Source organism: Mustela nigripes, chromosome 1, assembly GCF_022355385.1.
Source record: "Mustela nigripes isolate SB6536 chromosome 1, MUSNIG.SB6536, whole genome shotgun sequence".
NCBI lineage: Eukaryota > Metazoa > Chordata > Mammalia > Carnivora > Mustelidae > Mustela > Mustela nigripes.
In genome coordinates, this window is record NC_081557.1 from 176,765,589 (window position 1) to 176,837,677 (window position 72,089).

The window sequence follows — 72,089 nt, forward strand, 5'->3', positions numbered from 1 at the left end:
ATGGCCTGCTTTTTCCTGTTTGTGATATGGCTCACAGTATCCCTTCTCCATTGTCCACATGCCAAAACACAAGTTCTTCCTCTATTTCATGATAACTACTTGCCCCTTACTCGATTCTAGGCATTACGCTAAGGGCTTTATGTTTGTTAAGTCATTTAATTATCAAAGAAACTGATGAAATAATTATTACTCTTCTCATTTTATGGGTGAGGAAAACTGAGGCATAGTGAGGTTAAGAGCTAGTTGGTAGTAACTCAGCTGGTTAGTGGCTATCTTAGTCTCTTTGGGCTGCTACAATAAAAATATAATAGATGGGACGAGGAGAGGGGGTACAAGGTGCTTATTATTTCTTATAGTTCTTCTGGAGGCTGGGAAGTCCAAGGTTAATGTACAGGCCCACTGTCTGATGAGAGCCCAGTTCCTGGTTCATAGATGGCCAACTTCTCATTATGGCTACAGATGGTAGAAGGGGCAAAAAAGATCTCTGGGGTCTCCTTTTTGAGGATGGTAATCCTATTCATGAGAATCCTACCTTCATGATCTAATCACCTCCTAAAGGCCACAACTCCTAATGGCCTCATACTGGGGAGTCAGTATCTCAACATGTGAATTTTGCAGGGACACAAATATTCAGTCCACAACAGTGGCAGAATTAATATTTGTACCCAAAGTAAATTTCCAGAATCTGTGTTCTTAACTACTACTGTATTACCAACTACTTGCTCCAGCTTAAGAGTAATCTTTTTAGGTGTGCCTGGGTGGCTCAGTGGGTTAAGCCTTTGGCTCAGGTCATGATCTCAGGGTCCTGGGATCGAGCCCTGCATTGGGCTCTCTACTCAGTGGAGAGCCTGCTTTCCCCTCTCTCTCTGTCTGCCTCTCTGCCTGTTTGTGATCTCTCTCTGTCAAATAAATAAAAAAATAAATAAAAATATTTGGAAAAAAAAAAAGAGTAATCTTTTTAGTAAGCATCCTAACACCTTATGGACAAAAAGTACTTCTCCTTTTACTGCAGTATCTATGTCCTTTAGATTTCTCTTTTTGATCTTATAACAGCTAAGATTTTATTATGTAATATGTGTATGTGAAATAAGCTAGCCAAATATTTTCACCTCTTTTGTCATCAAATATTACAACATTAAAAATCTAAAAATAATTGGAGTGCTTGGATAGCTCAGTCAGTTGAGTATCATACCACTCTTGATTTTGGCTCAGGTCATGATCTCAGGATCGTGAGAAAGAGCTGTGCCTCCATGGCTGTGCTGGGCATGGAACATGCTTAAGATTCTCTCTCCCACTCCTTCTGCCCTTCCTCTGATCATATGAGCAATAAATAATAAATAAATAAATACATAAATAAAATTTGAAAGTCATTTCTGGGACCCTGTGCCTACCCACAAATATTCTTTTACCTCCATTAATTTTTTTAAAAATAAAACAGCTTTATAAGGCTGCTTAAATAAAATGGAATATAAAATAAAACAGATGAAATTGTGCTTACAAAGCATTATTAGATATAAAGTCTCAAAAGTGATATTCTTGTCATTTTATTATGAGAGTGTCAGTAATAGAAGTTACAAAATAAAGACTGAAATAGTTCCTTGACTTTGATCAAAATTGCAGTTTTGACCAAATTATTATGTATATATCTTTTAATATTTTTTCATTTCTATATTTGTTCATTTGTACTATGTAATTTTAGGTATATAGTACTTATTTTCCATTTTTTTTTCTCCTGAACTCTGGAAATTAAGGCAGCCTGCTTCTCAGTTTTCTCAGAGACTTAATGAATTTTTTTTTTCCTGCTTCAAATCAGAATCAACTTTTCTGCTTTAAGACAGAATCAGCTTACATTTCTTGAAATTACTAAAACTGACATAGAGATTTAGGTACCAGGAATGGATGCTGGTTGCACACAGATTAAAAAAAAAAAATGGTAGTATGAAATTGATTATTTGGCCCATTTGGGACTGAGAGCAATTAAACATCCATTAAGTATTACATAATTAGAATTTGGCAGCATATAGCATTCAGTAATAAAACAAATTAATAATGTATAGTCATCTGGAATTAAGGGACACAATTAAGCAAAGACTTTGACAGATCAAGTGGACATTGACTAGTAACAAAATAATAACAATGTCATAGCACAACCATTTGTAGAGGATGGGAATGTAAGGATCAGAGGTAGATTAGATGCCTCTAATACTTACAGATTACCAGAAGAAAGAGAAAGACAAATTCAAATAACTACAATTTAATCTCAAGGCACAGATTACATTTCAGGAACTTCTGTAACTCTCTAATTCATGGAGTCACAGTGGCATAGTTGCCAAAATTCATATGAAAAGACTGAATTAGTTTGTTGCCAATTTGCGATCTTAGTAGGATTTACAGTCTCACAAGGCTTTAAAATGAAATTGAGGGAGCTTAATGAAATGTAAAGGGAAATGCTAAAAATTGAAATCCGGGCTTCTAGTAATTCTCCCAGTTCCCATAGGGATTGTCACCTCAACAACTGGTACCTTGTTATTTAGGAATGGTTTCTTGCATTTGTTGAAGTTTGTGCAATAACGTAATATAAGTAAATTTCATGTTAAGGAAAGCCAGTTTTCCTCCTTCCAAAAATCTTCCTTTCTAACCTTCTTTTTCTAATACCACTCGTTACTTCTGTACACAAAACTAGAGTCAGGACCTCAGTTCTTTGGTGGTCAAATTATAAAGTCAAGAGCAAAATTAGAAGGCTTGCCTCACAAAAGTATTTCAAGGCATTTGAATAAACAAAATTTGAACAAATTCATGTGGGAATGAAGAGCAGAGAACATAATTTTAGATGGAGGTCAATTCATAGATATGGTTAGTCGACATGTCATTCCATATTTAAGTGCATTAGAACATTATTATCATGGGGATAATAACAATTATAGCTAGCATTTATTGAATATTCCTGCAGGGCACTGTTTTTTTTAAATAATTATTTTTACTTTACATAAAATTTACTTATTATAGTATATAGTTTATTAAGCTTTGACAGATGCAGAATCATGTAACCACCACCAAATTAAAGATAAAGATCAATTTTAATACCCTCCAAAAACCCCTCATGATTCTCCTTTATAATCAGTCCATCCCCACCCCTATCCCCCAACTCAAGGAAACTTGTCCATTGTTTCCATTGGTTTGCCTTTTCCAAAGATCTTCAATAAAATGTTAGCAAATCAAATTAAAAGAAGTATAAAGAGAATTATATACCACAACAAGTGGGATTTATTGCAGCTATGCAAGACAGTTTTAGTACTTAAAAATCAAAGTAATCGATCACATCAACAGGCTAAAAAGGAAAAATCACATGATTATATCAATAGTTGCAGAAAAAGCATGGAACAAAACTTCATTCCTGTCCATGATGAAAACTCAATAAACTAAGAATAGAGGGAAGCTTCCACAATTTGGAAAAGAATATACAAAATAAAACTATAGCTAATATCATACTTAATTGGGGAGAAACTAGTTTTTTTCTGCTAAGATCAGTAACAATGCAAGTTCATTCCCTTTCACCACTCCTTTTCAACATTATACTGAAAGTCTTAGATATTGTAGTATGACAAGAAAAGAATAAAAGAAACGCATTGGGAAGGAAGTACTACAATCATCTTTATTCACAGATGACAGGATCCTGTATGGAGGAATTCCAAAAGAATCAACAAAAGAACGGAACTAAAAAGAAGTTATAGGGGCACCTGGGTGGCTCAGTGGGTTAAAGCCTCTGCCTTCGACTCAGGTTATGATCCCAGGGTTCAGGGATTGAGCCCCATGTCTGGCTCTCTGCTCAGCGGGGACCCTGCTTCCTCCTTTCTCTCTGCCTGCTTCTGTGCCTACTTGTGATCTCTGTCTGTCAAATAAATGGCTAAAATCTTTTAAAAAATAAAAAGAAGTTATAGCACTGTTGTAGAGTACAAGTTTAATACACAGAAGTCTCTTTCATATACACCAGCAGTGAACAAGTGAAATCTGAAATTTAAAACACAATATCATTTATATTAGCACTCCCTTCCCCAAATAGTTAGATACAAATTTAACAATGTGAAAGATCTATAAGAGGGAAACTACAAAACCCTGATGAACAAAATCAAAGAACTAAATAGATATTCCATGTAATGGATAAAATAACTCTCAAGGTATACAGATTCAGTGAATCATATTCCCAGCAAGTTTTTTTTGTTGTTGTTATTTTTGTTTTGTTTTGTTTTGTTTTATTTTTAGATATTGACAAACCAATTCTGAAGTTATATAGTCAGGCAAAAGACCCAGAATAGCCAACACAATATTGAAGGTAAAGAACAAAAAGCAGCAAAACTACCCAATTTCAAGATTCACTGTAAAGCTGAAATAATCAAGACAGTGTCATATTGGTGAAAGAATATAAACAGTTCAATGGAAAGAGTAGAGAGCCCAATAATAATATTCCCATATATTCACATAATTGTAGTCACCTAATCTTTGACAAAGGAGCACAGGTAACAGTGGAGTAGAGATTACAAGTCTCTTCCACATATAGTGCTGGAATACCTGGAGAGCCACATTAAAAAACAAACAAACAAACAAACAAACAAACAAATAAACAAACTGGGAAAGGTTAACACTGCATTAACATTGTTACAGTATGTTTTAAATGTTCCTGATTGCCTTCCCAGGGTTTTAGGACTAGTTAGTAGATTATCTGTGAACTAAGGAAACCAAAATATTCAGGTGTGTCCATAACTGTGGGATACTAACACTAATCACTGCAGATCCAGAAGGACCCTTTTCTCACCATTGTGAATGCATGTGCAGAACAATTATTAGAGTTTTGATACAAGTCTGATTCAAAATAATGCCAATATGACCCTATAGTAATACCAGGCTTATTTCCAAAGTTCCTAAATTGGGTAGTATAGTTGGAAAAGGCATTTTTAAGTAGAATTATTCCATTTGTTTTCTCATTCTAAATATAAGTATTATTATTACAGGATGGGCTAAAATTTTTCATAGATTTGAAAAAAAAAAAAACTTATAAAGTCAACTAAAGGATTCTAGAGCATTGGTTCCTATTGTGCCCCACAGATGCCTCTTTCCAATATGTTGATATCTTTTTTAAAATTATTTGTTAGGATTTTATGTATTTATTTGGGAGAGAGAAAGAGCAAAGGAGAGCATGAGCCAGGGAAGGTTAGAGGGAGAAGCAGGCTCCCTGCTGAGCAAGGGTCCTGATCCAGGGCTTGATCCCAGGACCCTGGGATCATAACTTGAACAGAAGGCAGATGCTTAACTGACTGAGTTACCCAGGTGCCCTCCCCTCCTCCACCTGCCCCCATGTTGAAATCTTCTGAAAAAGGACCAGGACAATTAGGACAGGAAATTTTTCCACTAGGCAGAACATCAGGGAATATCTCTTACTTTCCCTTTGCCTAGAAGAGCAGCCCTAAGAATTGTGTCTACATTTACTTTTAAGCTATCTTTTTTTCCTTTTGCTAGATGACTATGGGCTTTGAAGAAGCAATAGTTAAGAAATGGTGTCAAGATTGCTTGGGGAAGAAATTTTAATAGTCTGTAGCACTAAGATATAGGTGGCCTATGAATTATCATTAAAGTACCTAATTGCTGAAAAGATTCTTAGAAATCACCCAAATTTATAGAGTATTAATTCAACACTCTTTCCTATGTTCTCCCATGTTTGTTCAAAGAGTGTGTCCACTCATTCAGCCAATATTAAAATTATTTGGAACTTTGAATGTGCCAGGCAGTATTTTAGGTGCTGGGGATATAGAAGTAAACAAATCAGGCAGAATCCTTGACTTACAATTTAGTAAATAAAATAGATAATCTAGATATATAATATCATGACAGATAATGCTATGTGTGATGTCAGGGTAAGGGGATAAATATTAATAAATATTATTTAAATTTCTTTTTAAATAAAATAACTTTTCCTCTCATGAAGTTCTCATATGAACCAGTTTTCCTCCAGTAAAAATAGTCATGAACCCAATCTGGCATTTTACACCATGTGACCAGCCTGTTTCCTAAAGCAGTTGATTACACTGGAACCTTTCCTAATACAAAGTGAGCAGTAATGTTCCTCAGGGAAATATGCATTTATTCTGAATTTATTTTTGCTTTTCATGCCTGCCTTCTTTTCTGCAGAATTATTGAAAGCACCTGTAGTTGCACTGAATGGCTTTGATTATATCGTGGTAGTCCATCCATACTGCTTCATATTTAGGATTTTATTTCAGAGAAAATGAAGGAATCATTAAAGAGATCTTTTAGTGTTGCTGTATATAACCTATTACCCCAAAGCACCTAGCCTTAAAAAATAAGGATACCAATACTAAGCATAATTCAGAATATGCTCAGATCAGTGATCTGTATATGAGATGATTTTTCTCAGTGCCAAAATACATATATCTTGCCTCCAAGATGCCAAAGTGGGATACATCATTTGGTTATAATTAATAATCTTTCTTTCTTTCTTTCCTTCTTTCTTTCTTTCTTTCTTTCTTTCTTTCTTTCTTTCTTTCTTTTAGATTTTATTTATTTGACAGAGATCACAAGTGTGCAGAGAGACAGGCAGAGAGAGAGGGGGAAGCAGGCTCCCCACTGAGCAGAGAGGGGCTTGATCCCAGGACCCTGAGATCATGACCCAAGCCGAAGGCAGAGGCTTAACCCACTGAGCCACCCAGGAGCCCCAATAATCTGTCTTCAATATAAATAGGAAGTTGTAGTGTCTACTGGAGGACAAGTCAAGATTACTGCTGTGAAAAGAAGAAAGGGAGTTAGAAATAAGAACCCAGAGTGTTCCTGTCATTAACAAACACACTGGCATAAAGTTAGGAAAATCTTAAAACCACCAATATAAATTTATGTGCAGGTCACTCATAGCTTAGAGCCCATGGGACAAAGCTGTAGGTGTTCAGGCTGAAAAAATTCATGTCACTAAAGAGATAGTTGAAGATAAAAAGTATTGCATAAGAGAAGAGAGAAATCATGTCCCCAGTAGTGGTAAGAAAAGTGCAACGAGAACCGTGTACTTTGTCTTATACAAGTATCTCTTTCTTTTTGTATTACATACATATCAATATATTTTGCTGCATTATCATACATATATATCATATAGATTCATATCATGCATTATATATACATATTTCTTAGATATAATATATGTAATATCTATTTATGTGGAGAATTTTTTCATGTTTCAATGGAAGGAACTGAAGAAAGAATAGCCATCGCCCAGAGATAGTGGGCTTGAAGATGCATGTGGAATTAATTAGCCTTGAGGTACACTTTGTATTGCTTGAGGATGATTGAATTATGTTAGTGAGAATATAGCTGGAGGGAGTGAAGCAATAGGAGAAAAGATTTATATTGACATGTAAAGCCAGAGTGTGGATACTTAGGACATTTTTGTTTTCTTTTTGGCTTCCCATGTATGACTCATTTTATTGGGGGAATCTCTATATATACAAGGAGAGAATTTGACTCTAATTATAGGAAACGAAAAATGACTCAATATTTACTTCCCTAGTTGCCTCTCCAACTAGATTACACAAAAATTACTTATCTTCAGATATGCATACTAGTCAGAGGCTAGGACCTCTGACTTGTATGCATGATTTAGTGTTGTAAAGAAGCAGGAACCAAGAAAAATAGACTTGTGCCTAAATGTTGCCACTAGTAGAAACAGCAACATGCAGTTTTCATGAGAAACATAACCATGATTGCTAATAGCATCCAGTGTCCATTTCAGATACTGCCTATGACGCAGGGTATGCAATCTGGTCTTGAAGGTTGGCAGCTGATATCTTCACTAGAATAGTTATGAACCAATGATAATTGGTCATAGCTTTGGCTGATCAGCTTCTTTTTCCTCCTATTGACTTACTGAGCCTGTTTCTTCCTTCTAGAGATTGTCTAAATTAATGTTAAAAAATATATTTTTGCTCAATTTAATGATACTATATTCACAAAAATCAAACATGACTAGAATGTAAATAGACTTTTGTAACAATGTTTATTGTTGTATATAATCTGTATATATTTGGGTCATGAACACATAGTCTTCATGACACTAGTTAGCTCTATGACCTTCATATGGATTATAAATTCAAGGAGACTTTCTTTAAAGATCTCTTGTAAAATCCAGCAATGTACTTTATTCTAATTTTTAAAATAGTATGTTTGTCTTTAAGGTATCTATTCTGAAGGAGGAAAATTCCCCCAAAAGTGGAGTCATGTTATAGGGTTAGGACACTATTGATTAGGTATTTAGGCTTATATTTTGGTGACTTCTATTATATTATTTCCTTACCAGTGTTCATATCCTTCCTGGAGCGGTTTAGTATAGGAAAACATCAAGCTACTGGTAATTAGGAGACCCAGTAACACAATGGCTTAAACAAAAAATTCTCTTGTAACACTCCTGGATGGAGGAGTACAAGACAGTGGTGCAGTTCTGCTCAATCACTGTGTTTATCTAGGGACCCAGGCTGCTTCCATCCTGTTGTTCTATTCTCTGGGGCAGGAGTCTATAAACTTTTTCTGTGAAGAGGCAGAATGTAGACAGTTTGGGCTTTCCAAGGTGTATGGTATCTGGTGTAGCTATTCAACTCAGCTATTGTTATGGAAAGTAGCCCTAGACTATGTCATGATTGGGCATGGATGTGTTCCAATAAAATTTTTAAAAGAACAGGCAAAGGGAGAAATTTGTGTGTAGGCTGCAGTTTGCCACACCTTGTACTAGGGCACTTTTGTTATTTGGGTGGTTGAAGTTGGGTCCCTGCCATGTCTGAGTTCCACTGCCAAGGAGAAGAAAGCAGGTATGAGATTGACATACTCTTTTTATAATATCTGGGCATAGAAGTGACAGATACCACTTAGGTTTACATTCAGTTAACAAAGATTTATTCACCATTTCTATCTACAAGGAAGGCTAGGATTGAAAATTAATAGTTTAGCTAAGCAATGGTATGTCTAGCAGCTACAGGTTCATTTGTTTTTGTTTGTTTTTATGGAATTAGTGGAAAAGGATTTTGGTGAAAAACAAGTAATCTCTGTCATAATCACATAGGATTTAGGAAAAAATGCTGAAAAGTGTTAACATTATTTTTCTATCAAAATTTAACCAGACAACAAAAAGTGTGGAGAAGGACCTTGTAAATATATAATATAAAATTAGATTTATTAATATTTTACATATCATAAAAGCTATCCTTCAATATTGCTACCTTTGCCATAGTAATTAATCTAGTAATTTAGAATTAACTACTAAATTGAAATGCTTAACAAGTATTTTAGAGAATATAAAATGAGTAGTTTTCTACTGTCAGCTCATTTTTTTTAGTTTGCATGCCTAACACATTCTTAAGCAGAATCTATAATTCACATCCTGCAGAAATTGATAAATGTATCTATGCCGTTTTGTGGAGAATTTATGCCATTTGAAATAGTTGAATGCATACTGGGTTGATGATGCTCTCCAGCTATCAGTAGTTCACCAGAAAGTGTCATGCTTCCTACAGACATGTCAGTATTTTATCAAATATTTTCCTAAGATGCATACGTTCTAAATCTATTTCCAGATTTTTCACCTAAAAGATGGTCTAAAAAGGAATTCACTGAATTTACTGTAATATACAAAATCTGCTGCTTACATACGCTTGATTCCATGTATAAAATTAAAATGCCAAGACTATGTAATCATTTAATAATGAAGTGTAAAATTTTTGGCAATCATTTGTACCAAGACACTGTCTGCTTCAGTCACTTTACGTGTTTTCATTAATACAAAATAATAATGATAGTGTTTACTTGTTGCTCTCAAATGGCAACTTACAAGAACACTGTTTTTGGCTCTAGTACTGAATATGTATGGGGATCCACACAAACGTTTGTTCTTATTTTTTGCTTCATTTTAGACACCCGCTCTATGTTATTCATGTATTATTCAAACCCTGTGCCTTTTCTCACATTTTTATGATGTTAATAGATAAAACTCAATTTGCTGTTATTTGTTAAATTATTGTCAAATTTTGGTACCATGGCCATACAATATCCAAAGTTACATTTCTTTTTGTCTCCTAGAAGTTTTTTTGTATTGATATGGTTTGTCAGGACATGATGGGTTTTAAATTAATTTCTGCTTGTCTGCCTGACTCCACTACAATGATGACATTTTCTAGAGCAATAAACATATCTAAAGTAATGGGCTCCTATATAAAATGGGACTTTTTGGAGAGAAGTAAAATCTGCCTCCTCTATTTCTATGTAAAAGCAATAACTTAATCAGTCAGAATTAACATAGCATAGAATGGCAGCTCCTGACTTAATTACTCCTGTTTTCTCATCACAGTACCTTTGAGCACAATAAAACTGTAAACAATATTACCCATGGAAAAATAGTAGGATTATACAGTAAAATTTTACCAGTTAAAGTGGTGAAGAATTTTCATTGTTAAACTTACTTGGAAATATATATTTACAGTTCTCAGTTTGAAATCTCATTATACTTGAAGTAGAAACAGTAAAATTTTGGTCTTAACTACATATTTCCCCTTCCCTTAACATGAAGATTTTGAGGTAAAGTAAAAAATGTGACACAGTTGTTACTCTGAGTCTTTAGAATAATCAGTTTGGTATCTTTTCTTAAGCTTCTTTCTCTCCTCTCTTTTCTTCCCTATATCAAATGCCATCTATATTTTTATCATTCATCTAGGCATTCTAATTCTAAGGCCATCTATCATCAGATTGCAGTTGAAGAGAATAACATTAGGACTTTGTGTGTTGGGCAGTATGGTGTCATCAAAGGGCATAAGGTATTATTGGAATGGGTAGGTTGAGGAAGAACCCTCATTAAGAAAGAGTACTATTCATTTTCCTCCATTGTTGCAAAGGAAAAATGCAGATTTTGGTCAGATATTCTGGAAGATACATTCTTCTGCTTAAAGTTAAAGAAAAATACGTAGTAGGGACTGGTGAAAACCCTTTTATTTGAATGAATTACATTAATAATTTTTTTTTACATTAATAATTTCTTGATAGAGATAACAGAGTGGTGGATCCTGGTAGTGTCTAAAACCAAGCAATGGATTAAGACCAAGCTGTGTACCGTGCCTGATGACAAACAGTAAATTTACAGTTATTTCGAAAAATACCCAAAATGGGGCTGATGTTTGATAGGGAATAATACATTGAAGACTAAGAAGAAAAGCCCACTTTTATTTTTATTTATTTACTATTTTTAATTTTAGGGTAACTTTACAAAGACAATCTTTTATTGACAGTCATAAGCCACTAGGGTAAGCTCTCAGGTAGAAAGCCCCTCCCCACTCTCCTGGCCTGGGCCCTCACGTGGTGCTGGGATTAGGGAGCAGGCCTTTCTGGTAGCCCTGGTGATGTGGGGACCTCAGGCACCAAGCAGAACTGACCCAGAGCCTGCCCTGCCCACATCCTATGTGTGTACAGGGTGGGACCCCCACCTGATGGGCTGCACCCAGGGGAAAAGCCACACTTTTAATCAAGAAAAAACTGTGTAATCTGTTTATATTTCTAAAAGTAGGACCAAGACATGACCTCTATTAAACAAGGTTAGGGATGATGAATAAACAACAAATCACATTGAACTAAAAAATAAATAATCATGAATAAAAATAATTATGAATAAAAATTACAAACAAAAATAAATAAACTGCAGGAAAAGGAAAAAAAAAGAAACAATTAACACTACAAAAAGTCGATCAAATATGTAGAGGATAAAGTTGAGGCATATTTCTAAAATACAGAATGAAAAAATAAAGCAATACAAATGAAAGAAAATCAATACACAGTACAAATAATACAGTAATACAAAATTCCGTGGGATTCTTTATTACTGCCTGTATGTTGCAGAGAGTGCTGCAGAAATCAGGAACTACCAACAGGACACAGACAAAAAAAGCTTCAAGAAAAGCCTGTTCTTGATCAAAGGACTAAAAAAGGATAGCCTAACAACCAAAATCCTTTTTGCCAATACTTATCCTTCTTCAACCAATGGAAACTACCAAACACACTTCCCCAGGAAACCATCGATCTGCAGCCTGACAGAAGCAGGAAGTACCCTAATTTCCCTCCCTGGTGTCCATGTCCAAAGGAGGGAGATGATATTCCATCTCCAAACTGGTGGAACAAAGATCTCAGTCTGGCTGTGCTTTGAATCTCCTGCCAGGGTACTGCCAAAGAGATCTAATGGGGAGAAGAACTTCCAAATGAGTTTTGACAAATGTGTAACGGCAGTTCAGTGGAGGAAGGATAGTCTTTTCAACAATGGTGTTAGGACAATTGAACATCCATATGTCCACCCCCTCAAAAAAATTAAGAATTCTGGGATTTATGCATACTTTTATTAATTTCATTTCTGTAGGTTCAAATTATTTAAAATTGTTATATATTTCTCAAAAAATAATTTTTTTCTTTAAAAATGCATCATATTAAGAGTCAAAACAAACTGAGGGTTGCTGGGGGGAGGGAGGTTGGGAAAAGGGGGGGTGGGGTTATGGACATTGGGGAGGGTATGTGCTTTGGTGAGTGCTGACTCACAGACCTGTACCCCTGGGGATAAAAATACATGTTTATAAAAAATAAAAAATTTAAAAAAATGCATCATATTGACATGTTGAGTCTATTTGTTCAACTGAAACATTGTGTGCCTTCGTTTTTACTATAAAAATTTCAGAAATGCTTAACTTACAGGAATAAATGTTAATAATATACAAGCAAAAACCACCAGAAAGGCCTTATTTTTGGCTAGTTATTATTATTACTACCTGCTTAAAAAGAAACGATTTATGTATCATTGCAGTTTTATTGTTTTTCTTTAATTTTAAAATGCTGCATTTTTTAACTGATTATCTTTATAGTTATAACCTCTCCATATATACATATGTATTTCTAATAGTCTTTTTTATTTTTTTCCTGGAAGCTAAATAGTGATTTGGTTATTGCTCCAACACACTAGTTATTAAGGGCAATTTGTAGTTGAGTTGGGAACATGGGAACATTTTTTTTTTTTTTTTTTTGGTAACTATGTTTGAAACTAGAATAAAATACTATATTCTATGAACTCAAGTAAAATAGTTATCACAGCTGTTGTTTTAGGAAAATAGTTGTTCAGCTTTGGTGATGCCTGTTATTTTTCATTACCTTTTATCTTAAAAAAATGAGTTGGCTTGGGGCACATGGGTGGCTCAGTGAGTTAAGCCTCCAGCCCTTGATTTTGGCTCAAGTCATGATCTCAGGGTGGTGAGCTAGAGCCCAGTATCAGGCTCCATGCTCAGTGGAGAGTTTGTTTCTCTCCCTCTCCCTTGGCCCCTATCCCCATTTGTACACTTTCTTTCTCATAAAAAAATAAATAATTTTTTTTTAGAAATGAGTTGGCCATTATTCATACATCTCATTAATTTTGCCATCTACCATGTGTAAAAACATTTTAATAAAAAAAGCCTGGAAAGGCAATTAAAAAAAAAACAAAACACGTCGATTTAAACTCTACTGATATATTTGAATATGCTGATACCCCCATAGTTTATGTTTGTAAACACTATTTTGAACAATTGGAACTCATGAGATATAATCATGGGACAGTTATACTCTAGAATTATTTTGTGTAATATTTAAGGAGTCTTTTATTTGTATTTTTAAAAATTATATTTGTTTAATCTTAACTAAGTTGCTTCAGTTTTTTGTTTTGTTTTGGTTTGGTTTTTTGGTATCCAGAAACGAAAACTAATTTTTTTTTTAAGTAGGCTCCATGCCCCATATGGGGCCTGCACTCACCACACTGAGATCAAGAGTTGGATGCTCTACTGACTGAGCCACCCAGGTGCTCCCCAATACTACATTTTTATGACTACATCATAGAGCTTCAGTCACTTCAGAAGAAATGCAAAAGCTTATGTTCTTCCTAATGAGAAAGCAGACTACTCCATATTATAATTCCCAGGCACAACAAACAAATCAGTGGGGATATTATACTACTCGGTACTTTAGTACTAGAAATAAGATCTATTTTTTAGGTGATCTGGGATGTAGAGTTTATTCCCATTAGTCTATTTAAAATGACTAAGTGCTTTGTATTTAAAGAAATAAAAACAAATTATATGATCAATGACTTAAACTCTATTGAGACATTTAATATGCTGAAACCACCTAGTTTATGTGTCTAACGGCTACTTTGGCATATAATCATAATCATCTTTGTGTTTCCCACTCTCTCTTTACAATGTATTCAGCAGGAAAATATTTCCTCTTGACCAAGATAAACCTCAGAGGAAATTACATATCCTAAACACAACTTAAACTAGAATTTAAAACATCTAGTTCTATATAAAATCATAATTCTGGGCCTGATATAAAGTAATACCTTATGTGAACAGATGAAGAGTACAAATGGACATGTCCATGACAGTGTTAAAAAGGAAACAATAAGGAACTGAGATAAAGAATTATGTAATGAGGCTGAGGTATGAACTTGAATGAGAAAATAATTTGCAGAATAGATGGGAAAAAATTCTTTGAGATTAAGACATTTTAGTTAAAATCTGAGGTTGTGGGTATTTACATAAAAGAACATTTCCTGAACCAGAGATGTGAATCTGCAGAGTCAAAGGGATTAGTAAACAGCACAGGGAAAATAATAAAGGATAGATAACCATTTAAAGATACACTAGTGAATATTTCTAATTTCAGGGATTTAAAACATTGGCTATCTACAGATATGTGGATGGTAAAAAATAAGATATATTGAAAAAATTACATATGTGTTATATTAAAAGGCAGAGAAAAATGTGTCAATCAGTGCATTGTTTCTTTTATGAAGAGCCTTGATACCTCCCTACCTCCCTCAAGAAAAAGTCCATAGAAGACAGCAGTGTGTTTAGTAACATCAGCAATTTACATTCTAATGTAAAAAACATACCTTTTCACAAACAGATGAAAAATATTTTTCAATCTGCCACTCTAAATAAAATAGTCTTGATTTTTCATTTTTAATCATAATTTGCTCACTTTCAACTCTGGAATATGAGGATTTAATTCTCTACTCTCAACAAGTCCCCTGACACTTCCCCCCCCACTTTCACCCATTGTTCATCCATCCTTCAAATAAGAATGTTTTTAAATTTATGTTACTTTGACTATGTGATATACTGAGATGGAATATACAGTTGTGGGGTCTTTTTTTTTTTTTTTTTTTTTCGTTTCTTGTTTAATTTGTCTTGTTTTTTTATGTGCTTAGATTTGTTGTGTACTTACCACTATTTTAACCGTTAACTCCCCTATTTATCTGAAATTCTTTTGATGCATTAATTTACATCAGTCATTTTATCAGTTTCTTAAGTAAGCCTTCCTTGGATTTTTCTGACTTATTTCAAGTGGACTAGACTATAAATTTTTTGGTATTTGTCTCCTATTTTGTTTTTTGTCTCTGTTATTTTGTTCTTCATTCTGTGAGATTTCCTGAAATCTATTTCTTACCTTTATATGTTTGTTTCTATTACCAATTTTCTCAAAGGTTGTTATTTTTTAATTATTATTAAAAACATTCTATAATTTGATAGCTGTAAATTACAGCTGACTTACTACATTTCACCTAATATTAGTGGTAGTTTTTTGTGGGGTGGGGAGGGGTAGTGAAGCATACGGTTCTTCTTGAATATTCTCCACTTCCTCCAAAATTTTTTCCTGTATCTTTTGGTCTTTATCTTTTTATACCGAAGTTTCTTTCAGAAAACTGGCTATACTTTTGGGTGATTATTTTTATTACTAATGTTTCTCTTAAAGTTTCAGAAAAGTTAGGCAAAAGATGAACAGCTTAGCATCCCACATATATGTGCTTATTTTATTCCTATGTTTGTGGTATATCCCCAGAGCCATTAACTATAACTCTCTCCCCGGCCCACAGATGCTGTTTTATGTTCCTAAAATAATAAACCTCCAGTTTACTGTTGAAGATTGCAGTGATAGTTGTCCATCAATATAGCATGGTACAGGATTGAGAAATCTACCTGTTTTTTAAGAGTTTTGTTGTTGTTGTTTTTTTTTTTAAACTTCCCATTTTAAATCAGTCTGCCATCAAAAAAAAAAAAAAAAAACAAATCAGTCTGTCATCTCCCCCATCACATCCTTTGGCTTAAATTCTCAGATGTAAAAATCAGACTAGTTTTCAGTTTTTTATCTTAGGATTTAGATTTAGTGGTTCTGTCTCATCCATTTAACAGTCTCCATGATTTATTTTTCTTTTCCACCTATTTGCCCTATCTTTTTGCATTTATGCCTTTTTAAGGTAATTCAATGTTGTAGTTTTATAGGGATTGAGGAGGGAGCAAAATTAGGTCATTATGAAAAGTACTTTAACATTTTGAAACTTCCAGCCCTTGATTCATTAATCAACTCTATTACATTTATTTATTTTTAACTAATTTCTAATTATAGTCATTATTTAAATTGACATATAAATTATAATTAATTTCAGATGTAGAACATAATGTGATATTTGTATCAATGTTACAAAATGATCACCACATTAAATCTGGTTAACGTCTGTCCCTACCATAGTTACATAATTCTTTCTTTTTATGAAGAGGATTTTTAAATTTTACTTTCTTAGCAATGTCCAAATATGTGAATCAATGTTATTAACTCTAGTCATCATGCTGTACATTATATCCCTATGACTTGTTTTATGATCAGACGTTTGTACCTTTTAACCCCCTTCATCCATTTTACTCACACCCCTCACCCTTGCCTCTGGCAGACACCAAAATCTATGAGCTTATTTTTGTTTGTTTATTTTTGAGTTTTTTTGTTTGTTTTTTGTTTTCAGATTTACCTACCAGTGGGATCATATGGTATTTGTCTTTTTCTTTATGATTTATTTCATTTGGAAAAATTATCCTCAATGACCATTCATGTCCTTGACCAAGTGGCAAGGTTTAATTATTATTTTTGGCTGAACAATATTCCATACACATTCCATATACATACATACCAAATTTTCTTTTATTCATTCATTTGATGGACACTTAGATTGTTTCCATATCTTGGCTATTATACTGAATGTTGTAGTGAACATGGGGGTACATATATCTTTTTGAGTTAGTGTTTTAGTTTCCTCAGATAAGTACCAAGAAGTGGAACTGCTGGATTATAAGATAGTTCTATTCTTAATTTTTTGAGGAACCACCATTCTGTTTTCTATTGTAGCTACACTAATTTACATTTCCACTGACAGTACACAAGAGTTTGTTTTTCTCTACATCTTTGCAACATCTGTTATTTCTTGTCTTTTCAATAATAGCTCTTGTACATTCTTGACTGCTTTGTCATAAATTAATTGACCATATACGTGTGGATCTATTCCTGGGCTTTCCATTCTGTTCCATTGGTCTGTGTGAGTGCTTTTATCCTAATACCATACTGTTTTGATTACTATAGCTTTGTAATGCCGTTCACAATTAGCCAAAATCTTTTTCAAGATTGCTTTGGCTATTCAGAGTCTTTTATGGATCCATTCAAACTTTATTATTACTTGTTCTATTTATAAAAAAAACTTTGGAATTTTGATAGGGGTTACATTGAATCTGTAGATTTCTTTGGGCAGCATGGAGAATTCAACAATATTAATTATTCCAATCCCATACTCATGGTTTTCATTTATTTGTGACCTCAATTTATCTTATCAATTTATTAGTGTTCTCAGTGTATAGGTCTTTATCTCATTGATTACATTTATTCCTTTATTCCTAAGTATTTTATCATTTTTGAGGCAATTGTAGATGGAATTGTTTTGTTAAGTTCTCTGTCTGATAGTTTATTATTAGTGCATAGGAATGTAATAGATTTTTTATATTGATTTTGTATCCTGCAACTTTACTAAATTTATTTATTTATTCTAGTAGTTTTATGATAGAGTCATTAGGGTTTTCTATATACAGTATTGTGACATCTGCAAATGGTGACAGATCTACTTCCTTTACAATTTGGATGCATTTTTTCTTTTTCTTCCTAATTGCTCTGGCTAAGACTTCCAATTCTATCTTGAATAAAAGTGATAAATAAGAGTAGACATCCTTGTCTTGTTCCTGATCTTAGAGGAAAGTTTTCAACTTTTTAGTGTTGAGTATGATGTTAGCTATGTGATTGTCATATATGGCCTTTATAATATTGAGGCATATTTCCTCTATATCTGCTTTGTATAGAATTTTTGTCATAAATGGATGCTAAATTTTGTCCAGTGCTTTTTCTGTGTCTAATGAGATGATTGAGTGATTTTTATCCTTCATTTTGTTAAGTGATACATCACAGTGATTGATTTGCAGATGTTGAACCAACCTTGCATCCTTTTGATAAATTCCATTTGATCATGGTGTGTGATCTTTTTAATGTGTTCTTGAATTTAGTACGATAATTTTTTGTTGAGGATTTTAGCATCTGTGTTCATCAGGGATGTCCAAATATGTGAATCAATGTTATTAATTCTAGTCATCATGCTGTACGTTATATCCCTTGACTTGTTTTATGAGAAGACATTTGTACCTTTTAACCCCCTTCATCCATTTTACTCACACCGCTCACCCTTGCCTCTGTTTTTAATTTTTTTCTCTTGTGGTATCCTTCTCTGCTTTTGGTATCATGGTAATGCTGGGCTTGTAAAACGAGTTTGGAAACATTCTCTCCTTTTCCATTTTTTGGATGAGTTTGAGAAGGATCAGTTATTAATTATTCTTTGAGTGTTTAGTGGAATTCATTAATGAATCTATTTTTTCCTGGACTTCTGTTCCTTGGGAGATTTTTATTACTAATTTAGTCTCCTTAATATTGATTACTCCGTTCAGATTTTATGTTTCTTCATGGTTCAGTCTTGGTAGTTTGTATGTTTTTAGGAGTTTATCCATTTCTTCTAGGTTATCTAAATGTCATATCCAGTTCTTCTAGGTTATCTAATTGGCAGAGACACCATAATAGTATCTGGTGACTTTTTGTTGTATTTCTGTGGTATCGGTTGTATCTCTTTCATTTGTGATTTCATTACTTGAGTTCTTTTGTTTCCTTGGTGAATCCAGCTAATTTGTTGATTTTATCTTTTTTTAGTGAAACAGTGCTTGGCCATTTCTTTATTCTAAATTATGATGTTTATTTTAACATTCTTCATTCATTTTCTTCATTTGAAGTATATATATATATATATATATATGAAATATATATACATATATGTCTTTTAAAAAATGTTTTGTTTAGGGGCACCTGGGTGGCTCAGTTGGTTAAGCATCTACCTTTGGTTCAGGTCATGATCCCAGAATCCTGGGATTGAGTCCCTACTTCTCCCTCTGCCTACCTCTTTTCTTGCTTGTGCTGTCTTTCTCTCTCTCTCTGACAAATAAAATAAAAAAAGTTAAAAAAAAAGTGTTTTGTTTAGATCAAAATAATATTTGTACATGGGTTTATGGGTCAAATCATCATAAAAGACTCATAATTTAAGAAGAATTCGATTACACAATTACTTTCCTTGCTGTGGTAGTCTTATTCACCAGAATCAAATTGCAATCACTTTAGCTGGTTTTTTTTTTAGCTATTTAACTCTTTATTTCTAATGATATTTATCTCTTAATCTATGCTAGACATCTGTTGCCATTGTATTTTGGTTGATAATGATTTAACGTTCTTGCTTTTTCCCTTCTGCCTACTCTATGCACTTACAGGCCCCTTGATCTTTCTTTAAGTTACAATTGTATTCAATTTTAAATTGGTATTCCTGGTTTTTATTATTCTGATCATGTGAAAATATGTTTATTTATAAAAAGATTATTATCACATATTTTTTTCTATGCAACTACTTTTGTCTAATATTAATAATTGGCTTTGTTTCATTTATATACTTTTATTTTTTCATGGTCTAATTCTACACATTCTCTAATATAAATGTAAATCTCAACATATTCCATCATATCAGTAATTTTTTTCCTTCTTATTTTTCTGGTGTAATGTATTGAATTGACTTGTTGAATTTTAGACTTCCTATTTCAACCTTTACAGTGGTTCTTTGGTCATGTTACATAATTAACAGCCTCAATTTCCCTTAACCATAATCCAAAGAATTCAGAAGATATTCTTTTTACATTTTCACGTGTAGTATTCTACTTGTAAGGAGTTTCTTATCTTCTTTGTCTTTGTTTATTTCCAAACAGCAAGACTCCAAGAATTTCTTGATGTGAGAGTCATGAGAAGCAATCATTTCAAGGTCTACAAAGGTGTGGAAGGAATGGTTTTCAGGTGTTCAGAAACTTGTTTTTGTACATATTAAGCTTGGGATACCTATTAGCTATTATAGTGGAGATGTTGAGTAGGCATACGGTATCTAAATCTAGAATTTAAAGGAAATTCAAGTTTAGAGTTTTGAGCTGTAGAAAATTTGAGTGACACTTATATAACCATGTGACTACATGAAATCACAAGAGTATGAGTACAAAAGAAAAGATAATGGGTCCAGAGCCTGAGTTGGGGCACTGTAAGATGAAAGAAAAACAAAGAGACTGTGAACGCTTAACCAGTGTTGTTGAAGGAAAATAAGATGAGTATTATGCACTGGAAAACAGAGTTGGAAGAGAAGCAGTTATTTGTAGGTCATTATTTCTAACAATAAAATTATCTCTTCTAGACTTATAAGATACAGGTAGGTTCATACTTTAAAAATTCCTCTTCTTCATAAAAACAACATGAAAAGGAGGTGGATAAAAGAAGGTTTAGTCTGAAACAAGACCCAGTATCTCAGTGGAATAGGCATATGTCAGAAATGATGAAGAGTGAACAAGGTCTTGATTTGATTGATTTTGATCCTAAAGCAGGCAGTAGTTGTAAAAGAAATTAAAAATGTTTGGGGAAAAGAAGAATAAAGTAGCAGCACAGAACTAGAGACATACTATGACTTAAAGCCAAAGAATAAGAATAAGCTTATGGACTCAAGTTGGGAAAGATAAAAAACAGTATCATCTGAAGGAAATTGTTTTAAACTATAGAATATTCAAGAGGGGAAGATGGCAGAGTACAAGGACTGTAAGCTCACCTCATTTCAGGGATATAATTAGATAACAATTGCACAAGCAGACATAACCCAGGAAATGATCCAAAGATTGGCAGAATAAACTCCACAATCAAAAGTATAGAAGAGGCCACACTAAAAATGGGAGGAAAGGCAGAGATGATTTGAGACCTAAACAGACTTTGGCTTTCAGTGGACAGGAGGGAGCCAGGAACTCAATGAAGAGCAAGGAACAGATAATCACATTTGAGACCCCATGCAGGGGAGATGAACTCCCATAACATTTGGCTTTGAAATGATTTTCAAAAATCATAAGTTCTAACAACCAGCCAGACTCAAAGCCTAGAATTCTAAAAATCAGTGGGATGGGCTCTGGGAGAGCCTTAAAGGTGTTAGGAACCAGAGTCGCTGCCTTTAAAGACACAACACAACAAGCTTGACTGAGGAGGTACAGTGTAGAACCATCAGTTTGAAAAATGGCTGGGGTGCACAGGAAGAAAAATTATTTACTCATCACAGAGCATGTCCCAGAGAGAGACCTCAAATAGACCCCTCCAGGATCAAAAAGCTGGCAAGCACCATTTTGCTTCCCCATGCACCAGCAGAAACACATAGTCACCTGCAGGAACCAGCACAGTACCAACACTCCCCTAACTAGCTTGCACCAAGCCCTGGCTCCTCCCCCAGCTTCTGCAGATCTGCCCTTCCCAGCCTCAATGCCAGTGCTATGGGGCCTCCTTCCCCCAGAAGAGTGCTGCAAAACTTGCCAGCACTACATCTCCCTACCTGCACCTTTTGTCAACCTTGATCTTGAAGCTAAGATGGGGACTGCAGAAGCCTGAGGCCAAGTTAACAAGTGTATACCTCAAGTTAACAGTGTATACCTCACCTACATAAACTCTGAAGATCCACTTAAGCTGACCAGGTCCTAGCAGTGCAGATCCAGGTTTCATTTAGCAAGTCAACTAGTGTGTACCTTGTTAAAACATGCCCCACACCCCACACTCACCAGGGATGAAACACTGCCCAAAATAGGCAAAGAGAACATCTGTAGACATCTGGTTTGATGGGGAAAATGGCAAGAATACAACAGGTCACACAAAACACACACAGGAATCAGTCCCTGAAGCTCCAGGTCTTGGAGGACAGGGGACTGCACTACTTGGTACTACAGGACCTCTTCTTTATAGGACCACTACCTACAAGAGCGGGAGACATAGATAACTTTCCTAGCTCACAAAGACAGACATGGAGAGTTAGACAAAATGAGGAGTCAGAGAACTATGTCCCAAATGAAGGAACAGGAGCAAACCACAGTAAGAGATCTAAGCAAAACATGTAATTAATTACTGTTTTGTAATTAATATCTAATTAATATGTCAATAGAGAATTTAAAGTAATAATCATAAAGAACTCACTGGACAGGAGAAGAGTGGAGGACATCAGTGAGACCTTTAACAGAGACAAAAAAGAATCAGAGATGAAGAACAATAAATGAAGTAAAAAAATACACATTCTTGAAATAAATAGCAGGCTAGAGGAAGCAAAGGGACAAATTAATGACATGGAACACAAAGTGATAGAAATTAACCAAGCTGAGCAAATGAGAGGAAAAAATATGCTAATTGAGAATAGTCTTAGGGAAACTCAGTGACTCCATCAAACAATAATATTGACATTATAGGAAACTCAGAAGAAGAAAATAGAGAAGGGCAGGAAATTTATTTGAAGAAATAATAACTGAAAACTCCCTTAAAAATCTAGGAAAGAAACCAGGTAGCCAGATACAAGAGGCACAGAGATTCCTGCCTCAAAAAATCAACCTGAGGAGGTCCATACCAAGACATGTAGTCATTAAACGGTGAAAAGCAGTGATAAAATATTTTAAAAGCAGAAAGAGAATAGATAGTCACATGCAAAAGGAAAACCCATAAGGTTATCAGTAATTTTTTTTTTTTTTTATCAGAAACTTCTCAAGCCAGGAGAGAGTGGCATGATATATTCAAAGTGCTGAAAAGGAAAATTCTGTAGCCACGGTATTCTGTTCAGCAAGCCTATCATTAAAATAGAAGGAGAAATAGAGTTTTTCAGACAAAAACTAAGCCAGCCCTACAAGAAATGTTAAAGGGAATTCTTTGAGTAGAAAGGAAAGAACATAAATGAAAATATGAAAAATAATTATATCTGTAAAAATCAGTCAAGAGGTTCACAAAATAAAAAGATGTAAAATATGACACCATATACCTAGAAAATGGAGGGGAGGGAAGTAAAGAATTAGTTCAAACTTAAGTGACCATTAACTTAATGTAGACTGCTTATGCCAGAGATGCTGAGGTGTTATATACAAACCTATTGGTAAATCAAAACCAGTAATAGATATACAAATAAAAAAGAGAATAAAGTCTGTGACAAGAGACAAGAAGGCTACTATTCGATAATAAAGGGAACAATCCAAAAGGAAGACATAAAATTATAAATATTTACACACCCAGCATAGGAGCACCTAAGTACATAAAACAGTTAGTAACAAACATAAAGGAACTAATCGATAGTAACACAATAAAAGTTGGGGTCTTGAACACCCCACTTACATCAATGGACAGGTCATCCAAACAAAAAATCAACAAGGAAAGTGGCTTTGAATGACACACTGCACCAGAAGGATTTAACAGATATTCTCAGAACATTCCATCCTAAAACAGAAGAATACACATTCTTTTCAAGTGCACATGGAACATTCTCTAAAATGGATCATTTATTGGACTACAAAGCATGTGTCAACAAATTCAAAAAGATTGAAGCCATACCATGCATCTTTTCTGATTACAACACTATGAAGCTAGAAGTCAGCCACAAGAAAAAATGTGGAAAGACCAGAAATACATGGAGGTTAAAAAATATTCTATTAACAATGAATGGGTTAACCAAGAAATCAAAGAAGAAATTAAAAAAAAATACATAGAAACAAATAAAAATGAAAAAACAAAGGTCCAAAATCATTGGGGTGCAGCAAAAGTGATTTTAGGAGGAAAGATTATAGCAATATAGGCCTACATCAAGAAGCAAGAGAAATCTCAAACAACCTAAGCTTATGCCTAAAGGATCTAGAAAAAGAACAGCAAATGAAGACTAAAACCAGCAAAAGTAGAAAATAATAAAGATTAGAGCAGAAATAAATGATACAGAAAATAAATAAACTAATAGAATAGAACAGTGAAACCAGGATCTTGTTCTTGAAAAAATTAATAAAATTCCAGACAGACTTTATCACCCTCGACCCGCAAGGACGACAAGAAGCCCCAGTTCAGATGTATCTTCTCTCTATTTCCGCAAGTCTACACACTTACATATGTTTACATTACCAATCAGCAAGCAGGGTACAAGAGGGAGCGAATCAGGCTGTGCACCTAAACGAACAACTTCGCTAGCAACCAATGCTGTTTACTTCCTCTTTGGGCATTCCGCTTAGTCTCACGAGGCAATCCTAACCTGGCAACTAGCCAGGTGCCATCTTTTAATGGCGGAGGCCACTCTGGCCAGGGGCCTGCCTCCGACAAGACTTATCAGAAAGAAAAGAGAATAGACCCAAATAAATAAAATCATGAATGAAAGTAGAGACATAACAACCAGTACCACAGAAATACAAATAATTGTGTAGAGAATATTATGAGAAACTAGATGCCAACAAATTTTGGACAACTTAGAAAAAATGGATAGATTCCTAGAAACTGATTACCTACCAAAGTGAAGCAGGAAAAAATAATTTGAACAGACTGAATACAAGCAAGGAGATTGAATCAGTAATCAGAAAACTCCCCCAAAATGAAAGTCCAGGACAAGATGTCTTCACAGACAAAGTTATCAAATATTTATTTATTTATTTATTTATTTAAAGATTTTATTTATTTATTTGACTGAGAGAGATCACAAATAGGCAGGCAGAGAGAGAAAGAGAGGGAAGCAGGCTCTCTACTGAGCAGAGACCCGATGCAGGACTTGATCCCATGACCCTGAGATCATGACCTGAGCTGAAGGCAGCAACTTAACCCTCTGAGCCACCCAGGTGCTTAAATTTTCCAAACATTTAAGGAAGATTTAATACCTATTCTTCTCAAACCATTCCAAAAAAAACAAAAAAGAAGAGGAAGGAAAACTTCCAGATTCATTCTATGAAGGCAGCATTGCCTTGATACCAAAACCAGATAAAGAAACCAGAAAAAAACAGAACCAGACAAAATAGGTGCAGAAATCCTCAACATAATACTAGCAAACAGAATCCAACAATATGTTAAAAAAAATAATAAAATCCTTCACCATGGTCAAGTGGGATTTATTCCCACTGCAAAAGAGTTTGGTACATTATTCACAAATAAATCTACATGATATATATCATATTAATAAGAGAAAAATTGAAAAACAGATGATCATTTTAATAGAGACAGGGACAGCATTTAACAAAGTAGAACATAATTTGTTTTTTACGATCTTATTTATTTGACAGAGAGACAGCAAGAGAGCACAAGCAGGGGGAGTGGGAGATGGAGAAGCAGGCCTCCTGCTGAGCAGGGAGCCCGATGCAGGGCTCCATCCTAGGACCCTGGGACCACGACCTGAGCTGAATGTGAATGCTCAATGACTGAGCCACCCAGGTGCCCCAGAACATCAATTTTTTAATGAAATCTATAAATAAGTAGGTTTAGAGGGAACATAACTCAGTGTAAGAAAGCCTTCATATGAAAAACCCACAGTGAACATCTTACTCAATGGGGAAAATCCAAAAGCTTTCACCTAAGGTCAGGAACGAGACCTGGATGTCCACTCACATCATTTTTTTGGCCTGGGTGGGGGAGTGCGAGAGGCAAGTGGAAGTTGGGGATGAGGTGCAGAGGGAAAGTGTGCGAGAATGCTTAAGCAGGCTCCATACCTAGCACAGAGCCCATCATTGGGCTTGATCACATAACCCTGAGATTATAACCTCAGCTGAAATCAAGAGTTGGGATCCTAACCAAATGGGCCATCCAGCTACCTCTCATCACTTTTATTCAATATAGTAGTGGAAGTCCTAGCCACAGCAGTCAGACAAAAAAAGGAAATAATATGCATCCAAGTTGTTAAGGAAGAAGTAGAACTTTCACTATTTATTGATGACATGATACTATGTACAGAAAACCCTAATGACTCTACTAAAAAAATCTTCTAGAGTTGATAAAAGCATCCAGTGAAAAAGCGGGATACAAAATCAATGTGCAGAAATCTACTGCATTTCTATACACTAATAATGTACCAGAAGAAAGAGAAATTAAGGAATCAGTCTCATACACAGTTACACCAAAAATAATAAGGTGGCTAAAAATATATCTTACCAAAGAGGTGAAAGACCTATATTCTGAAAACTAAAACACTGATGAAAGAAATTGAAGACAACACAATGATACAGAAAGACATTTCAAGAACAAATACTGTTCAAATGTCTACACTACTCAAGACAACCTACACATTTAATGCCATCTGTATTAAAATACTAACATTTTTCACAGAACTAGAACAAAACCATCTTAAAATCTGTATGGAACCACAAAAGATTCTGAATAGCCAAAGCAATCTTGAAAAAGAAAAACTAAACTGGAGGTATAACAATTCCAGTTATACTACAAAGTTGTAATAATCAAAATAGTATAGTATTGGCAGAGAAATCGATACATAATATCAATATAACAGGATAGAAAACCTGGAAATAAACTCAAAATAATATGGCCAATTAATCTTCAAAAGAGTAGGAAAGAATATGCAATGGGAAAGAAAATCTCTTCAGCAAATGGTCTTCGGAAAACTGGACAGCTACATGCAAAAGAATAAAATGGCCCAGTTTTTGGACCCATACACAAAAATAAAATCAAAATGGATTAAGGACCTACATGCCAGATCTGAAACCATAAAAATTATAAAATATAGCATGGTCAGTAACGTATCTGACAACAGCCATAGCAACATTTTTCTCCTGTGGCAAGAGGTATAAGAGCAAAAATAAACTATTGAGACTACATCAAAATAAAAAGCTTCACAGCAAAAGAAACAATGAATAAAGCTAAAAGGAAAAACAAAGAATGGGAAAAGATATTCTGAAATGCAGAACCTAAGATTACTGAGTATCTACCTCCTTAGCCTATTTCATTTCATGATACCCCAATAGTTAAGAGATGTTAAATAAGAGATATTAAATCATTTGTGTGCCACTGAATTATTTGATTTTTTTAAAGATTTTTTTATTTATTTGAGAGAGAGAGGGGAAGTAGGCCTGGGCATTCAGGCGCAAGCAGGGGGAGGAGGGGCAGAGGGAGAAAGAATCTCAAGCAGACTCCCCGCTGAGTGCAGTACACAAAGCAGGGCTTAGTCACATGACTCAGGGATCATGACCTGAGCTGAAACTGAAATGCCAATTGAGTATTACCCCCACCTTAAAAGACCACCAGAGACATGAGTCAAAGCCAATCAGCAAGGGTCGTTTATTGCAGGTTCGAACCTGGACCTCTGCGCCGCTCGTTGCCGATAACGCCGAGAGGTCCAGAGCTGGGTTGGTGCAGGGTTTTTATAGACAGGTACAAACAAGCTTAGGGTGGGGCTGAGCTGATTGATTGATAGTTTGAACAGGCATACTTGGCGTCAGTGGATTGGGTCAGGGGCCCCCGAGTGAAAGCAGACAAAGCAATCTTACAGAAGCAGAACTGGCCGGTTAGCCCACGCATGCGAAAAAAGCACTACCAGGATATTGAAGGCCTGGTTACTTATCAAGTAAAGACAATTGGGAGTCTCCTGGTGGAATGTTACATTCCTGCTATCAAGCATCCTTGTTAATGAGATTTAGGTTTAGAAGAAATTTAACTTTATTTACTTTTCCTTCTACCTCCGCCTCCTGCGGTGTTTTATGGAGGGGAGGGTGACATTAGGGCTTGAGGAACTGAGTTTTGTGTCCCTGGAAATTGGGCTATTGATAAGGTAACTTCTTTGTTTGTAAATCTCAAGGACATTTGCAAACCAAGGGAGACTCCTGTCTTGCAGGATTGTGATCTCAGCAAGTTAACCATTTATCATTTTATGGCAGTCAGGGGTGCCTGAGGAATGCTATACTTATGGAGGGGAGCAGGTGAAGGGGGGGGGTGCAAGGCGCCAGCTTTTGCTTTGTCCTCAGCCAGCCTCCTGCTCCTTCAAAACCAAGAGCCAGATGCTCTTGTTAGAGCAATTCTTGTTAGAATTTATGAAGATGGGTTGCAACAGATGAATATGTAAAAATCAGTGTTCTTCTGAGGCACTTGGGTGGCTCAGTGAGTTAAGCCTCTACCTTCGGCTCAGGTCATGATCTCAGGGTCCTGGGATCAAGCCCCGCACGGGGCTCTCTGCTCAGTAGGGAGCCTGCTTCCTCCTCTCTCTCTGCCTGCCTCTCTGCCTACATGTAATGTCTGTCTGTCAAATAAATAAACAAAATCTTAAAAAAAAATCAGTGTTCTTCTGATATTCTAAGAAAATATGGTAAAAAATTAAAAGGGGATAATGACCTCTATTATTAAAGAAAACAATATAAAAAATATATATTTAAAAATAGAGATAAGTTTAAGAGGAAATCTGCAGGATTTATAAACTTCAAGAGTGAGTAAATCTAAGGCCACAAATGAAAAATTGATTAACTGTCCTATGGAAAGATAATTTTTATATGCTCCTAAAAATTAATGTTCATATTTAGCACAATTCCTGTCCATGTGTGAATGTAATATTTTAATAACAAAGTTACAGTAAAATTCGTCTGCAGAATAAATGCACAAGAGATTTTTGAAAAAGATAATCATGGAAAGTGACTTTTTCTACAAGATTTAATATGTATTATGATGATAACACAATAAATGCATACAAATGAACATGAATGAAAATCTAAAAGATACAAATATGCTCAGAGTTTTGCAGTTTAAATAATTCACTATTTTATAAATTCACTGTGAATAAATAAATTTAGATTCTTAACTTGTGCCTATTGCCAAGATGATTTTAGATCAATTTAAGAATTATATTTTAAAAATAGGTAATTAAAGAATTAGAAAAAATAGGTGTATGTCTATGTTTATATAAGTCCTCATGATAGAGGACTTTACAAATACAGATATAAATTATAAAATAAATTACCTTTAAATGATTACCTGCAAAGTTAAAATGTCTTTATAGCTAAAGCCTGATAAAGAAGTGCAAGTACTGGGGCACCTGGGTGGCTCAGTTAGTTAAGTGTCTGCCTTCAAGTTTGGTAATGATCCCAGAGTCCTGGAATCGAGTTGTGTGTCTGGCTCCCTGCTCAGTGGGAAGCCTCCTTCTCCCTCTTCTGCTCCTCCTGCCTGTGCTCTTTCTTTCTCTGACAAATAAATAAATAAAATCCTGGGGGAAAAAATGAACCTCAAGTACTGAATCAGGAAAATATTCACACTAAGATTGGTAGGGATAAGTTAAGCATCTGTCTTAATCTTAATCTCTGTTTATATAAGCTTTCTATCTATTATCTATCTATCATCTATCTATCTATCTATCATCTATCTTATCTAGGGAACACATTCAAATTAATGATAGAGTAGAATAAAACAAGATTGAAAAAAATGGTTTAAGAACATTCACAAGATATTTATAAGACTAAAAATGCAATGAAACTACATGTACAAAAGCAAATCCTACTGTTAACTAATGACAAATATAATATGAACATTTTATCTCTCATAATATGATAGATAAACATGATACATGATAAACATGTAGCCCAAGCCAGAAGTCAAGAGAAGTCAATATAAGTGCCAGTGCAATATAAATGACCACAAAAACTCAAGAAAATAATTTGGCAAAGTATATTTAAAGATCTAAAAATAATGCAATTATTTGACTTCTTTGTGTTTCTAATTGTGAAAAATAAGGAGTACTAAATATATATTTAAACTGGGAAAGTATTCACTAGTATGAATTTAATATTCACTAAACTATATCCATATACCATATTAAAAAATTTGTGACACATATTTATAAACCTTGTAAGATGTTCCCTATATATGGTGGAAATTATATCTCTACTCTTTTTTTCTCCTCTTCTTTCATTTTCCCTGCTCATCTCTACAGATTCATTCTGTTTTGAGAAGCCCAAGGAAAATAGACATCACATGAGAAGACTGAGAGATAGCTGTGGTGAGAGCTGAGTGGGAGCCTCTTAACTGAAACAATGAGGAGAATTGCCATTCAGAAGGGAGGGATGGGGGTGGGGGAGAGTAATGGATATGCAAGAAAATTTCAGAGACAAAATAGGGTGAAGAGAACCTTTGGGTGGAAAGATGACCCATTATGTGTGTCAGAGCTTAAGGTGTGTGAGAATGGCATCTATGTGGGATTTGTAATGTAGGAGTCCTACCCTGGGGCACAGAAGCCCAGGTGGGGTGAGGAAAGCAATTATGGGGACAAGGGACAATGAAGGCCTGGCACAGGATGGGGCAACACTAGTATGGTGAAAAAGATGGCACCAATGGTTGTTTAATCCTGAACAGTTTATTGAATTCTGTGTAGAGTAAAATGGTTCACTATGAGTAGGGAGGGGTGTTACCAGCATGGCATGTTGGGTTGAAACCTGATTTGGGTGAACAGATCATTTGTTTAAAAGGTAGACAGTAGTGGCCCAGAGAAGGATGTTGCAATAAAAAGTGAAGTTAGAAATGCCTTTATGCTGGGGTTAGAGGGTGGATGGCCGCCACTTATGGAATACTGGTTCAGTTATTGATCAAATAAGTAAAATTAATGATAATAACAGGAGCCAGATTCCTCACCGTTCGATAAAAGAATCTTAACTAAAAGAAGAAAATAAATTGGAATGGACCTGTAGTGTTGGATTGGCATTTAAAATATTGGTCTGAATATATGGATTTTAGTATATAGATATAGTTACAAAGAAAATAGAAACAAATACATATATGTATGCACACATACAAACACACACATTATCTATATTTCTGAATTCTATTTATTGAAAGGATAAGGGAATAGCAATGACTCAGTAGTGATGAGCACTCCTGATAACTAAATTTTCATTTTTAATACAATTATCTTTCTTTTCTATATTCAAAATAATATTCCATTGTATGAATATTCCACTTTTTATTTATCTCTACATCAGTTGGTGCACCTATGCATTGTTTCCATTTTTGGGCTATAATGAATAATGCTGCAATGAACATTTATGTGCAGGTTTGTATGTGTGTGTATGTGGACAGAATCTTTCAATTCTCTTCTCTAGGAAAGGAGTAGCTGGACTGTATGATAACCAGTTATTTTTGAAGAACTGTCGAACTATTTTTCCAAATAGGAAGCAAGTACCTTTTTATGTCCCAATTAACATGAATGAAGTTTCAAATTTCTCCATACCACCAGTTCACTTAATTATCTGTCTTTTTCTATTACAGTTATTCCAGTGCATAAAAAGGCTATCTTGTGGTTTCAATTTGAATTTCCTTTGAACTTCCTCTATTTATGTGCCACTTCATTGGCCACTTTTATATAAATACATATTTTTATATAAATGTCTCTTCATGTTTCTTGCTCATTAATTAAATTGTATGAGTTTTTATTGTGGTGGTGGTGGTTTGTTTTTGTTGACTTGTCAGTGTTCTTTATTCATTGTAGAAGAAGATACATATATTAGAAATGCAATTTGGCAATTTTGGAAATCAGATTTCATTCCCTCACATCACTTTGCCCAAAGATTGCCATTGCTATTCTTGATATTTCTTTATTTAGAGTCTTTTTTGGACTAGTTATCCTAATATGTATTTTTTGTCATTTATGGCTACCAAAGTCTTTGCCTGATTAGCTTGGTGGTCATATAATTATTAGGCAGAGCTTTCCTTAAATACCTTGAACTAATAAGATTCCCAGCCTTTGCTGAGGGGCCCTTTGTATATATTTTATGACTTTAACACTCCAGTAGACAGTTTCCATTTCTGCCTTATTCCTCATTTTCAGTATGCCTTGAGATAAGGCTAGCCAGAGATAGAGCCTTTTCAAGATTTTCTGAGCAAGTGCATCACCCTCTCTATGCAGGTAGCCTTCCAGATATTCCGAATTTGCCTTATCTTTTCAGTGTCCTGTGAACATTTGATTCCTATTGTTTCATGTTTTTTTGATCAGCCTCCTTGAAAGTCCCAGCTGGTAAAAATGCCTTAGCAGCTGTGATGTTAAGTAATTGCCACTTACTTCAAACAAATGCCTTTGGAATAAGACTATTTGCACAGAATAAGCTCTGAACCAGGTCAAATAAAGACAAACCCTGAGAATGGAGCTTTTCAGCAAGCTACAAAACAGGTCGAATACTGACCATTATCTGAGAATGGGATTTTCATGGAGCTCCAAACTGGCTTTGCCCCTTTCATGGGCTGTTTCACAGCTATATTTCAATGCTACTTTAATAGGGGGTCTTGGTTTTTAAAGCTACCACAGACCTCCCAAGAGAAGATAGAATTAGAGAAGGTTAAAATGCCATAAAGGTTACTGTTCTTACTAAGATTTAGGCTGTTTTTCGTCAATAAACACTCCTTAGATTGTTGTAGGACTTTAGTTTAATTTTGAAAGCCTTGAAAAAGTTGATTTTGATAATTTTTGCTATAGTTTCCATTGCTTTTATTCATGAATGGACTTTTTAGGGTCTTACTCCACCTTTCTGGAAATCCCATAAATATTTTAGCATTGTAGAATAGTTAGTAATTTTTGTTTCTTTATTTATTGCTTACTTGTTTGCCATATATTAAAATTTTCTTACATTGAATAAGAAAACTTCTTATGTAAAAATAGTATTTCTTTTTTTAAATTTTTTATAAACATATAATATATTTTTATCCCCCGGGGTACAGGCCTGTGAATCTCCAGGTTTACACACTTCACAGCACTCACCATAGCACATACCCTCCCCAGTGTTCATAACCCCACCCCCTTCTCCCAAACCCCCTCCCCCCAGCAACCCTCAGTTTGTTTTGTGAGGTTAAGAGTCACTTATGGTTTGTCTCCCTCCTAATCCCATCTTGTTTCATTTATTCTTCTCCTACCCCCTTAACCTCCACCCCCATGTTGCATCACCACTTCCTCATATCAGGGAGATCATATGATAGTTGTCTTTCTACGATTGACTTATTTCACTAGCATAATGCCCTCTAGTTCCATCCACATCATCACAAGTGGCAAGATTTCATTTCTTTTGATGGCTGCATAGTATTCCATTGTGTATATATACCACATCTTCTTTATCCATTCATCTGTTGATGGACATCTAGATTCTTTCCATAGTTTGGCTATTATGGACATTGCTGCTATAAACATTCGGGTGCACATGCCCCTTCGGATCACTATGTTTGTATCTTTAGGGTAAATACCGAGTAGTGTGATTGCTGGATCATAGGGTAGTTCTATTTTTAACATTTTGAGGAACCTCCATGCTGTTTTCCAGAGTGATTGCACCAGCTTGCATTCCCACCAACAGTGTAGGAGGGTTCCCCTTTCTTGGCATCCTCGCCAGCATCTGTCATTTCCTGACTTGTTAATTTTAGCCATTCTGACTGATGTGAGGTGATATCTCATTGTGGTTTTTATTTGTATTACCCTGATGCCAAGTGAAAAATAGTATTTTTTATTTATATTCTGTATGCTTATGTGCTGTAATTCGGGTTCTTAATTTCTTCTGTATCATTATTCTGTGTATTTTCCTGTGGGCTGGGACTTTTACATTAAAACATTTTCTGACAAAACTTTTTTTTCTATCAAGATTAAATTTTTATTAAATTTGCTGTTAAAATTTCTATTAAATTACTCAAGCTTTATCTTACCAGGCTGACAATTTAAAACAAATAGGTCAATTTATAGTTAATAAAATCTTCCAAATATATGTCCAGTACAGAAAAAGACATAATTTATATTTGGAAATATAAGGAAAGATAAATTTCAATGGCTAGGTAACGTTTTATTTCTTAAGATGTGTTAAAAGATGAAAAGAGAAAGAAAATAAAAACATATGTTATAAAATCATTATTGCAATGTCTTTCCTATTAAGGTAAGAGAGATGCCTTTCAAGTTCTACGTGAGGATTTATTTGCATAAAATACAGCCTGTAATGTACTCTGCCTGATAGATTTTATTCAGAAATGCTAGGCATTGGGGCACCTGGGTGACTAAGTAGGTTAAGCATCTGCCTTCAGTTCAGGTCATGATCCCAGAGTCTTCGGATAGAGCCCTACATCAGACTCCCTGATCAACTGGAATTCTGCTTCTCCCTTTCCTCTTCCTCTTTCCCCTACCCTACCCTTCTCTCTCTCTCTCTCTGTCTCTTTCAGATAAATAAAAAAAAAATCTTAAAAAAAAAAAAAAGAAAAGAGATGCTAGGCAGCCGTGCATTAAAGACAATCTTCTATGCTGCTTGCTGCATGTGCCATAAGAATCTTAATGAACATGATATAGTGCTAACAGATGTCATTAATGAAAAGAACATTGATTAATATAACTTAATGTTATAAGTACTGATTTTTATTAAAATTATTTAACAAAGTAATCATAGGTATTATAGTATTTTTAATAAGCAAGGATATATTTTATGTTTTTTAAAAACTTACTGTGGTCAAATATTTCAGGATTAAAATTCTCTAACCCAAGAAAGAATCATGTTGACAAAGATGTTTAGATAATTAAAGATGGTTTTGCCACCAAAAATGTAATAACTAGATGAAAAAATATTTTTTTTAAAAATTTATTTTATCTTTTTCAATGCTCCAAATTCATTGTTTATGCACCACACCCAGTGCTCCATGCAATACATGCCCTCCATATCCACCACAAGGCTCACCCAGTCCCCTACACCCCCACAAAACCCTCAGTTTTTTTCTCAGAGTCCACAGTCTCTCATGGTTTGTCTCCCCCTCCAATTTCCCCAAACTCAGTTCTCCTCTTCTTCTCCCAATGTCCTTGGGAAACATTGGGAGACATCTCCCAATGTCCGTGGGATGGGACATTGTCCTTGTTGATATTCTTTATGCTCCACAAGTAAGTGAAACTATATGATAATTGACTCTCTCTCTGTTTGACTTATTTCACTCACCATAATGTCTTCCAATCCCATCCATGTTGACACAAAAGTTGGGTATTCATCCTTTCTGATGGAGGCATAATACTCCATTGTATATATGGAACAAATCTTCTTTATCCATTTGTCCACTGAAGGGCAACTTGGTTCTTTCCACAGTTTGGTGACTGTGGTCATTGCTGCTATAAACATTCAGATGGCCTTTCTTTTCACTACATCTGTATCTTTGGGGTAAATACCCAGTAGTGCAATTTCAGGGTCATAGGGTAGCTCTGCTTTTCATTTTTCAAGGAATCTCCACACTGTTTTCCAAAGTGGCTGCACCAACTTGCATTCCCACCTACAGTGTAAGAGTGTTCTACTTTATCCACATCCTTTGCAACACATGTTGTTTACTGTGTTGTTGATTTTGGCCATTCTCACTTGTGTAAGGTGGCATCTCCATGTGGTTTTGATTTGAATCTCCCTGATGGCTAAAGATGATGAACGTTTTTTCATGTGTCTGTTAGCCAATTGTATGTTTTCTTTGGAGAAGTGTCTGTTCATGTCTTCTGCATATTTTTTGACATGATTATCTCTTTTGTGTATGTTGAATTTGAAGAGTTCTTTATAGATCTTGGATACCAGCCCTTTGACTGTAGTGTCATTTGTAAATATCTTCTCCCATTCTGTGGGTTGCCTCTTTGTTTTCTTGACTGTTTCCTTTGCTGTGCAGAAGCTTTTGATTTTGATGAAGTCCCAAAAGTTTATTTTCACTTTTGTTTCCTTTGCCTTTGGAGACATGTCTTGAAAGAAGTTGCTGTGGCTGATGTTGAAGAGGTTACTGCCTATGTTCTTCTCTAGTATTTTGATAGATTCATGCCTCAAGTTGAAGTCTTTTATCGATTTTGAGTTTAATCAATTGTATGGTGTAAGAGAATGGTTGAATTTTTAACTTTATGTGAAAAGTGAAAATTTAACTTAACATAAAATACCTTATGAATAATTATGTAAATATATACTAGGTTTTTATTTTCTTTCTAAGGATATGTGTTTAGGGGGAGGAGTCAAGATGGTGGAGAAGTAGCAGGCTGAGATGACATCAGGTAGCAGGAGATGAGCTTTATCAACTTTAAAGGCTTATTCCATCCCTTCATTGTGTTTATTCTTATATATGTTTTTCATTCTTTAAAATTTTGGGAGGTAATTTCTTCTAAGAGACCAAAATACTCCCAAAATTAAGTGGATGACATTATTATAATCACCAGCCTAATATATACATATATATTTTTCTTTTTTATATTTTTTCTTTCTTTGTTTTCTTTTTAAATTTTTTTTTCTCTGAACTTCTTTTTATCCCCTTTCTCCCCCCCTATGACTTGGTGGCTCTTCTGATTTGGTTAAAGCACATTTTCCTGAGGTCTTTGCCACACTTTTAGAATTTTATTTGCTCCTTCATATATTCCTATCTGGACAAAATGACAAGGCAGAAAAATGCACCACAAACAAACAAACAAACAAAAACAAGTGGCAGTACTGAAGGCTAGGGACCTAATCAACACAGATTGGTAATATGTCAGATCTAGAGTTCAGAAAGACGATTCTCAAGGTTCTAGCAGGGCTCAAAATAGGCATGAAAGATATTAGAGAAACTCTCTCGAGAGATAAAACTCCTTTCTGGAGAAATAAAAGAACTAAAATCTAACCAAGTTGAAATCCGAAAAGCTCTTAATGAGGTACAATAAAAAATGGAGGCTCTTACTGCTAGGATAAATGAGGCAGAAGAAAGAATTGGTGATATAGAAGACCAAATGACAGAGAATAAAGAAGCTGAGCAAAAGAGAGAAGAAAAACTACTGGACCATGAGGGGAGAATTCGAGAGCTAAGTGACACCATAAGATGAAAGAACATTAGAATAATGGGGATTCCAGAAAAAGAAGAAAGAGAGATGGGAGCAGAAGGTATACTGGAGAGAATTATTGTAGAGAATTTCCCTAATATGGCAAAGAGAACAAGCATCAAAATCCAGGAGGTGCAGAGAACGCCCCTCAAAATCAATAAAAATAGGTCCACATCCTGTCACATAATAGTAAAATTTACAAATCTTAGGACAGAGAAAATCCTGAAAGCAGCCCAGGACAAGAAGTCTGTAACATACAATGGTAAAAATATTAGATTGGCAGCGGACTTATCCACAGAGACCGGGCAGGCCAGAAAGAACTGGCATGATATATTCAGAACACTAAATGAGAAAAACATGTAGCCAAGAATGCTCTATCCAGCTAGGGTATCATTGAAAATAGAAGAAGAGATAAAAAGCTTCCAGGACAAACAAAAGCCGAAAGAATTTGCAAACACCAAACCAGCTCTACAGGAAATATTGAAAGGGGTCCTCTAAGCAAAGAGAGACTCTAAAAGTAGTAGATCAGAAGGGAACAGAGACAATACACAGTAACAGTTACCTTACAGGCAATACAATGTCACTAAATTCATCTCTCTCAATAGTTACCCTGAATGTAAGTGGGTTAAATGCCCCAATCAAAAGACACAGGGTATCAGAATGGATAAAAAAACAAAACCCATGAGTATGCTGCCTATAAGAAGCTCATTTTGAAGACACCTCCAGATTTAAAGTGAGGGGGTGGAAAACAATTTACCATGCTAATGGACATCAGAAGAAAGCTGGGGTAGTAATCCTTAGATCAGATAAATTAGACTTTAAGCCAAAGACTATAATAAGAGATGAGGAAGGACACTATATCATACTCAAAGGATCTGTCCAACAAGAAGATCTAACAATTTTAAATATCTATGCCCCTAATGTAGGAGCAGCCAACTATATAAACCAATTAATAACAAAATCAAATAAACACATCAACAATAATACAATAATAGTGGGGGACTTTAACACTCCCCTCACTGAAGTGGACAGATCATCCAAGCAAAAGATCAACAAGGAAATAAAGGCCTTAAATGACACACTGGACCAGATGGACATCACAGATATATACAGAACATTCCACCCCAAAGCAACAGAATACACATTCTTCTCTAGTGCACATGGAACATTCTCCAGAATAGATCACATCCTGGGTCATAAATCAGGTCTCAATCAGTATCAAAAGATTGGGATCATTCCCTGCATATTTTCAGACCACAATACTCTGAAGCTAGAACTCAATCACAAGAGGAAATTTGGAAAGAACTCACATACATGGAGACTACACAGCATCCTTCTAAAGAATGAATGGGTTAACCAGGAAATTAAAAAATAATTGAAAAAAATTCATGGAAACAAGTGATAATGAAAACACATTGGTTCAAAATCTGCGGGACACAGCAAAGGCAGTACTGAGAAGAAACTATATAGCAATACAAGACTTTCTCAAGAAACAGGAAAGGTCTCAAATACACAACCTAACCCTACACCTAAAGGAGCTGGAGAAAGAACAACAAAGAAAGCCTAAACCCAGCAGGAGAAGAGAAATCATAAAGATCAGAGCAGAAATCAATGAAATAGAAAACAAAACAACAACAACAACAACAAAAACATAATAGAACAAATCAACGAAACTACGAGCTGGTTCTTTGAAAGAATTAATAACATGGATAAATCCCTGGCCAGACTTACCAAAAAGGATAGAGAAAGGACCCAAATAAATAAAATCATGAATGAAAGAGGAAAGATCACAACCACCACAAAATAAATACAAACAATCATAAGAACATACTACTATGAGCAACTCTACGCCAACAAATTTGACAATCTGGAAGAAATGGATGCATTCCTAGAGACATATAAAGTACCACAACTGAACCAGGAAGAAAGAGATAACCTGAAAAGACCCATAACCAGCAAGGAGATTAAAACAGTCATCAAAAATCTCCAAACAAACAAAAACCCAGGGCCAGATGGCTTCCCAGGGGAATTCTACCAAACATTTAAGGAAGAATTAATTCATATTCTCCTGAAACTGCTCCAAAAAATAGATATGGAAGGAAAACTTCCAATCTCATTTTAGGAGACCATTATCACCTTGATCCCAAAACCAGACAAGAATCCCATCAAAAAAGAGAACTACAGACCAATATCCTTGATGAACACAGATGTGAAAATTTTCACCAAAATACTAGTCAATAGGAACCAACAGTACATTAAAAGGACTATTTGCCACGACCAAGTGGGATTTATTCCAGGGCTGCAAGGTTGGTTCAACATCTGCAAATCAGTGTGATACAACACATTAATGAAAGAAAGAACAAGAACCATATGACACTCTCAATAGATGCTGAAAAAGCATTTGACAAAGTACAGCATTCCTTCCTGATCAAAACTCTTCAAAGTGTAGAGTTAGAGGGCACATACCTCAATATTATCAAAGCCAACTATAAAAAATCCACTACAAATATCATTGTCAGTGGAGAAAAACTGAGAGCTTTTCCACTAAGGTCAGGAACTCAGCAGGGCTGTCCGTTATTACCACTGCTATTCAACATAGTACTACAAGTCCTGGCCTCAGCAACCAGACAACAAAAAGAAATTAAAGGCATCCAAATAGGCAAAGAAGAAGTCAAACTATCACTCCTTGCAGATTATATGATACTATATGTGGAAAACCCAAAAGACTCCACTCCAAAACTGCTAGAACTTGTACAGGAATTCAGAAAAGTGTCAGGATATAAAATCAATGCACAGAAATCAGTTGCATTTCTTTACACCAACAACAAGACAGAAGAAAGAGAAATTAAGGAGTTAATCCCATTTACAATTGCACCTAAAGGCATAAGATACCTAGGAATAAACCTAACCAATGAGGCAAAGAATTTATATTCAGAAAACTATAAAGTACTCATGAAAGAAATTGAGGAAAACATAAAGAAATGGAAAAATGTTCCATGCTCATGGATTGGAAGAAAAAATATTATGAAAATATCTCTGCTACCGAAAGCAATCTACACATTTATTGCAATCCCTATCAAAATCCCACCCATTTTTTTTCAAAGAAATAGAACAAATAATCCTAAAATTTATATGGAACCAGAAAAGATCTCGAATAACTGCTAGGATAAATGAGGCAGAAGAAAGAATTAGTGATATAGAAGACCAAATGACAGAGAATAAAGAAACTGAGCAAAAGAGAGAAGAACAACTACTGGACCACGAGGGAAGAATTTGAGAGATAAGTGACACCATAAGATGAAACAACATTATAATAATGGGGATTCCAGAAAAAGAAGAAAGAGAGAGGGGAGCAGAAGGTATACTGGAGGGAATTAAAGGAATATTGAAAAAGAAAGCAAAAGTTGGTGGCATCACAATTCCAGACTTTAAGCTCTATTATGAAGCTGTCATCATCAAGACAGTTTGGTACTTGCACAAAAACAGACACATAGATCAATGGAACAGAATAGAGAGCCCAGATATAGACCCTCAACTCTATGGTTAACTAGTCTTCGACAAAGCAGGAAAAAACGTCCAATGAAAAAAAGACAGCCTCTTCAACAAATGGTTGGAAAATTGGACAGCCACATGCAGAAAAATGAAATTGGACCCTTTCCTTACACCACATACAAAAATAGACTCAAGATGGATGAAGGACCTCAATGTGAGAAAGGAATCCATCAAAATCCTTAAGGAGAACACAGGTAGCAAGCTCTTTGACCTCAGCTGCAGCAACTTTTTCCTAGGAACATCGCCAAAGGCAAAGGAAGCAAGGGCAAAAATGAACTATTGGGATTTCATCAACATCAAAAGGTTTTGCGCAGCAACGGAAACAGGTAACAAAATGAAAAAAAAAAAAACAATTGACAGAATGGGAGAAGATATTTGCAAACAACATATCAGATAAAGGGCTAGTATCCAAAATCTATAAAGAGCTTAGCAAACTCAACACCCAAAGAACAAATAATCCAATCAAGAAATGGGCAGAGGACATGAACAGACATTTCTACAAAGAAGACATCCAGATGGCCAACAGACACGTGAAAAGATGCTCCACATCACTTGGCATCAGGGAAATACAAATCGAAACCACAATGAGATACCACATCACAACAGGCAGAACAGCTAAAATTAACAAGTCAGGAAATGACAGATGCTGGCGAGGATGCCAAGAAAGGGGAACCCTCCTACACTGTTGGTGGGAATGCAAGCTGGTGCAACCACTCTGGAAAACAGCATGGAGATTTCCCAAAAAGTTGAAAATAGAACTGCCCTATGACCCAGCAATTGCACTACTGGGTATTACCCAAAAAATACAAACATAGTGATCCGAAGGGGCACATGCACCCAAATGTTTATAGCAGCAATGTCCACAATAGCCAAACTATGGAAAGAACCTAGATGTCCATCAACAGATAAATGGATAAAGATGATGTGGTATATATATATAGAATGGAATACTATGCAGCCATTAAAAGAAATGAAATCTTGTCATTTGCAATGATGTGTACAGAACTAGAGGGTATTATGCTTAGCAAAATAAGTCAATGGAGAAAGTAACTCTCCTATGATCTCCCTGATATGAGAAAGTGGAGATGCAACGTGGGGGGCTTAGGGGGTAGGAAAAGAATAAATTAAAGAAGATCATTTATCTTCTCGGGAGGGAGAAAAACCATAAGAGACTCTTAACCTCACAAAACAAACTTAGGCTTGCTGGGGAGTTGTTAGGAGAGGATGGTGTTGTTATGGACATTGAAGAGGGTATGTGCTATGTTGAGTGCTATGAAGTGTGTAAACCTGGCAATTCACAGACCTGTACCCCTGGGGCTAATGATATATGTTTATTAAAAAATACAAAAAAAATTAAAAAAAGTAATAAACCTAAAAAAATATATGTTTATTATAAATACTAACCTAGGGGTGCCTGGGTATCTCAGTTGGGTAAGTGTCTGCCTTTGGCTAAGTACATAATCCCAGAGTCCTAGGATCTAGCCCTGTATCAGGCACCCTGCTCAGCAGAGTCTGCTTCTTCCTCTCCTTCTGCCCCTGCCCCCTGCCATGTACTCTCGTACTCTCCCTCCATCAAAGAAATAAATAAAATATTAAAAAAATAAAAATACTGGTTTATAATCCCATGGATAGTGTATAATCACATAAGGTAATGTGATAAAATTGCTGAGTCAACAGTTACATGCATTTTACAGGCACATACTAAATTGCTCTCCAGATAGTTTGTAACAGTTTTCACTCCTAACTAATTGTGTTTGACTCTTGCCTATTGCTCCACATTCCACTACAATATGAATATTTAAATTTAAATTATAGTCTGCTAAATGAGAGCACCAGTATTGTGTTTGGAGACTGAAAGTCTTCTATGTCATTATTCTGTGCACTTGTAGACTGTGCAATATAACATATTTTCACAATGAGCCTCTTATTTTTCTTTTCTATGAGATAGCTACCATTCTATTTGGTATCTTATGTTATTGATTTAGATGAGGAGGAAGGTATTAAAGCAAGGTTTATGAGTTTACAAAGCTTTAGTTAAAGCTTAGATTGTGACAAAGCTCATCCACTTTACAGTTGCTTAAAAATACTTAAGCTTCATCTGAGTAGGTTACCTACATAAACCTTACTTGAATTCCATCTGTCATCCCCCTGCTTTCCCAGAATTGCTTCTGTCAAGAATACTGGAAAATACCTGGAAATCTGAAGTTTTCCCAAGGCTGCTTTATACTGGAATGCAAGGCAGAGATTGATATGAGACACTCATTCTCAAAACCTCAGCAAAATGAAGATTAGTTTCTCCACCAAAATAAGTTTACTGGGGGAATGCTTAGGCAAGTTACAATAACTTCCTATTTTTCCTCAGATTTTATCATAGGTTATTGAGTTTTGCAATTGGAAGTTGGTATATTGACTCATCCATGCTGAAGTTCAGTTTGTATAATGCAAAGATGTCATAAATAGCAAAACACAAAAGATAAAAGTTTTTAACTGAATATTATAGGTATAAGATGAATTGTTCATACTTAGAAATAAAAAATAATAAATACCCTGCTGTGTTAGGCTGAAATGACATGAACTTCGGTTTTCAGAAATGACTGTTTAATTTTATGCATATTTTTCATTATTTAAAGTAAATACCTATATAATGAATCCTAAATTAGTATTGGTATCCTTCAGGGTAGTAGTTTTTCTAAGCATAAAATTCTATTGATCCTGTGTCTGGCTTATTGTACATGAGGATAGAGTGCAATCCATTATCAGGAAAAGCAAAGCCATTAGACTCCTCATGCATTCAATTAGGCTATTACTTTATCTATCTTAATTGATACTGCTAATAGTATCATATATAATTGCTGCATATAGGCAGAAGACATGCTTGTTAATAAGTCTTAGCTAATTCACAGAATGACATTTAAGCACTATCGGTAGCACTACACATACATCCAAGATCGATAAGTGAGCCATCTCTCAGCCTTAGAGCAGAGGGTGGGAAACAGTAATTCTTATCCGGATGATGATAATTTAAAGTGAATTCTAGGGTATTTCAGTTTTTTATCAGAGCAATGAGGTTTCATTTTGCTATTTTTTGGGGGATGTGTGAGTATTATGCAGGTGTCTGTGAATTATGCAGGTATCTAGCTTGATGAACAAATGGTTTTGAAATTAGTATCACTGTTATTTACAAACCTTTATGTTTATGTCATAATAATTACATTAAATTTTGTTTATAAAAAAGACTTGTTTTAACAAATTCAACAAAAACAATGGGACCCTTCAGTTTATTTGAACAAAAGAAAATATGCTGCCATATATAAACTGTGTAGAAAGATGCAAAGGCTAGAAACTATGTTAAAATATATGACTTTTAGGGGCGCTTAGGATAGTGCAGTCGGTTAAGCATCTACCTTTGTCTCAGGTCATATTCCCAGGGTCCTAGGATCGAACCCTACATTGTTTCTTTCTCGGCCGCCGCTTGTTCTCTCTCTCTTTCTGCCAAATAAATAAACAAATAAAATAAAATATATGATTTTTAAAAATGTTACTCTGTTTAATTCAGGTTACCCCATGAACGTAAATTAAGTGATTGTCCTAGCTATTTTAATTGTTTAAACTTATGAAATTTCATTTAATTTAGTCTTATAAAGTAGGCTAATTTCTCCCAGAGAAATAACTTATGCAGGGCATAGTATCTCAGTAACATGTAATGCACAGTGTGTTTTGAATTGACTCTCAATACCATCTCTGTAGCAGATGGTTAAACTACAGTGAAAATGGAAAGTAGGCAAGGAGTTAACCTCTACCTAAATAAAAGATGCTTTGAGACCCATACTCTCCCTCTCTAAGATTCACTAAATTCTGTTTTATTGTCTGAGCACTGCTATGTTTGAAGAGAAGTTGAAGTGTAAAGAAATGTAGGTCCTAGTAAGATTATTTAACTTGAAGTCTAAGCCTTATCCAGCAGTTATTTGCTGGTATATAATTAGATTCAGAATTCGTTAGAAGATCTTTTAATTTTTTAGTGGGGTGCTTAGATCACTGAACCATGAACTTAATTTAGAAAAATTTGCATAATATTGTGCTTTTTAAATCAATTTATGCAACATATCTGACATATTTTCAATCTGGAGAGAGCATATTTACAGTTACTTTGCAAAAGCAGTTTAAAATAATATTTTACTTCTGACATTTAAGATGCCTTTGCCTCAGACCTTTATAAATTTTATCAGGTATTTCTACTTTGTCTTCCCTATGGAAACCATGAACAGCCTACAGAATTTTTACTGACTTTCACTTTCTTAGCACTATTTTGCTACTAGACTGGAAAATGAGTGAAGAACTAATTGGAAAAAAAAAAAAAAAAAAAAGAGCACCTATTTTCCAGCTCAGTAAGATCCCTAAATGTTACATAAATTCTAAATGGTACAGCATGTAATATTTGAAGAGTGCTTTGGACTTGAACACTAGATAGGTCTATTTCTTCTTACAGAGAAAATTGTTTGAAAATCTGGAGGACATTTCAAACTGTATTACAGAACGACAAGCATGTAATTATCTCACAGCTATTCTTTATTTCGTTCAGAACAGTTTGGTAATTGAATAATGCATACTCATTATGGAAAAAAATCAGTTTCTCTTTTTAAGGAGTCATCTCTATGAGTAATTTTCTCTTTTTCTGCTTCTCAGAACATAGTTTTGACTGGAATTTAGGTTTTTATTTTGGGGAAGGTGATAGATTATCTATACCATATACAAGATAGAGTAGGGACTAAAGTTTTAATTGATTTTCCTTTTATTGTAAGAGTATCACAGAAAGTTGTGAACATCCCCAAACCTCAATGTTTATGTTGGGGTTTACTCTACAAATGCTTGTGAGAAATGCACTTAGAATTAACTTGGTGTATATCATGCCAGAAGAGTTTGGGAAGATGATATTCTTCCTCGTATCACCTCAGATTGAAATATACTGGGAAAAGCACTAATTCATATGGGTTGGTAAGCAGAGCTATAGAGAATGAAAACCATAGTATCTTAACATACTGCTTTTGACTCTTCCTCCATAATTTGTGTTTTCTCAGTCCTTCAATGTAAACCACTTCTCCCTGACATTTTGGGAGGAATGTTCCCAAAATTTGAATTGAAATATTTTCGTATCACCTATGGCATCTTTTTACATACACCCAAATTTCTCAATTTAGTTCAAATACTAATGTACTACAATTTATTGTAATTTGTTGGATGAAATGTAGACAAGGGAGTAGTGAATCTACTCTTAGCTTCCTTTATGCTAACAAGTTGATTTCATCTATTTTTTTTGTATCTTGTTCTTCGTCTTATTTTTCTTGATCTAAGATTATGGGGATTTACCCCTATTTTGTTAGGGGCTTTAGTCACATTCTGAAGTAAGAGGCTGTATTTGGCCCTTCCTTGCCTGAACCCCAAGATATCTGAACACCAAATCTGAAATTTGAAATGAAAGAAAATCCAAAATCTAATACAACCACACAAATAACATTATTTTAGCCAAATATTTCTCTTAATTTTTTAAATGTCATTTTCTGAAGAACATATTTCTATGCTTTAAGTAGTTTTTTAATGGCAAGTAATATAACATTGTTTAAATAGGGAACATCTGTTAAAATTGGATTTCAGTCTACCACTATTTTTGTGTAACCCTTGATGATTTAGAAGTTTTTAGTAAATAGATGCACAAATCATTTTTTAGAATATTTTTATTTGAATATAGGTGACACACAACGTTTCATTAGTTTCAGGTATACAAAATAGTTATTCAGCTTCTCTGTATGTTATGTTATGCTCACCACAAGTGTCGTTACCTAGATGTGTAAATATTAAATGTCATGACAGCTTTGTAAGAATCAGAAGTGTACTAAGGTAAGAGACATATATTCACATTGCATTTTATCTGTCCCCTTCATTTTGAAATGAAAACAAAGAGAAATGAATATATATGTGTATATATATGTGTGTGTGCATATATATAGCTTTATATATATAGCTTTTTATAATCTTTATATAATTCTAAAATGTAATCTTTGAAGATCTAAAGCTATGGTTTTGTTGAAAGCTCATTTATAAGGTACACTTAAGTGGTTATTATTTTTTTTAACTATATCTCAATTGCACTCAACTTGTGGCAATGCTAAGATACTAAATTTTTCTCAAAAGGAATTTAGGTTTGCCTTTGACCAGGAGTGAATGGACATTGATGAGACCATTTTATCAGGCTACATGGGTCCTAGTTTAATGTAGGCATCTGAGAACTGGCTCCTCTACATTGTTTCTGGCCATCAACTTAGTCTTACAATCCCAAAGTGGGTCTCCATAGCTGCTACCCTAGTTTTACATTTGTTTATTGCTCACAATTCAGATCTTAGCTTTTTAATTTGATGTTTGTTGTTGTTGTTTCTGCAAACCTAACAGTGTTTTAAACAATAGAAATAAAATTTCTTTTTCCCATCAATTTCTTTTTATACTGGTAAAATTAACTCTTACTTTCCTGGACTGCAGTGCTCAAATTTCTTTTTGCATATTTATCCAATTAGGCTTAGATCACTGAAAAAGTATACCCATGTCCAGAAAAAAAATACAGGACATACATACAGTCACACACCTACATCTTGTAAAACTCCATTTATTTTTCTGAGGCCCTACTCAAGGGAAACCCTTGGATACCTTTTGGGATAATCAAAATACTTTCACTTACTATTTTCACTTACTATTCTCCAAGCTATGGAGACCCACTTTGGGATTGTAAGACTAAGTTGATGGCCAGAAACAATGTAGAGGAGCCAGTTCTCAGATGCCTACATTAAACTAGGACCCATGTAGCCTGATAAAATGGTCTCATCAATGTCCATTCACTCCTGGTCAAAGGCAAACCTAAATTCCTTTTGAGAAAAATTTAGTATCTTAGCATTGCCACAAGTTGAGTGCAATTGAGAATACTCCCTCAAGACTATGGAATGTGCTCAGTGGATCTTTCTAACTCTTCTTGCTTTCAGTGATTATAATGTAACAATAAAAGAGACACAGACTCCTTTTTATGGGTCTGTAGCTGGGAGCACTGAATGTATTTGCATCTCTTCCTCTAGTACACCTTTTCCCTAAGCCTCCCTGGGACTACTGAAAGTTTCTTGCTTTAACTAATTCTCATGTAGGAATGACAGTTTAATATTAGGTATCTTGGAATTCCACTTGCATCTATGCAGGGACTGATCCCATTTTTAATGTCTATACTTCCACACTGAAGAAATCCCTGGGCATTTCCCCATTCCATTCCTGACCTCACTCTCTTTCCCCACTAACGTTTCCTTCCCTTCTCTTAAACTGCCAATCCTATTGTCCTCCTTTGGGAAAATTCCACCTCTTCCATAGAAAAATATCTTGCTCTTTAAACATTCTCACATCTCTTTCTCCTCTAGCAAAGTTGCATTCTTTTTTTTTTTTTTTTTTTTTTTTTTTAAAATGAATGAAAAAAAAAAACAAAAAAACAAAGTTGCATTCTTTTTGACGCGGTCTCCATTCAGAACTAATTATCATGACCTTATTTCGCTTCTCATTAGAGAAGTCAGCTATTGGGATGATAAGAGGCCTAAGGATGGGATAAGATTGTTATGTCCTCTTTCCATGGCCTATGATTAATGAGTTTCTCTCTTTGACATTTCTCAATATTGTCATCACTGTGTGCTGGGGCTCTCTACATTTCTTTGTAAGTTAAATTATTAAAACCACATTCTGTTTCTCTGGAGAAACAAAAAGCTAAAAAATTAAAAACAAGTTTTACTTGTTGGTAATAGTCTGTACTTATGCAAAGAAAAATAGATTTATTTCACTGAGAGATTTCATTTCTTCTTGTTTGTTTGTTTGTTTTTTGTTTTGTCCCCCCCCCCCCCCCCCCGGATTGACAAGAGGCAATGGTTGTAATGGTTGTGTTGAACATGTTGAACCTAATTCATGGTTGTAATGGTAACATCCTTTGTTAAAATGTATGATGACAGTCTCTATTAATTTCTTCTGACTCCTTCTTTGATGGCAGAACAAAAGGAATTGTTCATTTCTCAAGCAACACTTCTTTCTAAATACACTATTCCCTACCTAAGACCACCCAATCACAAGTCACCATTCATTCTCTAGTTCCTCTCCTCAGCCCTTGATTTGCTGCTTCTTATTCCTGACATAAATCTTTTTTTTCCAAACCTGAGGATTCTCCCCTTCTCTGGTCATTAGGTAGTCAAGTAACCAAACCCCAGCTGTCATAGACAAAAAGCAGCCTTGAGGATTGCTATGAATTAATAAGATTTGTCCCACAAGTAGGTTTTAAAACATTTCTCTCTCAACATTCATATGTAGCCATGGACATTCTTAATATAAAGAAATAATATCCATGTTAAAATGAGAAAGATTTCCATAAAATGAAAAAAAATACATCTATTTATAAAACTGTTAAAACCCCACTTCTTTGCAGACATTTTGAATTAATGTTCATTCTTTTCAAGGCTGATGTTTGTATTCTGCATGGAGTTTCTAAGTTTTTCCTCTTTTATAGATTCTCCGAAGTGATATATGCATGGACGTTATATATAATGATTCTCAGCACAGAAAAATACATAAGTAAAATCATTGTATATAAATGAATTAAAAATTTTTCACTATATTTTCCATATTTTTAAAGTGCTTGGATTGTGGGTTTTTTTTTTTTTTTTAATTCTGTCTCCTCACTATGTCATTAGATCTCTCTCAGATGCTTTCTACAGGTTGAAATTTATAAAGGTCATCAGGGAGTAATCCTGAAGTGATAGGTTTGTAGAGTTTGAGAACAGGTACATAGGTGTACATCTAGATGAAATAATGTTAAGACTAATGAAATAATAGCTAACACATTTCAAAGTATACAGAACCAGTTTTAGTTATAGACTGTGTTGCTAACTGTATAATGGTTATCTTTCTATTTAATATGCTATGTATTTTGCAAGATCATTTTACAGCAGTGGGTTTTCAATCTAGAGTCCCCACACAGCAATATTAGTATCACCAGGAAACTTCAGAAATGCATTCGTTCAGTGCCACTTCAAAACTCAGAATGGAATGGAAAAGGTGCCCAACACTGTGTATTAACAAGCCTTCCAGGTTATTCTGATGCATAAAATTTGAAAACTACTGGTTTAGTGCAATCCAAACTTAAATTATCAAGATTTTTTTTCTTCTTCTTCAGTGAAGAAAATCATTAATTCTTTTTTTTTGGGGGGGGGGTTATTCATTCTATCCTTTGAAATCATATACAAGACAATATCTCTCATGAAATGTAATTTTGAAAACCTATTGTAGAAAAATCACTCCAAAGCATTAGAAGCTCTAGGCAGTTAAAAAATATACCCTAAGACAGGTTTATTTTATTCTAAGAAGTTTGTTTTAGTTTAATTTATAACCTTTCAATGTAGCCTTTTATTTCTTTCAAGAACCCAACTTAACCAACATGATCTACAATGTTTCATGATTCAAATAGCTTTGTGTTCTCATCCCTGTGCTCTAATTGTGAAAGTCTATCCACATAGCTGTTGATTTGGAAAAATTTTACAGCTACAAGATAATTTATGGTTTCAAGTTAAGGAAAAATGAAAATGCATCAAGATGATGATCTGAATCAAACTATCTACTTCTCCCTCCTACTAAAAATTTATTAATATTTTAATATGTATAGAGCTATATTCATAAAGGTACTGAAAAGACTGGAATGGTTGATTTCAAGGGAACTGAATATTCTAGTAAATAAAAGAGGATAGAAAATAGTGTAGCTTAAGCCAGTACAAAATACCAAAATAAGAGATTTTCTTCCAAAAGACATCCTGAATATTTTAAATTCAGAAATCATCAATTAAACAAAGCAGGAAAGAGCTCAAAAATTTAAACAAAATGTCAGTCAAATCATTTTTCTTCCTCTATTAACATGGAGCAGAAAGTAGCAGTGACATTTGTCTTCAGGGTAAAAACCATACGTAGTTTATAAACTAAGTCTTCTGGCTTATTAGGAAGTGCTATATATGAATTTGGGGACTTAAAGAAATACAAGAGAACAGTTTGACATAATTTTTCACACTCCATCCAAAGAGGAAGAATAAAAGGAGAAGATTGACATTCTCTTCTCTTAAGAAATTGTACTGGTAAACAGGATATTAAGACATAGGTTACAATCACTGTTAGATAAGGAGGCAAGCTCCTTCAACTCCATGTCTTATCTTTCCCCAACAATGGCTAGAAGCAGGTCACTGACATCAGTGCTGTTATTAAACTCATCTCTCTCAACCTGAAACCCAACCTACTTTACTATGGTTTAGGATGTTGGGGCTAGGGCTCTACAAATGACAAACCCCCCTTGCCAGCTGTCTTCCTCGTAGAATTTTCCAATATGGGGTTCTGAATAGACACTGTGATGCCAGAAAGACATGTGTTGCAGTTTTCTTCAAGCTTCTTTTTTCCCACCTTATCACAGCAAAATTATTTTTCACTCTGACTGCAACTTAATGTCCACTCAGAGATATCAAAACCACTTGGGCAGCATTTTCTTCTTAGTGATTGGGATCCCACCACCACGGAGATCCTCTAACTCCACCATTAGGAAAATGGATTAAAAATCGTTGGTATGTACAATAGAACCCTACACCCAACTGAAAAAGAATGACAACTGCTACGTGAATAAATCACAGGCATTTTGTTGAATGAAAGAAATTAGATATAAAATATATTATTTAAGTATCCAGTTTGTAATCAGTTCAAGAATAGAAGCAAACAGTCTATGTTGATGGAAGTCAGAATAGTATTTTCTTTAACAGGATATGAAGGCAAGGAGCATGTAGGAAACACTTAAGGTTTTGAAAATATATTCTACATATTTATAAGAATGGTGGTTGAACAGGGGCCTGCCTATGTAAAATCCACTGTGCTCCCTGTTTATAAATAGTATACTTTATGCACTTTATACATATATATATATATATATATAGGCACAAAATCAGGATAAAATAAAATAATAATAATTACCCTTAATTATTATAAGTACTGGGAGTTAAGTTTTGACACTGGATTACTAATAGAATTGGGAAGAGCCAACAATAGGAAAAAGTAGTTCCAAACTCAAAATCCCAAAGAAAACAGAATACTATTGAAAAAGTAAAACAAAGCTCAGAAGAATAGATAAAATTCTTTTAAAAACAAATTTAAAAGAAATTTTTAAAATTTTACTAAACACACAAAAATTATTATGGATTCAGACATATTCAAGTGGTTATTACTTCTACACATTTCTTTTGCCACCACTCTTGAATGCTAATGTATAATGGAAGTAGAATTATTGGTTCAAAACCAAATCAAGTTAAAATATTTAAAGGAGTATGATTTTTAAACAGACAAAAAACTAAAATCAGAGTATGTATTTTATAAATTTTATAAGAAATGATGGTAAGGGCGCCTGGGTGGCTCAGTGGGTTAAGCCGCTGCCTTCGGCTCAGGTCATGATCTCAGGGTCCTGGGATAGAGTCCCGCATCGGGCTTTCTGCTCAGCAGGGAGCCTGCTTCCCTCTCTCTCTCTCTGCCTGCTTCTCTATCTACTTGTGATTTCTCTCTGTCAAATAAATAAATAAAATCTTTAAAAAAAAATGATGGTAAGATAATATCATGGAAAAAAACCAAAACATATAGTTAAAATTGCTAGTTGTACCATAGACCAGAACATTAAAATCAATGATATATTCCTGTTTATGACAAAGAAGTGGTGGTAGAGTGGGAGGACATGGAGTACAAGGCTGCTATAGTTTGTAGTGAGTAATTCAAAGTATTGAAAGAAATAGAAACTTAAATAGTTCTTAATGTATAACTAAATGAACAGGAATTATTATTTATGAAGCAGATCCTTAAAAACAAATTTATTTGGAAGAGAAAGTATGAGAATACCTTTTGCATTGGGGCGCCTGGGTGGCTCAGTGGGTTAAAGCCTCTGCCTTGGGCTCAGGTCATGGTTCCAGGATCCTGGGATTGAGCTTGAGTCAGGCTCTCTGCTCAGCGGGAAGCCTGCTTCCCTTCCTCTCTCCCTGCCTGCCTCTCTGCCTACTTGTGATCTCTGTCTGTCAAATAAATAAATAAAATCTTAAAAACAAACAAACAGCATGCATAAAAAATAACGGAGTATAGTTGACATACAGTGTTATATTAGTTTCAGGTGTACAGCATAGTGATTCACGAATTCTGTACATTATGCTGTGCTCACCACTCTAAGTGTAGTTACCATTTGTCACCGTACGATGTTATTAAACATTATTGACAATATTCCCTATGCTGTACATTTCATTCCTGTGACTTACTTATTTTATAAATGGAAGTTTGTAGCTTTTAATCCCCTGTACCTATTTTGTCAATCCTCCCACCCTTCTCACCTCTGGCAAGCGCCAGTGTTCTTTATTTAAGATTTTGTTCCTGGGGTTTTTTCTGTATGTTCATTTGTTTTTTAGATTCCACGTATGAGTGAAATCATATGGTATTTGTCTTTCTGTGTCTGACTTATGTCACTTAGCATAATACCCTTTAGGTCCATCCATGTTATTGCAAATGGCAAGGTGAAATATTAAAAAGGACAAATAAATATTTTATGTTGAGAAAAGTCATAATCTACTTAGAAAACATTAGACTTCATCAGTCTATGAAATTAACTTTGAAAGAAGTCACAGTCATAGGAAATGGAATGTGAAATAGACTAAAACACAATATTGGTTAAAAAAAAAGTTTAAGTCATCTCTCAGAAACAGCTGATGGAGCAAAAATATTTAAAGACATGAAAATTTCAATAAAAGAGTAACTTGTTCAAATAAAATATGCACATGTAATTTTGTGATATGTACATTTTTATTTATACGCTTATATAAGCATATAAACAAAAACATTTTACATTCAAAATATTTATAAAATTGCTGATGAATGTAGTCAATAAGGGTAATAAATTACAAAGTAAGAATTGTACCAAATAAGAATTATAGATGATAATCTTTTGCACTGTAATTTTCAAAGTGTAATTTCTAGAATAGCACAATTAGAATCACTTAGGAACTTACTAGAAATGCGCATTCTCTATCCATGTATGCTTAGAAGTTGTGGGAGAAGCTGAGTAATCTATATTTTAATAATCTCTCCAAATGATTCTGATGCATGTTAAAATTTAAGAGCCATCATCTTATACTGTTAAGGAAGGAAGGGAGGAAATTCACCCTTTTCCCAATATTAAAAAACTCTCTCTTGGAAATGTAAAATGTTCACCTATAAGAGAATTACTGAATTAGTAAAGAAATTGGTACTAAAAGTCATTTTAAATAAATGATATTGAGAAATTAGATTAATGAATTTTAAAATCTCTGGGCTATGGTTAACTTTATTAAGAAGAAAAAAGGCAGGTTTGGATTAATTTATGAGGAACCAAGCAATATTGAAAATGAATTAGGAAAGTGATTTCAAAAACTAGAGAAAAACAATTTTAATAATTCAGAGAAAATATACATTAAAAATAAAAGATAAAAGCAGACTAATTTATTCCTCTGACTGCATATATCCTGAAAGGACCACACAAATAAACAGTTATGAAGTGGTATTAAGGTCACAGGCAGTATATATATGATCAATATTAGTGATTTTTGTTTTTGACAGTGTGGCAGACAGCGTGTCCTTTCAAAGACCATCTGACACTAACACAAAATAGCTGGCAGCAACAATAGCAAGCCCTAGAAATATTATCAACCAGTTTATTGCCTTCACTTTAGAAGAAAACTCTTGGAAAGAATGTTTTCTTCTCACTGCTTCCAATTTCAGTATGTCTTTAACCAACATAGGTTAGGTATCCATCCTCACTACTCGACAGAAGCTATCGTTTTTTCACCAATAACTTCCTTGTTGACAAATTGGGAATGGAATGGTCCATTTTCACACTTTTTACTTGCCCTGTAAACAACACTTAATTATTTTCTTCCCCTTTCTTCCTTTTAATCTATTCTCATGGAAAATGCAGAAGTCCTCACTACGAACTACTTAAATCATTGACTTCTCATTACTTCTGTGATTTCATCTCCGAACTTATACTAGGAAAAACCAAGATAATATTAATAACAATGATAATAACAATTATCAATATAATTTTATATGCCAGGTGCAATCTTAAGTGATTTGTCAATGTTAATTCCTTTTATGACCATAGAAACCCCATGAGACGAGTTTTAATATTATCTCTGCTTCACAGGTGAGGAAAATGATTCCTGTGAGTCGACGCTTGGTAAGTGTCAACTTGATATCAGAGAATGTAATTCTAATATCTGCATTCTTAACTCTGCCTACCATATCCTTTCACTCACATTGCTCAGAGTGTGCTTACCTCATGATTCAAGGATTCTCCCTTATGTATGTATGAAATAGAATAGATCACAAATTCAGTTGTAAAATCCTGGAATTAATCTGAAAGTTCATCTACTGAATGGATAAATCAATTGTGGTCTATTGATATGCCCCAAATATCCTGCTGCTAGGGAATTGAATGAACTGGAACTATTGGTATCCATATGGCTAAAGTTCATTATCAAAATATAAAGCTATAAAAACAGTTGAAAAATAATATATGCATCATGATATATTTCTATATGGTTTAAAAACTAACAGTACAATTCTCCTTTTAGTTCACTGATACATATAACTTCATAAAAGTTTAAAGGCATGAGAAGGAATGACAAACATAAAGATAAGTATAGGAGTTACTTTGATCTGGGTTGAGAAAGAGAATGAAAACAAAGGGTTCACAAAGAATGCCAAAAGTACTGGTAATATGTCTGCCTTAAGCTAGGATATATGCCCATCCACATGTATTATGTTGCTCTTTACTCCTTTTTGTATCTCTGAAATAATTTAGAATACCACTTTTGAAAGCAAAATAATCATATCAATAAAGAAAAAAGTGGCAGCAACACAAGTAACTAAATAATAGTATACCTGAAAAGTCAAATACATGACTTTAATCCAAAATATTTATCAAATAGGTTCAGGAGGATATAGGAATCTCAGACGTAGGTCATGGCATTAAAATAAAAGAAACAACTATGAAAACGTAGGCAAGTTAATTACCCTCCTTGAGCTTCTTTTCCATATTTGTCAAGTGAGAATGAGGATACCTGCAGATAGGGTTGTTGTGAATATTCAGTGAGTGAATATTTATTAATCACTTATAATGGTATCAGACACATATTAAGCACCATGCAAATCTTGTTTATGATTATTATTGCTGCTATGTATAAAAGCATAAAATGCCATCACTTGCAAGATTAAAAATGGAAATAATCTACATGTCGATCTAAAGAGAAATGCTTAAAAATTATAGATGATCCATATCATGAAGTAATATGTAACATGAAAGTGTAGGTAAAGGATTTTAGTCAGATACTTAAGCAGATAACAGCCGTGCATGGTATAAAAAAGTGGAATACAAAATAAAAATATTAGGTGCCTGGGTGGCTCAGTTGGTTAAGGGACTGTCTTCAGCCCGGGGCCATGATCCTGGAGTCCCAATCGAGTCCCACGTCAGTTCCCTGCTCAGCAGGAAGTCTGCTTCTCTCTCTGGGCCTCCCCCTTCTCATGCTTTCTTTCTCTCTCAAATAAATCAGTAAAAGCCTTTTAAAAAAATAAAAAAATTGTGTATGTATGTGTGTGTATAAATATATTCACTCACAATCTTTATATATAAGTACAATTCATAAAAATATCCTTGATAAAATGTGTACCATATTTTTGTTTTTTGGTTTTTTTCTTCTTGTGTACCGTATTTTTAACAGTTGTTAAACATTAGAAGAAGCTAAAAGGTGGTGAAAAGAGAAGTAATAATAATAGGGTATTAATGATGACTCATTTATTAAACACATTTTATATACCAAGTAATAAGCTAAGTAATTTAGATAGTTTATGACAAGAGGATTGTTAGAAAGGTATGATTATTATTTTCAGATAAAGAGACTAATATTTAGAGTGTACTAACTTAACCAGTGTCATTCAGGAATCAAATTCTAAAGTTGAAATGTGAATAAACAGTGACTGCAAAGGCTAAAAATTTATACACTGCCATACATCATTTTTATTTTATTTATTTTCATGTCTTAGTATCGTTAGATTTTATCATGTTTTGTTTTGTTCTATATTAGATATAGGGAAAGGTTATCTGTTGTAAAGAGCACTATTTAATGTTCCTCATAATTAAGGAGCTTACCTGAAGCAGAAAAACCCGATAAATACTTCTCTTTGCTAAGGGATCCCAAAATTTAAAACAAACATCTTTTGGCTGTCCTATTTTTGATGGATAAAAGGGAAAATTCGTAACTTTTCAATATTTTGCTAAGTTCACAACCAAAACAAAAATAAATGAATGAAAAAAAGTACTGATTATTTTCTCAAATCACATCAGTTTTCTTAATTTATTTTTTATTATAAAGTAGTTTTAGATTTACAGGAAAGTTGTAAAGATAGTGAAAGAATTCCCATGCTTCATGCTCAGGTGTCCTTAGTATTATCATCATAGTATGTTTCCTCTGTTACCATTAATGAACAATTATTGACACATTATTAACTGAAGTCCATACTTTATTTGGATTTCCTGACTTTTTACTTAATCTCCTTTCTCCATTCCGGTATCCTATCCAGGACACCATATTATATGTAGTTGTCATGTCTCCTTAGATATCCCTTGGTCAAGACAGTTATTCACAATTTCCTTGCTTTGAGGATCTTGAGAATTTTGAGTAGTACCAATTGGATATTTTACAGAATAACTCTTAATTAGGATTTGTCTGATTTTTTTCTTAATCATTAGGCTACGATTATAGGTTTGAAGGAGGAAAACTACAGAGATAAGATGACATTCTTATCACATCATATCAAGGACTCACAGTAGCAACATGACCTAACACTGTTGAGGTTAACCTTGCTCATTTGGCTGAGGTAGTGGTTGTTAGGTTTCTCCACTGTAATGTTATCCTTTTTTCTCTCCTTTCCATACATGCTCTTTAAAGTAAGTCACTATGTGTAGTGACTCAAGGGGTCGGTTGTTTGAACCTTTCTGAGGGGAATGTATCTACATAAATTATGTGGAATTTTTCTGCATAGAGAATTGTCTTTTTTATGCATTTATTATTTATTTAATCATTTATTATACCTCTATAGACTAATAAATATTTTTATGCTCAAATTCTTCCATCTTTGGTCATTGGAAATTTTTTCAGTTGGTTTCTGTGTCTTTTTGACAGATTACCGTGATTGTTTGTTTGCTTATTATAGCACTTGCTTGCTTTCTAACACTATAAGATGCTTTGGGATCCTCATGTATATTTCTTCTCTCAATCCTAGAATTAGTCTTTCTTTAAGAAGGTCTGGTTACTCTTATTGAAAAGTGGTATGAGAAATCAATAGGCACTATGTGTCTTTTTTTTTAATTTTTTATTTTTTATAAACATATATTTTTATCCCCAGGGGTACAGGTCCGTGAATCACCAGGTTTACACACTTCACAGCACTCACCAAAGCACATACCCTCCCCAATGTCCATAATCCCACCCCTTTCTCCCAAACACCCTCCCCCCAGCAACCCTCAGTTTGTTTTGTGAGATTAAGAGTCACTTATGGTTTGTCACCCTCCCAATCCCATCTTGTTTCATTGATTCTTCTCCTACCCACTTAAGCCCCCATGTTGCATCACCACTTCCTCATATCAGGGAGATCATATGATAGTTGTCTTTCTCTGCTTGACTTATTTCGCTAAGCATGATACGCTCTAGTTCCATCCATGTTGTCGCAAATGGCAAGATTTCTATTCTTTTGATGGCTGCATAGTATTCCATTGTGTATATATACCACATCTTCTTGATCCATTCATCTGTTGATGGACATCTATGTTCTTTCCATAGTTTGGCTATTGTGGACATTGCTGCTATAAACATTCGGGTGCACGTGCCCCTTTGGATCACTACGTTTGTATCTTTAGGGTAAATACCCAATAGTGCAATTGCTGGGTCATAGGGCAGTTCTATTTTCAACATTTTGAGGAACCTCCATGCTGCTTTCCAGAGTGGCTGCACCAGCTTGCAAATCAGACAACAAAAGGAAATTAAAGGCATCCAAATCGGCAAAGAAGAAGTCAAATTATCACTCTTCGCAGATGATATGATACTATATGTGGAAAATCCAAAAGACTCCACTCCAAAACTGCTAGAACTTATACAGGAATTCAGTAAAGTGTCAGGATATAAAATCAATGCACAGAAATCAGTTGCATTTCTCTACACCAACAACAAGACAGAAGAAAGAGAAATTAAGGAGTCAATCCCATTTACAATCGCATCCAAAACCATAAGATACCTAGGAATAAACCTAACCAAAGAGACACAGAATCTATACTCAGAAAACTATAAAGTACTCATGAAAGAAATTGAGGAAGACACAAAGAAATGGAAAAATGTTCCATGCTCCTGGATTGGAAGAATAAATATTGTGAAAATGTCTATGCTACCTAAAGCAATCTACACATTTAACGCAATTCCTATCAAAGTACCATCCATCTTTTTCAAAGAAATGGAACAAATAATGCTAAAATTTATATGGAACCAGAAAAGACCTCGAATAGCCAAAGGGATATTGAAAAAGAAAGCCAACGTTGGTGGCATCACAATTCCGGACTTCAAGCTCTATTACAAAGCTGTCATCATCAAGACAGCTTGGTACTGGCACAAACACAGACACATAGATCAATGGAACAGAATAGAGAGCCCAGAAATAGACCCTCAACTCTACAGTCAACTAATCTTCGACAAAGCAGGAAAGAATGTCCAATGGAAAAAAGACAGCCTCTTCAATAAATGGTGCTGGGAAAATTGGACAGCCACATGCAGAAAAATGAAATTGGACCATTTCCTTACACCACACACAAAAATAGACTCAAAATGGATGAAGAACCTCAATGTGCGAAAGGAATCCATCAAAATTCTTGAGGAGAACACAGGCAGCAACCTCTTCGACCTCTGCCGCAGCAACATCTTCCTTGGAACAACGCAAAAGGCAAGGGAAGCAAGGGAAAAAATGAACTATTGGGACTTCATCAAGATCAAAAGCTTTTGCACAGCAATGGCACTATGTGTCTTCATTGCTACTAGTTGATTGTTGCTTTTAGGCCCGCTCAGTTCTCAGACAGAACAAGGAAATACATGTGTATGCTAACCTGTGCATTTACATATATCTATGCTTATCTTTATGTATATGTGTATACATGTATGGGTGCATGTGTGCGTCTGCATATATATTTACACACATTACCATTAGTTTTTTTATCAAGCTTAACATGAGTTCATACTAATGGCTTCAAGTCTCATCCATTACTCTGTGGATAATTCTAGCCTTCTTCCCTGGCTTGTCTAATCTCTATTCCAACCATGAAAGATCTGGCTCCCACCGTCTGTCTTCCATTTACTTATTTGTTCAATTCCAATATGCATGTATACTGGTTTTAGGATTGCTAACTTATTAGCTCACAGGAAACACCTTTATCAACTGAAGTTCAGTTCTTACGTATCATTCCTCATGCATTTTCAAAATTACTTCTGTTAGCATTTTTTCCCCCCTCAGACACTTCAGTGATGCTTTTTTCATTCATTTGTAATACAACTGGATTTCTTTGCCACTGTCTACATGCCAATCTGGGATCTCTCAACTGCCTAAATTATTATTATTTTTAATTTGCTTGCATTAACTTACAGCATAAATTTGGCAGTTACTACGAATGACTTTTTTAAAAGATTTAATTTATTTATTTGAGAGAGAGAGAGAGTCAGCATGAGCAGGGGGAGGGGCAGAAGGAGAGCAAGAAGCAGGCTCCCCACTGAGCAGGGAATCTTGGAACCAATCGCAGACTGGTTCATGACCAGAACTGAAGGCAGAAGCTTAACCCACTGAGCCACCCAGGCACGCTACAAATGTCTTTTTGTGATTTTGATTATAAATTCATTAAATCGATACATCAAGTAGGGAACAATTTATATTTTATCAATATTGAAACTCCCAATTCATGAACAAAAATTAATTATTTTAGATCTTGAGTTCTTTTATGAATATTTTGTTGTTTTCTGCATTAAGTACTATACAGAACCTATATGTATTTTGACTGATTTATTTTGATCTCCCTTTTTAGTGTCTTTTGATTGGTGTTGATTTTTCAGTTTCAAATTTCAGTTATTCATTGTTGTCATATAGTAATATAATTAACCTTTGTATATTGACTGTATATCCTCTGATCTTACTATGTTCACTTCTTTTTCTTCACCCATTTTCCCAACCCCCACCCTTCACCTCTGATAAATACAAATCTGTTCTCTGTATCCATTCCTTTGGTTGTTGGTTTTTGTTTTGTTTTGTTTTAAACTCCACATATAAGGGAGATTATTCATTATCTGTCTTTCTCTGTCTGACCTACTACAGTTTTTAGTTTCAGGATTTTTATGTTGTTGTTGATTCCTTGAAGTTCTCTACATGGTAGTCATGCCATCTAAGAATAGTAACACTTTTATATATTTCCCATCTTTATACCTTTTCTTTCCCTCTCTCCTTCCCTCTACTCCCCTTTTCCTTTCCTTCCTCCCTCCTACCCTCCTTCTCCTTCCCTCCTTCCTTCCTTCCATCTTGTACCAACTGGGACATCCAGTACAATGTTAATAGGAATAGATATCCTTACCTTGCCTTATTTCTGATCTTAGAAGAAAAGAATCTTGTCATTCAGCTGTATAGTAGTGATGATGTTAGCTGTGGGTTTTTTATAAACATTATTTATCATTTCAGGAAATTCTTTATATTCATAGTTTCTCGAGTGTGCATGTCATATGTGAGAGTTAGATTAGGTTTTGTTAATATGACCATATGATTTTGCTTTTTTAGCCTGTTAATATTATAGCTTACATTGATTAACATTTTAATGATTAATAAGTCTCACATATCTGTAATATATCCTATTTGATCCAGGTATACAACTCTTTATAACATCCATGGAATGAGTTTACTAATGTTTTTTGAGGATCTTTGCATCTAAACTCATGACATAATTGCCTGTAGTTTTCCTTTATTGTAATACCATATTATGGGTTTGGTATGAGGACATTGCTGACTTTGTAGAACAAGTTAGGCAGTGTTTCCTCTGCTTCAAGAGACTGTAGAAAATTGGTATTCTTTATTCCTTAAGTATTTGAAAAATTTTACCAGCAAGATCATCTTTACTGGGTGCTTTATTTTTAAAGGTTTTAAGTATTCCTTCAATTTCTTTGTAGGCATAGCCCTATTTAAATTATTTATTAATTTTTCTATGAGTTTAGTAGTTTGTATATTTCAAGGACTTTTTCCATTTTAATTTTTTCTAGCAGTTTTGGGTTTACAGTAAAATTGAAAGGAGGGTGGAGAGATTATCCATATACCTGAGCACCTCTACACCCATGGCCTCTTCCGTCATTAATATCACTTACCAGATTGGTACTTTTTTTTTTTAACTCAAGATTAATCTACATTGATATGTCATAATCCTAAAGTCCATAATTTACTTTAGGGTTCACTCTTAGTATTATATGTTCTATGGGTTTTGACAAATGCACGATGGCATATATCTATCATTATAATATTATATACCGAGTATAGTTGACCTTTAAACAACTCAGGTTTGAAGTGTGTGGGTCCACTTATATGCAGATTTTTTTGGCAAATATTGTATAGTACTATAAATGTATTTTCTTTTCCCTACAATTTTCTTAATCTTTCCTTTAGCTTACTTTATCATAAGAATACAATATATAATACATATATGCAATATGTGTTAATTAACTGTTTATGTTCTCTGTAACGCTTCTGGTCAATAGTGGGCTATGAATACATAGTTAACTTTTTTTAACTTTTTTTTTAAAGATTTTATTTATTTATTTGACAGAGAGATCACAAGTAGGCAGAGAGGCAGGCAGAGAGAGAGGGGGAAGCAGGCACCCCACTGAGCAGAGAGCCCGATGTGGGGCTTGATCTCAGGACCCTGAGATTAGGACCTGAGCCTATAGCAGAGGATTAACCCTCTGCACCACCCAGGCTCCCCTCATAGTTAACTTTTAAGGGAGTCAAAAGTTATTTGTGGATTTTCAACTGCATGAAGTAGAGAGCCCCTAAACCCTGTGTTATACAAAGATCAATTGTGTTTTTATCGCCCTAAAAGTCTTCTGTGCTCTGCCTGTTTATCTCCTCTTCCCACCCTGAAACAATTGGTATTTTTATTGTCTCTTTAGTTTTATCTTTTTCCAGAATGTTATATAGTTGGCTTCTTATAGTACATAGCTTCTCAGATTGGCCTTGTTCACTTAGTAATATGCAATTAAGGTTCCTCTGTGTCTTTTCATGACTTGATAGCTCATTTATTTTTAGCACTGACTAATATTCCATTGTCCAGAGGTTTCATAATTTATCCATTCACTTAATGATGGACATGTTGCTTCCAAGTTTAAAGCAATTATGAATGAAACTTCTATAAATATCTATGTGCAGATATTTGTGCAGACATACATTTTCAACCCTTTGGGTAAATATTAGGGAGCACAATTACTGGGTTGTATGTTAAGAGTATGTTTAGTTTGGTACGAAATTGCCAAAATGTCTTCCACAGTTGCCTTATCATTTTTGTATTCACACTGGCAGTGAATGAGAGTTCCTGTTGCTTCATACACTTACCAGCATTTGGTATTGCCAGTGTCCTAGATCCTTTCTTTCTGATATTAGTAATTGGTGTCTTCTCCCTTTTAGAGGTTCATCAATTTAACACGCTTTTCAGGAGTCCAGTCATTGGTTTTCTTGATGGTATCTATTGTTTTCCCGTTTTAAATTTCTTTGATTTTTCTTCTCTTTTTAAAAATAATTATGTTAGTTTTAAAGCTGAATTTTGTCTTGTTTCTCTAGTTTTCTAAGGTGGATGCTTAGCTATATTAATTTAAGATCTTCATTATTTTTTAACATATGCATTCTTGCTATACATTTTCTTCAGACACTGCTTTTGCTATACAAAATGTTAGTAAAATTTTGATAAGTTGTGTTTTTGTATTAATTTAGTTTAAGATTTTTTAAAAAATTTCTACTGAGACTTAAAATAAAAGCCTCTAGGTTATTAGAAGGGTAATGTTAATGTCCAAGCATTTGGGGATTTTTTAGTTATATTTTTGATATTGATTTCTATTTTAATTATGTTATTATGAGAACATGTTTACATAATTTTAATTTTTTTTAATTTGCTAAGTTATATTTTATGACCCAGAATGTGGCTTTTCTTGGTGAATGTTTCATATGAGTTGGAAAATAACATGTATTTCACGATTGTTAAAGTTTTCTGTAAATGTCAATTAAACCAAGTTGATTTATTATGTTCTTCAGGTCATTTACATTCTTACTAATTTTCTGCTTGCCTGATTAGTGAATTATCAACAGAGAGTATTTTCAGTCTACAGCATTGATAGTGGACTTGTCTATTTCTCCTTATAGTTCTTACCTTATGTATTCTAATACTTTTTGAGGTACATACACATTTGGATTGCTAGTGTCTTCTTGGAGAATTGCCCCTTTTATAATTTTGTAATGCCCATACTATTGCTCATAACTTTCTTGTTCTGAAGTTTGTTTCACCTGAAATTAATATAGTTAGTTCAGCCCTCCTTTAATTAGTGTTTTCATGATATATCTTTCTCTAATTACATTACTTGCAACCGATCTAGGTCTATATTTAAAGTTGATTCCTTGTAGTCAGCATATAATAAGGTTAAAAAAAAATCTTAGAGATTTTGTCTTTTAATTTGTGTATTTATCCATTCACACTTAAAGCGATTATTGATGTGGTTGTATTAATAGGTACTATATTTGTAACTGTCATCTATTTGTTACATGTGGTCTTCGTTTTGCCCTCCTTTCTGCCTTTTCCAATTTCAACTGAGCATTTATATAATTTCATTCTATCTTCCCTCTTAGCATGTAAATTGTGTTTTAAAAAAGCTTTCAGTTGTACAGCCTAGGGACAATAGCCAATGGTATTGTCATAGCTTTGTATGGTGACAGATCATAGCTACACTTGTAATATGCATAGCATATCAAAAAGACTTGTCAAATCCCTATATTGAATGCCTGAAGCTAATGTAACACTGTGTATCAACTGTATCTCAATTAAAAAAATACTATTCTAGAATTCACAGTATGCATTTTTAGTCTAAATCCACCATCAAGTAGCACTACCACTTCATATGTAGTACTGGTACTTTATAACAGAGTATTCCTAATTCTCTTTCCTGTTATTTGTGATATTGCTGTAACTGTTGCACTTACCCATATGCCGTAATTACCCAGAACATTTTTCTTTTATTATTTTAAGCAGAGGGTTATATTTTAGGTCAATTAAGAATAAGAAATAGAAAAAAATGTACCTTCATTTATTCATATTCTGATCTTCTTTTTTTAATGTACATTGAATTCTGACCTATATAAATTTCTTCCTACCTGAAGAAATTTTTTTATCATCTATTTTAGGAAAGGTATGCTAGTGATAAATTCCTTCAGTATTTGTTTGCCCAAGAACATCTCTATTTTTTTTCTTTACTACTGAAGGATAATTTCATTGGTTATAGAATTCAAAGTTGGTAGTTTTATTCTTTCACTACTTTAAATATTTCACTGCATTCTCTTCTAGTATGTATTGTTTTAGATAGTAAATCTATAATTCTTATTTTGTTCTTCTATAAGAAAGGTGTTTCCCACCTCCCTAGATTGCTTCTTTAAGATTTTCTATTTTTCTCTCTGCAATTTCTCTCTGAATTTGATATGCCAAGTTGTTGGTTTGCTCCCCGTTTCTTTTTCTTCTTCATCCCGTTTTTTTTAAAAAAAAAAAAGATTTTATTTATTTATTTGACAGAGAGAAAGAGAGATCACAAGTAGGCACGGAGGGAGGCAAAGAGAGAAGGGGAACAGGCCCCCTGCTGAGCAGAGAGCCCAATATGGGGATTGATTCCAGGACCCTGAGATCATGTCCTGAGCCAAAAGCAAAAGCTTAACCCTCTAAGCCACACAGGCACCCCACTTTTTTTTTTAATATATATTTATTTTGCTTGGTATTCTTAACTTGAATATGTAATCTGATGACTACTAATTGTGGAAATTTCTTGGTCATTGTTACTTCAACTATTTCTTTTTCTTCACTTTTTTTTCTCCTCTGGTGTTCTGATTTCACTTATGTTATAGCTTTTGATATTGTCCAATATAATAGGATATTCAACTTTAAATTTGCCTCATTCTTTTTTTCCTTTGAATTTCAGTATAGGAAATTTCTACTGACATATATTCAAATTCATGATTTTTTTTTTTTCCCCCTGAGGAGCCTGCTTCCTCCCCTCTCTGCCTGCCTCTGCCTGCTTGTGATCTCTGTCTGTCAAATAAATAAACAAATAAATAAAAATATTTAAAACAAAACAACAACAACAACAACAAAACCCTATACTTTGAATTGCTATTTTTGTTGTTTTAATATTAAATAATCCCATACCGGACATCTGCATTATTTTTGAAAAGGCATGGCAGGAATTGTTAGTAATCCATAGATTTCTTCAAATAAATGGCATAAACAATACGTGATGCTAAGTTTTTGTTTCTTAAGACATATCCAGACTTGTAAATTTTAACATATTTTAAGTGAATACTAATTCAATCACAAGAGAATTTCAGGGCTTTATTAAAAATTATGTGTATTTATAATTCTTCCAAGATAAACAAGTGGAATCACACAAAGTATATTTCAGTCAGACATTAAATATAAATGATCACATATAAATAAATTTTTCACAAGCATATATTCAAACTGGCTTATTTTATTTTAATTAACAACAAACATAATTTCAACTAAATTAACAAAATAAAAAAAAAGTGAGGTAGGAAATTTCACATTGCATGTTGCCTTTTGGAGTATAAGTATTTTTATGAACAAATTCCAGCAAAAATAGTTAAAATTATGTGATTTCTTTTATCAAGATGATACTTTGATTCAATCTATAAATTGCCAAATTTATAACATTCACTTCAAACAAGTATTTGTCTATCCAGAAAAATCAAACCCCTTTAACTAACGTGGAAGTATATCTGTGCCTAAAATAAGTGTTTTTGAATTTTTGAAAGACATTGATAATTTTATGGCAATGTATTTATCTCATAGTTTTAAATATTTAAAACTTGAGATATCTGGATCAAGATTGTAAATAAACATGAAAAAATGAAAATAGTAGTGTTTTGAATGAAATATTATAGGTGAATACTCATGTCCATGTCCTTTGACACACATATTGAGTGTTTATTGGGCATATATCTAAAAATATAATTATTGTCTCCTAGTATATGATGTAACATAAAAGGAATTCCTCAAAGTGATTTTACCAAATTACTCTTCTCTTGCTCAATGTCCTTGTTAACACTTGGTGTTATCACATTTTGTTTTTTTAATTTAAGGAATTTTACTGGTGGATGGTGATATCTTACTGTGACTTTTATTTTAACTTCTCTGATGATGGGTTTAAACATCTTTTTGAATATTTGTCATCCATTAGTACATCTTTTTTGTGATGTGTCCATTCATTTGTTTGCTTTTTTCTCCTAGTTATATTGACATTTTTAGTTGTTTACAGGAGAAAAATACATTTTTATTAGTTTTGTGTATTCAGAATATTCTCTCCCACTCCGAGATTGCATTTTTATTCTATTAGTGGTATATTTAAATAAATGAAACACTGTATTTCTAGTGTTATAATTAATATTTTCTGTCTTGTGATTAAGAAATATCTATTTAAGTAAAGGTCTATAGTGTTATTTTCAAGAATCTTCATAATTTTACCTTTACCTTTAGATCTAAATCAAGTAAAGATTGATTTTATGTATTGTGGGAAATAGGGAACAGATTTTTTTGTTTGTTTGCTTATTTGTTTTTAATATTATCATGTAGTTGACTAGGTCTTCCTTTCCTTATTTCTCAATGGAGCCACTGTAGTAATAAATCAAATGTTTGTGTTAAGTGTGGGTCTGCTTCTGGACTCTTTGTTAATGCCTCCAGCAGGCAAGAAATCCCAAGTGGATGACTGCTTCAGAATTTTCTTCTCTTTCCCATCTTGCCTTGCAAGTTATTGGTGATTTGCTAACTCTCTAAGGCATTCAACTAGGGTTTTTTTGTTTTGTTTTGTTTTGTTTCATTTTGTTGTTGTTGTTTTTCTAGCTTTTCTGATTATTGTCAATGAGTATATAGATCCGAAACTAACTAATATGCCACACAAGAAGAGAAACTGAGCATTTATTTTTAATTAAGAATGAATGTTTTATTCTATTAAGTGTTGTTTCTAAATGTATTAAATTGATCATCTATTTTCTCCTTTCATACATTGTACAGACTAAATGGACAAAACCAAGCACGACATTTGGCACAGAACCATCCCATTTTTAGCACTGCAAGTCCAGTATCTCAAGAAGCCCCATGGGCCCAGGCAATCTGGGACAGTTTCATCCCCTATTTATAAAGCCCCACATATTGATGGATATTCATATATTATACTTTTCACCTGTTTTGGGGATAAATTGTACTTGGTTATGGAGTTTTGATACTTAACAATCAGTAGCATTGTAGTATTAAAAACCTTTTTAAAAAAGGGGTTTATGTTAAGATTCTGGATTTGACAGATTAAACGAAAATAGTAATGGATAAAAAGATAAAGTTTTTTAGTATATATGCTGCTGAAGTGAGCACAAGATAAAGTTTTTTAGGAGGAGCTAAGATGGCAGAGTAGTAGGAGGACCCTAGGCTTGCCTCATCGCTCAAACACAGCTAGATGCATATCAAATCATTCCAAATCAACCTTAGACCTGAAAGAACACCAAAGGGAGGGAGGAGACCACACTGTGGAAAGTAGGAGGTGTGGAGACCTGGTTTTGGGGAGAAACAGATTATATATGCTTTGGAGAGGGGGGAGCGCTGTTCACAGTGGGGAGAGAGAAAGAAAAAGACAAGAGTGCACAGGAGATCACACAAGGAAAACACATTCCCAGAGCCATTGATTAGAAAAAACAAGAGGGGCTGATTTTCGTGAGTTTTTACTACTGGGGGGCTTAAAGACCAGAGTTTTATAGGTCTGTGGTATTGCTGGTGTGGAGCCCTGAGAGCAGTGCATGTGGGTGCCAGTTCCTTCCCTGCAGCTCAGCATAGGTGCAGAGACACCTGCTGTGGGTGGTTAACCTGGATAGTGGCTCTTTGTTTTGCTATGAAAGAAACACATATTATTTGGAGTGACAGATTTAACTGTCAGACAAGCTAGAAATGGAAAAGAACACAAGCAAGGTACAGTTGTGGGAACAGTACAAAAGATTTTACTTTTAATATTATGCCTACTCAGATGGTTTGAAATTTCATTCTAAAGTACATGTAACCCTTTAATAAAAAGATAAAACAAAATTTATTCATTTCACACAATTTAAGATAAACTAAACTCCAGGCCCCCATGCTTTGTTATGACTGTCCTGGGACAAACCTGTATCAGTCCCAGTGTGGGGACGTTCCCACAGAGGACCAGTAGTGGTACCTGCCATGCCAGTTCCCTAAAGTTTGGAATTTAAAATAGCTGGCCTGCCTGGGGTAGACCCCAAAGGTGCACTGTGTTGCCAGATGGGAAAATGGCCTGAACATAGACAGAAGTGAAGGCAGCACACACAACCATACAATGAAATATTACTCAGCCATCAAAAAGAATGAACCGCTTTCCATGTGCAATGATGTGTATGGAGCTGGCATGTATTATGCTAAGCAAAAGAAGTCAATCTGCAAAGACAGATACCATATGATTTGACTTATATGTGGAATTTACGAAACAAAATATAGGGAAGGAAAAAAAGAAAGGGTGGCAAACCATAAGAGACTATTAACTATAGAGAATAAACTGAGGGTTGCTAGAGGGGAGGTGGTCAGGGTGTAGGATAACTGGGTGGTGGTTATTAAGGAGAGCACTTGTGATGAATACTGGGTAGTATATGTGAATGGTGAATCACTAAATTCAACTCCTGAAACGAATATTATGCCATATGTTTACCAACAAAAAATTAAATAAAAACTGAAAACAAAACAAAAAAAATTGAAGTAGTATGCCCTAATTTGAAAATACATATATAAGAAGTCATAAAACTTAGCAAAAAAGGAAACAAAAATGACACTTATGTAAAACACATAACATCATTTCAAGTAGTGCTAACTACTATGTAAACAAAAGTAAAATAAAATCAAGATAATGGGCAAGAAAATATCTGGGGATGGATAGAGCAGACTGGTTAGGTTAGAGATGCCTTTCTGATGCTGAGAGTAGGCAGTTATTCTACAATTATTGAAAGCCAATACTGACATGCACTTTTTGCCTGGCATAAATGACAAAAATTCCATGTTGCAATTTCAAAGATTATGTTTAAAATATACATCATGTCTGAAAGATAAATTTAAGTCATCTAATAAACTGCTCAGTCAAAATTTCAAATAGAAAAGGCTGATATTTTTAATCCTGGTGCTTTTATTTCAAAACCATTTATCAAAATTTAAAACAAAATATGAACTATGTAGAAAGTTGTGGAATGCCACAGATTGTAGTATAAGATTTAGTTGAACAAGATTTTTAAATCAAACTGCTAAACTACTTCACAGATTGAACCAATATTGTTAAAATATTTTTTAAAATATTTTATTTATTTATTTTACAGAGAGAGAGATCACAAGTAGGCAGAAAGGCAGGCAGAGAGAGAGGGAAGCAGGCTCCCTGCTGAGCAGAGAGCATGATACGGGACTGAATCCAAGGACCCTGTGATCACAACCTGAGCCGAAGGCAGCGGCTTAACCCACTGAGCCACCCAGGTGCCCCAATGTTGTTAAAATCTTAAGATTGTGTTATTTTAATATTGTTATAATAATTACCATTTATCTTAAATTGTGTGAAATGAATAAATTTTGTTTTATCTTTTTATTAAAGGGTTACATGTACTTTAGAATGAAATTTCAAACCATCTGAGTAGGCATAATATTAAAAGTAAAATCTTTTGTACTGTTCCCACAACTGTACCTTGCTTGTGTTCTTTTCCATTTCTAGCTTGTCTGACAGTTAAATCTGTCACTCCAAATAATATGTGTTTCTTTCATAATGATTTGTTCGGGATTGAATTGTGTTCCCCTCCCAAATTCATATGTCGAGGTTTTAATCTTCAGTACCTCAGAATGTGATCCAATTTAGAAATAGGGTTGTTGGTGATGGAATTTGTTAAAATGAGGTCATACTGGAGTAAAATGATCTCCCAACCCACTATGACTGGTGTCTTTATAAGAAGGAAAAATTTGCATGAAGACACTCCCGTCAGCAAAAACATCATGTTAGAATTGGAGTAACACTTCCATAAGCCAAGAACTAGTAGAAGTTAGGAGAGAATCTGAGACAGATTCTTCCCTAGTGCCTTCAGAGGGAGCTCAGTCCTTCCAACACCTTGATCTTAGACGTTCTAGAACTGTGAGAGAAATTTATGTTGTTAAGCCATTTGGTTTTTGAGGTGTTATTTTTGAGAGTGAGAGAGAAAGAGTACGTGGGCAAATCGGGGCAGAGGGAGAAAGAGTGAATCTCAGGAAGACTCCACACCCAGAATGGAGCCCGAGGCATGGCTCAACCTCTCGATCACGACCTGAGCTGGAATCTAAAGTCGGATGCCCAACAGACTGAGCCACCAAGCACCCTAAGCCATTTAGTTTTAAACTTTGTTGCAGTAGCCCTAGCAAACTAATATATGATCTGTAACGTTTATTGATTTCTTATCACATGCTGGGCACGTCAAAGTTTTTGAATGTGTTGTATCATTTGATCCTTACCTTAGCCCAAATAGGAACCACTACTATTATTCCCATAATGTAGATAAAGAACAAAGAACAAGGAGAGAAATACTCTTCCAAAGACTGTGGTCAGTGTGAGTGACCCCAAGGGTGATTGCTTAGCTATGCCAACATTATGTTGATTTCTTGATTCATAAAGACTCCAGCTACTCTAATTAACTTCTCACTAAAAAGGCTGTGGAATTTAGTTCAGTTAAAATAAACTTTCTTCTTATAAGCTGTAATATTTATTTCTTACTTTTCAATTTTTACTTTCTACTGATTAGCTTTGTTTTAAAACATTACATTTGCCGGGCACCTGGGTGGCTCAGTGGGTTAGGCCTCTGCCTTCAGCTCAGGTCATGATCTTAGGGTCCTAGGATTGAGCCCCCAATCAGGCTCTCTGCTCAGCAC